General features: G+C 38.9%; 1 protein-coding gene across 1 annotated transcript; it reads left to right on the top strand.

The window, feature by feature from the left end:
- Positions 1-21,951: 21,951 nt before the first annotated feature.
- Positions 21,952-27,276, top strand: LOC110941147. Its single transcript, XM_022182767.2, has 6 exons — positions 21,952-22,056; positions 22,129-22,311; positions 23,416-23,913; positions 24,342-24,485; positions 24,569-25,050; positions 26,498-27,276. The coding sequence occupies exons 2-6, from the start codon at positions 22,137-22,139 to the stop codon at positions 27,113-27,115; spliced, it is 1,917 nt and encodes a 638-aa protein (XP_022038459.1). The 5' UTR covers positions 21,952-22,056; positions 22,129-22,136; the 3' UTR covers positions 27,116-27,276.
- The last annotated feature ends 44,813 nt before the right edge of the window (positions 27,277-72,089 follow it).

Here is a 72,089-nt window from a genome sequence, read left to right as displayed (position 1 = left end):
GCTATATGGTGATCAACCACATCCTAGCATGGTTATCATACAAGTCAGGTTCGTATTCGAATATAGCATATAGGTTCTACACGTGTTGTGGCAAATATAATCATGGCATACACAAGTATTCATAGCAGTCCAATAGCAGTTACGTAAACAAGTCCAAGTATCCGGCCCAATCGGTTGGGCTCGAGACAGTGCAAGTCCAATAATAGTGTGCAAGTGTTCACGGTCTCGAGTCGAGACTAACGATCCCGAGTCGAGACTAAGCGGTCTCGAGTTGTACTGGTTTTGAGGTCTCGAGTCGCAACAAGGAGGTCTCGAGTCGTCATGGTTAGGTCGAGACTACACGGTCTCGAGTCGCAACCGGACCCGCAACCGTGGTCTCGGTTTGTGTTGTTTGTGTTGGTAAGGTGGTCTCGAGTCAAGACTAAGGGTTCTCGACTCGCAACCCTGGTCGAGACAATGTGTAACAGATTTCCTTAATTAATCAGTAACAATCATTCCGTAATTTCAGCTAACAACTTAGCAGTTTCGAAATCAGATCAATTCGATAATCATTCCATATTCAAACACATTCATAAGATCTTCATCACCAACAAGAACAGTAACCATCGAATCATCATTCACACCTAAACAGAATTGTTTAACTATCATGCAACCTAAATCTTAATTTGCAAAACACAATCATCACAGCCGGTTAACAAGCATATATTCGGACCAATTTACAACAAGGACAATAACAATAACAGTAGCCTTCGGTCCGGTTATCATGCATTCATAATATCATACAACATATGACTCGAGTCACTAGCATAAACCCTAACCGATCATGTAATCCGATTAATAATAATATCATCATCTAAACATACATATAAAACTTGCAATCGGTAAACATACTACTAACCGAGATGAGAAAAGGGAATGATCCGAATCCAAGAGCTTCGATGGAAAAGGGATGTTCGGCTGCCTTTGGTTCCGGTTGAGAGAGAGAGAGTGTGTGTTCTAGGGTTTGGTGTAACTTTGTGTTTTGTAACAAATGAGAGAATGTTACTAACACCCTATGTGTTATGCTATGTGTTATGTGTGTACATGAAGTGGGCCGAACCCATCATTGGGTTGCCTCTTGGTCTCGAGTAGGATGTGTGTGGCCCGAATGGGCTTGTGTAGTCGAGTGGGTCACGCAAGCATATAAACAAACATTCACAATTTCACACAAGGCACGTATAACATGTTATTCAAATAGAGTTCACATAATCACGTAACGTTACACAAAAGTAGGTTTGAAATACGAGTTGTCACACTATTCGATCCATTCACACTTGTTTACATCTTCGCGTTACTCATTGTTGTGCTATCGAACTATTCAGGCTAACCCTACTCTCAGCGCTCCCTTCAATCCATAATCAATCACTGTGAGTATACTCGATCCCTTTTTGCTTTTAGCACTTCTGGGTGTTACATACGTTGCTTATATCAAAACATAAACGATCACACTACTCAAACTATTTCAACGCTAACCAATATGCATGTATTACGTGACTTAATGAATGCTTGTTGATTGTGTTTACACGTGGAATGCTGTCTACCGGCCTTAACGACGTAGTACTATAGTTTGGACTCAGCACCCGTTCACACGGGGGTTGTTAAGGACAATTACTTGCATGGATTACGGTGGTAATCATGTATTGCGAACCGTCTCGGACGGTCAACCCGCAGTCATTGGTATCGATAAGTCCATGTCGATAATTAACATGCTTCGTTTTCCTCTGTGTACGTGCTGGTTATGCGTAAACTATTCAAACTCTATATGCTATTATCAAACTTGTATGCTCACCTTTACATTTTATGTATTGACTTTATTTTAACGTATGTGACAGGTAATTAGGATGCTTATTTGCTAGGAAAGCGAGGCTAGAATAAGTTTCTAGAAGCCCCCAACAAATAGTTGTCTGCCAAGAACAAGCGTCTGAGGCATAGTTGTCTGTAGATCTTGTCCTCTGGCATTACAGCCAGAAAGTCAACAGAATAGGGGTCTAGAAGCAGATAAACAATTGTTGTAATAATATGTGAATCTGAGTTATCGGAACGGAATTTCTTGTTTGGATGATTATCTGTAATGACATGTTTGTTTATTCGGGATACAGTATGGGACGTATCTTTAACTGGATTATATAAATAGTTGTTATGGAAACTTCTGAACAATCTGTTTCGCTCAGTGCCGCGCCCCGATGATTCCGCCATCGGTTGGGGTGTGACAAAGGCGCAAGCAGACAATGATGTGGTGAACGGTACGTTCTTTGTTAATAATCAACCTGCGTCTGTTCTTTTTGATTCAGGGGCCGATAAAAGTTTTGTGTCTTTATCTTTCGAGCCATTGCTTCGCGTGTCTAGAACAAAACTAGGTAAGCCTTTGACAGTCGAAGTTGCGAGTGGTGAACCCGTTTTTCTTGATTATGTTCTTCGCAACTGCCAGTTGAACCTTAACAACCATCTCTTTCCTATTGACCTCACACCTATGCAACTTGGAAGCTTCGACATAATTGTGGGCATGGATTGGTTAGCCAAGTATCGCGCAGAGGTAGTTTGTTTTGAGAAGATCGTTCGTATTCCGCTTTCGTCAGGTGAGATCTTACAGGTTCGTGGTGAGAAACCTGTTAGTAGCCTCAAGCTTATGTCTTGTTTTCAAGCCCGGAAGCATCTGCGAAAGAATTATGTGGCCTTCCTGGCACATGTTACAGCAAATAAGGGCCAAGGTAAGTCTATGCAAGATATCCCTGTTGTTCGGGATTATCCGGAGCTGTTTCCTGAAGAGTTACCTGGTCTACCCCCTGCACGCCAAGTCGAATTCCGCATTGATCTCGTACCTGGTGCAAATCCTATTGCTAGAGCTCCATATCGTCTTGCACCGTCTGAGATGCAGGAGTTGTCTAAGTAGCTTCAGGAGCTTTCTGACAAAGGTTTTATCCATCCTAGCTTTTCACCTTGGGGTGCTCCCGTTCTTTTTGTCAAGAAGAAGGATGGATCCTTCAGAATGTGTATCGATTATCGTGAGCTGAACAAGCTTACCATCAAGAATTAATATCCCTTACCTCACATTGATGATCTCTTTGACCAGTTACAAGGTGCTACTTGCTTTTCAAAGATTGATCTTCGTTCTGGGTATCATCAGCTTCGTGTGCATGAAGAGGATATTGTCACACCCCCAAAATTCACCACGCGGAACACCGCCGCTTGGGAGCGTGACTGACCAGGATCAAGCCATCAATCATATTGAACATAGCATAACATAAATAAAGTAGTTCGTAAAAACCTCATTCAATACAATTGATGTTTCAAAACAATCATAGTATCAGTAGCGGAAGCATAAGTAAATAACCCAAGTAAACCATAAGTTCAATTATTCGAAATGTTTAAACATAGCGTTCATAATCCACTGCCCACAACGTCCCGCTCCTCCAGTGCAAGCTCCATTATGTACCTAAGGTCCTGCAAGGCATGCAGCAGATAATCAACAAACTAGTTGAGCGAGTTCACAGTTTAAAGTTCAATATCGTATAGTGTGAGTAATGGTTTAATCGTTACGTTCCATATGATTAGTTCCATCGCGGCCTCCCAGGCAGGTGTGCGAAGATTAGGTTCGAATAGTTCGCGACCATAGTCTTTACCGACCAGGGTGTGTGCGAAGGCGGTTAATCAATTCGCGACCATAGTCTTTACCGACCAGGGTGTGTGCGAAGGCAGTTGAGTAGTTTGTTCGCGACCATAGTCTTTACCGACCAGGGTGTGTGCGAAGGCAGTTCGTAAGCATCAACAGTTTAATCGTTCGTTATAATATCAAAGTATGCACAAGTAATCATCCAACCCATTCCCACCCTGGGAACCCATGCCTTGGCTCGTGTGAACTCACCTTGGTTTGCTCGGTATGCTAGGTTATGCGCTCACTAGTAATTAATCACGTCCTATTGTATGCACGTATAACAAATCAGTTCATGTTCACAAAGATACGCATGCAAATTAATGTTCACATAACAGTCAGTTTGCATAACGGCACAACACGTATTATTTCACACTTAATCATCAACTATCATTCGATTCTCATTACCCATCCTTCGATACATTGTTCATCCTTCGGTCTAACAATTATCACACTATCACAATTATGTTTCGACACATCTTTCGATACACAGTTATCATCTTACGATTCATGGTTATCTTTCGACACATCAGCTATGTTTCGACATAGTTATCACAGTTATCATTCGGACCGAATGCTATGTTTCGAACCAATGTCATCTTTCGGTCAATGCTATCCTTCGGTCAACACTACTATGGTTCGGTCAAAGTTATCCTTCGGTCAACACTACTATGGTTCGACTAACAAGCATCTTTCGACAACAACTATGTTTCGAGTAGCAAGTATCTTTCGATACATATCAGTTACGTTTGATCACAATCAGTTACGGATATCACGCAGCCAATTACAGAAACAGAAACCCTAATCATCTACAGCCGTCATCATCATTAACAATCATCATCGATCATGCATGTCCAAACAAATCACAACAAGTACCAAATCTTAACGGTACATCTACATAACGAGTATCATACGAGCACGATTCCTCACTACAATCGATCTATAATATTGATTAATAATTCGAACAGAATACCAAAAACCCTAATTGATAGCAGGTTTAGATCTTTGTGTTTAAACTAACCAAACCGTGTTCACTTGTTTCGTTTTCGTTTACCATAATCAACATCATCAATAGGCAAGGGATTCAAACATGAGATCAGGCATTATGTATATATATTAATGAATCATGTATTCGATTAACAGTTAGCAAGGATAACAATTAAATAATCATGCAAAGCTTGGATACTAACCGAGGCGAATCGAATACTAAAGCAAGTTTCGAGAGTTCCAAATTGCCGTCACTCACAGAAAGGCTCTAGGGTTGAAAGTGACTGCCGACTACATGCATTCACGTATATAAACGTATCACAGGAATGGGCCAAGCCCATTAGAAAGTCTGGGCCGAAAGATGTCGAAGGATAGAGTCCTTGGTCGAAGGATATGTTTCGAGATCCTTCGAACCGAAAGTTGATCCTTCGAATCGAAGGATATGTTTCGAGATCCTTCGAACTGTATGACATGTTTCGTGATCTAGACTAAGTGTTTTAAATAATAATTCTAATATTATTTCTACCACAGCAAGTAATCACATATAGGCAACACGACAATTCGTTTCATTAAAACACAACGCGTACAATTTCAAGTCCACAATCCAAACAACTAAACAGTCAAAGTCAACGCGCATTTAATGCGAAAGTGAAAGTCAGAAACTCGAGTTGTCACATTATCCCCAACTTAAAAGAAATTTCGTCCCGAAATTTGGTACGCACTCACTGAGGAAGCTAGGTAGGTTACATCGTTCACTGGTTTTCCTGGGGTGTCACATCATCCCCCCGTTGATTTGGAATTTCGTCCCGAAATTCAGTAGTAGTAGCTTCAGCCTCAGAAGTGGATGCATTGGTTTCGAATAGCTGGGGGTACTTTTCTTTCATCTGGTCTTCGCGTTCCCAGGTATACTCTGGACCACGCTGGGAGTTCCAACGAACTCGAACAAGAGGGATTCTCTTGTGTTTGAGGACCTTAACATCCCGGTCCGTGATTTCAACTGGTTCCTCGACGAACTGCAGCCGCTCGTCGATAGTGAGTTCCTTAAAAGGAACTATAAGGGTCTCATCTGATAGGCATTTCTTCAGATTCGACACGTGAAATACATTGTGAACTGCACCGAGTTCAGCTGGTAGGTTTAATCTGTAGGCTACTTTGCCAATCTTTTCTAAGATTTCGAATGGTCCGACGTACCGCGGATTCAGTTTGCCTCGTTTACCAAATCGAACCACACCCTTCCAGGGTGAAACTTTCAATAAAACCCGGTCCCCGACCTCAAATTCCAATGGCTTTCTACGCTTGTCCGCGTAGGCTTTCTGACGGTCGCGTGCTGCCGCCATGCGTTGTCGTATCTGTGCTATCTTTTCTGTGGCGTCCACTACAATATCTGGACCCGTAATTTGACTATCCCCCACCTCTGCCCAACAGAGAGGTGACCGGCATTTACGTCCGTACAATGCCTCGAATGGAGCGGCTTGAATGCTGGTATGATAACTGTTATTGTACGAAAACTCCACTAAGGGGAGGTGCTTTTCCCAGCCGTTGCCGAAATCGATAACGCACGCTCGAAGCATGTCTTCTAGAGTTTGGATAGTTCGCTCAGACTGCCCATCCGTCTGAGGATGATATGCTGTGCTCATGTCTAATCGTGAGCCGAAAGATTTGTGCATCGCTTGCCAAAGCTCTGATGTGAATCGTGCATCGCGATCCGAAATAATAGAGGTGGGCACTCCGTGCCTCGAAACAACTTCTTTTAAGTAGGTGTCTGCTAGGGTAGAAAACTTATCCGTTTCTTTGATAGCCAAGAAGTGAGCAGACTTTGTGAGTCGATCAACGATCACCCAAATAGTGTCATTCCCACGCTGGGATCTAGGTAAGCCCGTAACAAAATCCATGGAAATTTCTTCCCATTTCCATTGCGGTATCTTAGGCTGCTGAAGTAGGCCTGATGGTTTCTGATATTCAATCTTGACCCTCGCACAGGTTAAGCACTTGCCAACATAAGTGGCGATGTGGGCTTTCATACTTGGCCACCAGTACGTTGTTTTGATATCGTGGTACATTTTATCCGCACCAGGATGTACCGAGTAGCGAGACTTGTGCGCTTCGTCCATCACAAGCTCTCGTAGACCGCCATAAAGTGGGACCCAAATACGCCCCGCTACATAGTAGGCGCCGTCTTCCTTTTGTTCCATTTGTTGCCTTGAACCGCGTAAGGCTTCAGCTGTGACGTTTTCGTGTTTCAGAGCTTCCATCTGAGCAGCTCGTATCTGTGCAGGAAGACTGGACTGAATAGTAAGCTGTAGCGCTCGCACGCGCTTAGGTAGAGTGTCTTTCCGACTGAGGGCATCAGCCACAACATTGGCCTTGCCTGGATGATACTTGATGGCGCATTCATAGTCGTTTAGAAGTTCAACCCATCTCCGTTGACGCATATTCAAATCCTTTTGCTTAAGAATATGCTCGAGACTCCTGTGATCGGTGTAAATCGTGCACCTGGTACCGTACAGGTAGTGTCGCCATATCTTAAGCGCGAAAACAACAGCTCCCAGCTCTAAATCGTGCGTCGTGTAGTTCCGTTCATGAACCTTGAGTTGCCGAGAAGCGTAGGCTATCACTTTATCACGTTGCATCAATACACATCCAAGCCCCTGTATCGATGCGTCACAATAAACCACGAAGTCATCCGTGCCCTCTGGCAATGAGAGAATAGGTGCGCTGCAAAGCCTATCTTTTAAGTACTGAAAAGCGGTCTCTTGCGTATTACCCCATCTGTAAACGACACCTTTCTGTGTTAGCATAGTAAGTGGTTGCGCGATCTTGGAGAAGTCTTTAATAAATCGCCTGTAGTAACCCGCCAAACCCAAGAATTGGCGTATTTCTGTCGGTGTACGTGGTGCTGGCCAGTTTCTGATCGAATCAACCTTGGATGGACCAACATGAATCCCATCCTTGTTTACCACATGGCCTAAGAAGTGGACTTCACGAAGCCAGAAGTCGCATTTTGAAAACTTTGCGTACAGTTGCTCCTTTCGAAGAAGTTCCAAGATAAGGCGTAAGTGCTGCTCGTGCTCCTCCTGACTCTTGGAGTAAATCAAAATGTCGTCGATGAAAACGATAACAAACTTGTCGAGATAGGGTTTGCACACCCTGTTCATAAGATCCATGAAGACTGCAGGCGCGTTCGTAAGCCCGAATGGCATGACAAGAAACTCGTAATGACCGTAGCGAGTTCTGAAAGCGGTTTTGGAGACGTCCTCATCCCGGACTCTCAGCTGATGATAACCTGACCTTAAATCAATCTTGGAATAGTAACACGACCCTTGCAACTGGTCGAATAGGTCATCTATGCGCGGAAGAGGATAACGATTCTTCACCGTCACCTTATTGAGTTCGCGGTAGTCGATGCACATCCTGAACGTACCGTCTTTCTTCTTCACAAATAACACTGGAGCTCCCCAAGGCGAAGAGCTTGGACGAATAAAGCCCTTTTCCAAGAGCTCTTGTAGCTGCTTCGACAGTTCTTCCAATTCGGTTGGAGCTAAACGATACGGTGCGCGGGCTATTGGTGCTGCTCCAGGAGTTAACTCAATCTGAAACTCGACTTGACGATGGGGAGGTAAACCAGGTAAATCTTCAGGAAACACTTGAGGAAAATCACGCACAACTGGTATATCCTCCAGCTTCTTTTCCTTTGCTGATGCGTCAGTGACAAGTGCCAGAATGGCAGTATGTCCCTTTCGTAAACATTTCTGCGCCTTTAAGAAAGAGATGATGCCAACCACTGCACCACTCTTGTCACCTTGTACCTCGAGAGGTTCTCGACTGGAGCGAGGAATGCGAATAACTTTTTCTTTGCATAAGATCTCCGCGTGATGTTGGGATAACCAATCCATACCAATGACGACGTCGAAACTACCCAAAACTATGGGTATGAGATCAATCGAGAAAGTCTGACCCGCTAGAACAATACTACAACCCTTGACTACCTGTGTGGCTTCTACACTTTTACCATTGGCTAGTTCTACGACGTGTTTGGTGTTTAGGGGTGTTGGTGTACGTTTTAGTAATTTACCCATTTTCGATGACATATAGCTTGTATCAGCACCCGAATCAAATAGGACAGTAACATAAATATCGTCGAGAAGAAACTTACCCATAACCACATTAGGATCATTCACTGCGTCGCCTCGACCTAGTACGAATGCACGACCACGAGCTTCATTGCCGTTGTTGTTGTTTCCCCCGTTGTTCTGATTATTGTTGTTATTCCCGTTGCCCTGGTTGTTGTTGTTATTGCGATTCTGGTTCAACTGAGGGCAATCGCGTTTGTAGTGACCTTCAGCCCCACACTGGAAACACCCCCGGTTTCCACGCTGTGGCTGCTGCTGCTGATTCTGTGGAGCTGGCGGTGGAAGTTGCTGGTGCTGGTTTGCTGGACGCGAGCTTCTACAATCTTTAGCCTCATGACCCGGCTTGTGACATCTTTGACATTGACTCCTGCGACATCTTCCACTGTGGTGTTTGTTGCACCTGTTACACCACGGGTGATTTCCCTTATAACCACTATGTCCCTGACTGCCCGATGATTGCTGACTCGGACTCTGGTAATCGTTGGTGCGACGTTGCTGAGTTTGGGACTGAACAGACGCTGATCCCCTGCTGGAATCCCCGTCCCACTTTCTTTTATTCTCGCTGGGTGTGGCAGAAGTAGCAGCAGTTGGAGCGACTGAAGTAGCAGCTGTAGCAGTAGCGCCGACACGCTTTGGCAGTTTATTCTGATCCACTGCCTGATCGGTGATGCGATGAGCGAGACGCTGTATTTCCTGGATATTGTTGAGGTTAGCCGAGGTAACGTGGCTCTGTATTTCTGGCGCCAACCCTTTGAGATACAACTCAATACGCTTGTATGGAGGGTCCACCATAGTTGGACATAACACAGCCAACTCATTCGATCTCTTGGTGTAAGCTTCGATTTCCGAACCCACCATTTTTAAGTTATACAACTCGTCCTCCAACTTGTGAATGTCTTCTCTAGTGCAGTATTCCCTCTTGATCAGTTCTTTGAAGTCATTCCAGGGTGTGGCGTTAGCAGCTGCCAACCCTAAGATCTGCACTTGTGCGTTCCACCAAGTGAGCGCAATCCCTTCAAGTGTGCCAGTGGCGAACTTCACCCTGCGAGCCTCAGGGCATTCACACATTTCGAAAACCGACTCGAGCTTTTCAAACCAGTGGAGGAGTCCAACTGCTCCCTCCGTGCCACTGAACGAACTAGGACGACATTCCATGAAATTCTTGAAGGTGCACCCAGGTTGTTGCTGAGCGGGTTGACCTATTGTGTACGAATAGGGCAAAGTTAAGTACGAGAATTAATGTAGGATCTAAAGATCCTAGTGTCTATACTGCAGGGTATACTACCTGCTTGGGCGGCTGCAACTGCCGCAGCAACGAGAGCCTCTAGCTGGGCTTGAGTCATGGTAATTCGTGCGGCCATTGATCTTCACATCAAAGGCAACATAAGTGAGAAAGGTTCGCAAATAGTGCGATGACAGAAGAGTGTAAGCACATAAGTATTCTCATGCAATGTCAAGTTGTGAGCAAGGTAATGTAAGCATACTACGAGCAAAGTTCTATGCAAATTCTAGCATGTAGGCAATAAACATAAACCTTATTACCTAGGAAGTTGAGTCTTGCACGTGGAGCGAAGCGTCGTTGTGGATCGTTGTGAGCACTGTTCTGGTTATAGTCTGGTTTTAATAAAAACGTTTTTTCCATATTAAAACCAAGTTCTCTATAACCAATGGCTCTGATACCAATCTGTCACACCCCCAAAATTCACCACGCGGAACACCGCCGCTTGGGAGCGTGACTGACCAGGATCAAGCCATCAATCATATTGAACATAGCATAACATAAATAAAGTAGTTCGTAAAAACCTCATTCAATACAATTGATGTTTCAAAACAATCATAGTATCAGTAGCGGAAGCATAAGTAAATAACCCAAGTAAACCATAAGTTCAATTATTCGAAATGTTTAAACATAGCGTTCATAATCCACTGCCCACAACGTCCCGCTCCTCCAGTGCAAGCTCCATTATGTACCTAAGGTCCTGCAAGGCATGCAGCAGATAATCAACAAACTAGTTGAGCGAGTTCACAGTTTAAAGTTCAATATCGTATAGTGTGAGTAATGGTTTAATCGTTACGTTCCATATGATTAGTTCCATCGCGGCCTCCCAGGCAGGTGTGCGAAGATTAGGTTCGAATAGTTCGCGACCATAGTCTTTACCGACCAGGGTGTGTGCGAAGGCGGTTAATCAATTCGCGACCATAGTCTTTACCGACCAGGGTGTGTGCGAAGGCAGTTGAGTAGTTTGTTCGCGACCATAGTCTTTACCGACCAGGGTGTGTGCGAAGGCAGTTCGTAAGCATCAACAGTTTAATCGTTCGTTATAATATCAAAGTATGCACAAGTAATCATCCAACCCATTCCCACCCTGGGAACCCATGCCTTGGCTCGTGTGAACTCACCTTGGTTTGCTCGGTATGCTAGGTTATGCGCTCACTAGTAATTAATCACGTCCTATTGTATGCACGTATAACAAATCAGTTCATGTTCACAAAGATACGCATGCAAATTAATGTTCACATAACAGTCAGTTTGCATAACGGCACAACACGTATTATTTCACACTTAATCATCAACTATCATTCGATTCTCATTACCCATCCTTCGATACATTGTTCATCCTTCGGTCTAACAATTATCACACTATCACAATTATGTTTCGACACATCTTTCGATACACAGTTATCATCTTACGATTCATGGTTATCTTTCGACACATCAGCTATGTTTCGACATAGTTATCACAGTTATCATTCGGACCGAATGCTATGTTTCGAACCAATGTCATCTTTCGGTCAATGCTATCCTTCGGTCAACACTACTATGGTTCGGTCAAAGTTATCCTTCGGTCAACACTACTATGGTTCGACTAACAAGCATCTTTCGACAACAACTATGTTTCGAGTAGCAAGTATCTTTCGATACATATCAGTTACGTTTGATCACAATCAGTTACGGATATCACGCAGCCAATTACAGAAACAGAAACCCTAATCATCTACAGCCGTCATCATCATTAACAATCATCATCGATCATGCATGTCCAAACAAATCACAACAAGTACCAAATCTTAACGGTACATCTACATAACGAGTATCATACGAGCACGATTCCTCACTACAATCGATCTATAATATTGATTAATAATTCGAACAGAATACCAAAAACCCTAATTGATAGCAGGTTTAGATCTTTGTGTTTAAACTAACCAAACCGTGTTCACTTGTTTCGTTTTCGTTTACCATAATCAACATCATCAATAGGCAAGGGATTCAAACATGAGATCAGGCATTATGTATATATATTAATGAATCATGTATTCGATTAACAGTTAGCAAGGATAACAATTAAATAATCATGCAAAGCTTGGATACTAACCGAGGCGAATCGAATACTAAAGCAAGTTTCGAGAGTTCCAAATTGCCGTCACTCACAGAAAGGCTCTAGGGTTGAAAGTGACTGCCGACTACATGCATTCACGTATATAAACGTATCACAGGAATGGGCCAAGCCCATTAGAAAGTCTGGGCCGAAAGATGTCGAAGGATAGAGTCCTTGGTCGAAGGATATGTTTCGAGATCCTTCGAACCGAAAGTTGATCCTTCGAATCGAAGGATATGTTTCGAGATCCTTCGAACTGTATGACATGTTTCGTGATCTAGACTAAGTGTTTTAAATAATAATTCTAATATTATTTCTACCACAGCAAGTAATCACATATAGGCAACACGACAATTCGTTTCATTAAAACACAACGCGTACAATTTCAAGTCCACAATCCAAACAACTAAACAGTCAAAGTCAACGCGCATTTAATGCGAAAGTGAAAGTCAGAAACTCGAGTTGTCACATTATCCCCAACTTAAAAGAAATTTCGTCCCGAAATTTGGTACGCACTCACTGAGGAAGCTAGGTAGGTTACATCGTTCACTGGTTTTCCTGGGGTGTCACAGATATTCCCAAGACAACATTCCGCACTCGATATGGGCATTATGAGTTCACAGTCATGCCATTCAGTTTGACCAATGCACCTGCTGTTTTCATGGACTTAATGAATAGGGTCTGCAAGCCTTATTTAGATAAGTTCATCATCGTTTTTATTGATGACATCTTGATTTACTCTAAGACGCAAGCTAATCACGAGCAACATCTTCGTCTTACTCTGGAACTCCTAAAGAAAGAGCAACTTTTCGCCAAATTCTCCAAGTGTGAATTTTGGCTTAAGGAAGTTCAATTTTTGGGGCATATTGTCAACGAACAAGGTATTCATGTAGATCCCTCCAAGATCAGTGCGATTAAGGATTGGGATACGCCTACTACTCCTACTGAGGTTCGTTCTTTTCTTGGTCTTGCGGGTTATTACTGCCGCTTCATTGAGAACTTCTCGAAGATTGCAGTTCCTCTAACTGCTCTAACTCAGAAAAACAAACCCTTTGAATGGGGTTTTAAGCAAGAAGAAGCATTTCAGACCTTAAAGCAGAAGCTTTGTGACGCACCTATTCTGACTTTGCCTGAAGGCAATGATGATTTCGTCGTTTATTGTGATGCATCGGAATTGGGTCTTGGCTGTGTTCTGATGCAAAGGAACAAATTCATAGCCAATTGAAGGTGCATGAGAGAAACTACACCACTCATGATCTTGAGTTGGGTGCAGTTGTTTTCGCTCTCAAAATCTGGAGACACTATTTGTATGGCACAAAATGTGTGGTTTTCACTGACCACAAAAGTCTTCAGCATATCTTCAATCAGAAAGAACTCAACATGAGGCAAAGACGTTGGGTAGAACTCCTAAACGACTATGATTGCGAAATTCGCTACCATCCTGGTAAAGCGAATGTCGTGGCTGACGCATTGAGTCGTAAGGAACGTACTAAGCTTCATTGCGTTCATGTTCAATATGATATTCAAGCTCAATCCGATATCCAAGCACGCATTTCTCAGGCTCAGCATGCTTGTGTTTCACAAGACTTGATGGGTAAGGAATTACCCTATCACATTAAGCCTGATCTTGTGCTGAAGGAAGATGGATCATATTATTTCATGGACCGTTTGTGGGTCCCAAGCCAAGATGATCTTCGCACTTTGCTTATGGATGAGGCCCATAAGTCTCGTTATTCTATTCATCCTAGCTCAGACAAGATGTATAAGGATCTTCGTACTCGGTATTGGTGGCCTGGTATGAAGAAAGACATTGCCTTGTACGTTTCAAAGTGCCTTACTTGTCTTAAGGTTAAAGCTGAACACCAACATCCTTCTGGTCTTTTGGAGCAACCAGAGATCCCAGTTTGGAAATGGGAAAACATCGCTATGGATCTCATTACTAAACTTCCGTGCACAAAGAAAGGTCATGATGCCATCTGGGTAGTCGTTGATCGTCTTACCAAATCAGCGCATTTCTTGCCAATCTGTGAGGATTTTTCTGCTGAAAATCTGGCTAAAATCTATGTGGATGAAATCATATCTCGACATGGTGTTCCCTTGAACATTATTTCTGACAAAGATGCTCGCTTCTCTTCACGTTTTTGGAGAACCATGCAATCTGCTATGGGGACCCAACTTAATCTGAGCACAGCATATCATCCACAAACTGATGGCCAAACTGAAAGAACAATCCAGACTTTGGAGGATATGCTTAGAGCTTGTGTGATCGACTTTTGTGGTAGTTGGGATTCCCATCTTCCCTTGATTGAATTCTCCTACAACAACAGTTATCACTCCAGCATCAACATGGCTCCTTTCGAGGCTCTCTATGGTCGAAAATGTCGTTCACCAGTCTGCTGGAATGAGATAGGTGAGGCTCAGCTTACTGGACCTGACCTCATTCTAGAGACAACTGACAAGGTTAAGAAGGTTCATGATAACCTACAGACAGCTCGAAGTCGTCAAAAGAGTTACGCGGACCGACGACGCAAGCCTTTGGAATTTCAAATCGGTGATCGTGTATTACTTAAGGTCTCACCTTGGAAAGGTGTGATCAGATTTGGAAAGAAAGGAAAACTTTCACTTAGATATGTTGGACCATTCAAGATCGTCGAAAGAATCGGGAAGGTAGCCTACAGACTTGCATTACCTCCTGAACTTGGTAATGTTCATCCAACCTTCCACGTATCCAATCTCAAGAAGTTTCTAGCTGATGAGAACCTCCACATACCGCTTGACGAAATTCGTGTTGATAAAACACTACATTTTGTTGAGAAACCTGTGGAAATTATGGATCGTGAAGTCAAATGGCTTAAACGCAAGCGCATTCCTTTGGTTAAAGTTCGCTGGGAATCTAAACGTGGACCTGAGTTTACTTGGGAACGTGAAGATCAAATGAAGGCGAAGTATCCACATCTATTCCCACGAGTTTCCTCTAAACAAATTTCGGGACGAAATTTCCGCAAGTAGGGGAGACTGTGATATTTGTGCTTGTAATCATTGTGAACAATTCCGTTATCAAGGAAATAAAGTTATTTGATCCCAATGTTTGTTTGTTTATGTTTGATGTTTTTCACGTTTTGGTTTTTATTCAATTTCAAACTCTGTATCGCTTTCTGGAGAATTATACGCAAACTGGTGCGTAAACGTAATCAGTTAAATGCGAAAAATACTCCGGGACATCAATTTATGCTAAACATACCTTAAATAACCTTTACATAACTTAGAAATAAGTTTTGAAGGCTTTGGTATGGCAAAATCAAGTTTATTCGCTTACAGGGACCAAAATTGACAAACTGCGAAAGTATGACAATTTGAACTGTAACAAACATTCCGGAACATGCCCATAAGTTAAACACACCCTAAATATCCTTTACGTAGCTTAGAAATAGGCTTTTATGGGTTCCGTGTGCTAAAATAAACTTTTGGGTCATTCAGGGACTAAAAGCGTCAAAAAGTGCATAAGTTTGCATTTTCGCGCATAACATACGTTCTGAATACATCCGGACATCCAAAAATCTATGTAATCATTAAAATATTATGTTTTAGTGATTGGCTTGTAAAAAATCCATTCGTCGCGCAATTTGGACCGTTTTTGCGTCCGTTACGCCTTCCGTCGTAATTAACCGAACAACGCAATCGCACGGCCAAACGAACTGACATCCGGCATATTTTTGAGCATATTTCATGTTCCCTATGCTTTCACACCCTATTAGAGCTTAAAAATGGGTTTGACGGGTGTTAGAAGTCCCAAAACACGACCATACGCGCACAGGGACCTAAACTGCCAAAAACTGAAACTTAGCTGATCTGCAGGGTCCTTACGGACCGTATGGACCTGCTTACGGTCCGTAAGCAACCCCCAGACATCAGAAATGCATTCCATCTGCTCCCCACCTTGTGCACATGGTTTTTGGGTTCCTATGAGCTGGTTTGTGTGCCCATCAAGGTAACAAATCAGAATGTGGCAAATGTACGGCTTAGATCATGTCCCCTTCTCCAAGAAACGATCTTAACGGTAGTTCTACACCTATAAATACCCCCACTTTTTTCATTCATTTCCCACATTTGATCTGATTTTTTCTCTAAGTGGTTGTGTTTGTACACTTCCTACCTGAGATTACTTGGTTATTCATTTGACCATACATTATCCTTTTATCAATACATATCATCTGATTTTATCGCTTTTCAAACGATTTACAGAACAAAACAATTTGCAAGGTTCATGACTAACTTTTATTAAACATTTTCTTAAACTTAAGTCATGAATCCTAATTTCACAAAACCTATGTATCTCACAGGCATTTTTATGCTGACGTACCTATTTTCACATGTGTTTCAGGAGCAAATGCATAGGATGTTCATGACACGCTAGGGTGGACTTGGGCCTTAGTGACAATAAAATGAAGCTAGACTAGATAAAACATGTTATGAACTATTTGTTTCAGTTGTTTTAAGACAATGTATCACGTTTGTTTGATAAATAAAATATAACTTGAATGCCATGGTTGTGAAACAATAATTCTGTTACAACACTCCCCGACGTTTCCGCCACGATTTGATGTTTTACGTGGTCGGGGTGTGACACATTCTCCCACTTAGCCGAATAATCATTTATCATGAGTATTAGATTAGTCTAATCAGAAGTTAATACTCATTTTAGCTTTAAACCAAGAACCGTAGCAGAGAAATACAGCCGTTGAATCATTACGCGACTCAGGACCCCCATTAGTCATACTACAGCCTCAATTTAAAACCTAACAATTATGATCAAAATACAAACAAGCCCTTTAGCGTTTGATTTGTATTTATATTTGTCTATATGTCATTACACCGGCAGAAGATATATTAGAGACATACAAAATCAAACTGATGAGGAAAATTAATTAATAGTTAGTCATTCATAGTACGATATGCAGTTGTACATAGTCATCAATATACCCGTGATTATTATAAGCGCTTACATAATAGTTATGGGTGATAGACCTTTAGTTATAGGATCCTTAAGCATATCATGAATGCATTCGATACAAAGATTTAGTTTCCTCAATTCGTTCATAAACGAATAATTAATTGCGTATCGAAATTTAATGCAGCACCTCTCGAACTGTTACTGTTCAAGGAGACATGGTAGCTGACTTTATCACAATAAGTCTTCAATATATTAATTATATGGAGTTAATAAAGTCGTGAGTCCACTGATAAATTTTCAACAACATTTAGTGACTATACTATGTCGTTATAACTTAGGTTGTTATCAGTTTATTATGACTCCTCCATGAGATAGGTTTTGTCTGCTGACATAAGGATATACCCGAAATTACATTTTGTCAGCTTTGAACATTACAAAGTTAAAGTAATCAACCGGTTTTAGTTCTCACTTCTTCTTTAAAATATAGTCTCTCGTTTCTTTTAAAGATATTGTAATACTCTATTAGATGCTTCACATTAATCTAGACATATCTAGTGTGTTGCAAAGTGAGTAATATCTAAACGAGTATAGACTTAAACTTACATAAGGCTTCTAATTAATGAAGCGTAAGAAAATAATCTCATTTATCCTATTATCCTCTAAAGGAGAGCAGTATTTTTGTTACATGTGTAAGGACCCATTTAAGGTTATGATATCTATCACTTAAGAGATATCTCTGAGGTCTATTATATCAAAGTTTGTGTTAACAATGCTTTGACTTATGTAACATATACTTGTCAAAAGAATTTCATCTATATAAAGACAAGTTCATCTTAGTTGCTCCCACTCATCTTGAGGTAGGTACATTAATCCACTTGCTTGTTGATGAAAATAATTACGTTAAGATTTCATCACATTATGATGTTTGCATTAACCAATACATGGATTTTATTGGCTTATAGACAAACTGTTCTTTAACCTTAAGTTTAGAACTTTCAGGTTGTTTATGAACATGTAAATATGTCAGCCAGTTGTTAGGGAAAGTTGTTTTAATGTTCATCTAATGTAGCTCAAAACTATTATAAGCTACTAGAACAATGATGATCCTAAAAGAAATCTTTTGTTAGATATGTAAGAAAGATTCTTTAATAATATATCTTTTCCTGAATATAACCTTTGACAATCAATCATACTTCTTTGTGTCTTAACGTTTATATCAGGATTTGGTTTAATTATGAACACTCTTAGGTTATTCAATCAAATTCCAAACGTTATACGAACACATAAAATCAGTTTTACTAGAAAACAATTTTATTCCATTTAGAAGATTGATTGACGCTAATGGCTTAATTAGAAGAGATAGGATCGGTAAACTTTTCCAAAATCCATTTCAACTTCAATTAGGGAGGTTATGTAATCATCAAAGTTAGTAGGTTTTTAAACTTAGATGGCCTCCTGAGTTGATTATTGGGTTTGTTAGAAATTTCAGTTTTATGGATTAGCACTTGGTTAGGTTTCTATCATTTTCAGGATTCTAAGTTTGTAAGAGTTGCTGCAGTATGGTGTACAAGAGGCGTAATCGGAGTTAAATTCAGAGTAAAATTTAATGACACTCTTCCCCCCGCCTCTTGGATTCCTTGCAAGTCGTGATAAGGACTTTGACTGCTCCCACTGATCTTAGAAATCTTTAGGAACTCAGCATGCTTAGGGTCAATATTTAACGAACAAACAAATTCTAATAGAGAAAACATATTAATGACGTTAGTCATTGTAGTTTCTCTTGTTGAGGATTATGTTAGTTTAGGTAAGAAATCTAAGTGTGCCCACAATTAAGCAACAATGAAACTTTTGTAAGTGTAGCATTAGATTGTAAGGAGACAAGTTTTGATGAAACTATTCTTTAGAATAATGGATTGTCTCCTTGCTTATGCCTAGTCTAATGGCATAATTATGCAGTGAGATTCTCCTTTGAAGAACCTTAAAGTTGGAATCTTGTACTTGTATTTTGACTATGGTCCTTAGAACAATCCTCTTTTAATGTTTCAGTGGTTTTAAGGTGAATAACATCTTATTTTCCAATTTCTAACATTTATTTCTTTGTACATATGTTGCTTATCAACACACTCATTATACATTGGTTTTTTGAGTGTTATAGTTGATTTATAAGGCATCAAATTGTACAAGTGAAAAACTTAGTATGTAATGTACTGAAAATTGTACTTATTTCCATGTGTAAGCCCTTAACTTTATGGGTCATGGCATTGTACATTATAATGTATTCGCATATATCACTTAACTTTATAGTCTAGAATTTTAAATGAAGGCATGCATCTTAGGAATTTTATGATTATTCCACAATTATAGATTAGTCTTAGGAAAGACTTAATCTGGAATGACTTTAGTGATAGCCATTATGTTAGAGAGATCTCGATTATGATAAGAGACATTATGATCGATTTATCCTAATCATCATGCTCTACTTTTCTACTGTAGTAATCATTATCAGAAGAGAGCAGTAGGATTATCGTGTCTTAAGGGATAATCAAGTATTCAATTTAAGAGCTAATTCTTATAGAAACTTTAAGTAAAGCAAAACATTTTAGGTTTAAAATTAGAGTAGATGAGATATATATTGAAGAAAATTATAGTGAGTAAAGTTATGGGTACTAAAAAAATAAGGCAGACGAAATGATCATAAAATTAATGAAGGATCATTGATATAAGGATCATTATGTGAAGAGGTTGTGATATGTCTATTACTAAGATCAAAATAATAGACTTATTTAAAGTTCTACTTAAACGAAGACAAATCAGCTTTGGCCAGAAGTGTAATCATTTAAGCATGTGTGCAAAGTAATCTTGACAAATCAGCTTTGGCCAGAAATGAGACAATCACTTTAGTTATGCACTTGTTAAGTATGCTAGACAAAAATGAATTAAATCAGCTTTGGCCAGAAGTAAGACATTCACGTTTGTAATGCATAATTAACATAGCTTCTATAATACATGAACAATAAATAGATGCATCAAATCAGCTTTGGCCAGAAGTAATATATCAGAAGCTCATTCAAGTTAAGCCATTTTGGTTTTGTAAAACATTAATTAACTAAGTATTTACAAAACCAATCATTCAAGCTAAGTCTTAGTTCACATTAAACAACCTAAAATAATGAGGTTTCGAGTGAGATCTCGACTCAGTTATGAGGTCTCGAGTAAGATCTCGAGTCAAGTCTCGACTCATCTGTAACATAATGAGGTCTCGAGTCGCAACCACGGTCTCGAGTTGTGAAGATTGAAGCCCTTAGTCGAAACCTTAGTTGTCTCGAGTTGAAACTTTATGGTCTCGAGTCAAAACTTTATGGTCTCGAGTTGTAAACATTTGAGGACCCTTATGATTTCGAGTCGAGACCTGATGGTCTCGAGTCGTAATCTCATGGTCTCGAGTCCACTGTTAACAGCTGTTATTGTGATAATAACTGAAAACTCAAAATTTTAGGGATTGTGGGATAGTGTTTCCTGTTTTATTGCTGATCTAAACTTATCAAAAGATTTCGAAAATTATAACTGATTATCTTTTAACAGTTTTCAAAAATTTTAATTGATAAAATTAAGATCAAAACAGTAAAAAACACCCACTAATCCAAATCATATTCCAAAACTTAAGGAATTTTTGAGTTTTCATTAGAACATATGATGAACCCTAGAAAATTAAAACATAATTCTGGAAACCCGAAACCTGAATTTTAATGGTTTTGTAATGGATTTCGGAACAGTAGGTTTTACCCATTATGATTTCGAGTCAATTATTAAGAATTCCGTTTTGAAAAAAGTGATCCGAGACATTGTTAAAGGACTCGAAACCGGCTGTTTATAATACTTTCAAAAATTTTGTTTCCAGATTTCAATCCCAGAATTAATGGATACGAAAACAGAACTGATTTATCAACATATGCTCTGATACCACATGTTAATCAGTTCTGTTTAAACATAAGGGAAAACATGTAAATAATACCTGGTACAGCAAACAGGCCAGCAGAGAATCCAGTCAGAGACGCAGCCACGGAGTTCGACATAGTTGTCAGCTTGATCTGGTTCCCCTTTAGGATGTATCTTCTTGATGGTAGTACCGAGTTCTTTAGGGTTGAAGAACTCGTAGTAATGGAGAGAGAGGAAGGGCGATATTGAGTATGATGTTATGAATGTCTAACCCTAATCTCTCTCTAATAATCTCCTTATATACACCCAAGGGGAAAACCAATTAGTTAATTAGGGTAATATGGCCCATCAACAATTACCAACTAATTATATTATAGGTTTTATATATTTTGATCTATATTATATAAATGATAATGATGGCTACTCGATTAAATATAAATAAATAAATATTTAATCTTACAAACCAACTACGTTCCGATCTGAAACCCGTCCTGGCCGCCCGGAACTCAATCCGTACCGAACCCGTTCCGATCTGAAACTTGTCCCGTTTCTTTAAGACACCAACCCATATTGATCCATTTCTTTGAAGTTGTCGACCCGTTTTGACCCGAAAATATATGAAATGGAATTTTAATTGACCCATTTCAACCCATTGAGTGAAAATATCTTACCTAAACCAACCCATATAATTTGAAAAGCAACCCAAAGTGACCCGCTTGAAAGGCTTTGGGTCAAGATTGCGCCACTAAAATTCACAAATTGCTTTGCAATTTCCACTCACCTTCCACAAATTGTATTTATTTACACATTATTATTGGTAGGTAGCCTTTATTAAAAAAATGTTTCAAATGTCTTTTTTTACAAATATTTTTCATTGACATTTGAGTTGACTTCACTAGAATAAATCCAGTCTAAGCCCCTTCCATTCATGCGGAAGAACACTCCTGCAACTTCAGGCTTCAAAGATCACTCCGATAATCAAAGGTACTCTCAAAAATGCTCTTATTATGATCTGATTCCAGTTTAAGTTACTCATTAATCGCTATAACATTGCAGCTGAAAACATGAACAACACAGGTGCAGCCTCTGGTCCTGCAATTCAACTGGTTCCCCCCATTAATCACAATCACCACCACCACCACCATCAGCAGCAGCATACAATTGTTCCCATTGTTACACCACCAGCGCCACCACCAGCGCCACCACCACCCAACCTACCTCGTTCAGATCTGCTTAATGGTAATCTCTCAATTACTATTGGATTTTATAACTATTAATCTCTAGCTAGGGGTTAATATTTGTGTACGGAACTAACTAGTTATTTCCTTCAATTAAATTGATGCCATATTAAACAATAGTCTATTAGTTTCCATATGACCTTTTTTTTAAGGGTGAAGGGAGTGGTTACCTATCCCAAATAGGTAAACTCCTAATTCACCCAATCACACATTGCCATGTCCATTCACCTAAATAAGTTACCTAATGCTCAAAAACGTTAGCGGTAGTTTACCTAAAGGAAAAAATGTGTGATTGATTGAGAAGGAATGGACCCCACCACACACCCATCTCTCCCCCCTTCCCTCCCTCTCACCGAATCGGTGAAGGTTCACCGAATTCCTCAACCAAAATCGGTAAAGGTGGTGTTGGCGGTGGTTTACTGTTTCGGTAAAGAGGTTTACCGCCTCTCACCGAGCTCCACTCTGCTCCCCCTAAAATGGGTTGTTTTGAAAACATTGAAAACTGATGATGACAATTGGGTAGATTTTTAAAGTACACAAATCTGACTAGATGAGATGTTTCCAAAATTTTGTCTCTTTGTTGTTGAAGTCGGCGATCTCACTGTGTGGTGGCGTAGCGACTTCAACATCAAAAAGACAAAATCTTGAACTTCAATCTGACTAGATTTTACTTTGACGTCTAACAAAAAAACCACACATTTTTCATCATGTGTTTTCAAAAGAACTCAGGGGCTGTTTGGCAACTTTTGAATGGTTAAGTGCTGAACCAGTATGAGGTCTGAACCATTAAGTGCTGAACGAGTAAGATGTCTTAACCATTAAGAGCCAACATAATGCTTAACCGTTCAGAGGCAAATGTTTGACCATTTTAGATAAGAGGTCTTAACCATTCAGAGGCAAATGTTTGAATCATTCAGGCATTTGCTCGCGACACAAATAGTCTGAGCCATTAAGTGCTGAACCAATAAGAGGTCTGAACCATTAAGAATCCCATTAAGAGCTAAACAAACAGCCCCAATTTAAAAAAAAAAAAAAAAAAAAAACAATTCGATTATATGGGTTAAAGTGGTACTCACCATGTTTGATGAAATTCTTGCAATTGAAGGAAGTAGAGTAGACTACATCAAGATTGGTGTTCCACTTTATGAAGCAGCAATCAAAGGAGATTGGAAGGCTGCTAAACCAATTCTTGACAAACGCCCCGATGTGATACGTTCTGCCATCACCGAAAATTATGAAACATTGCTCCACGTTGCAGCATCAGCAGAAAGCACTAAGGCTGTGGAAGAATTTGTGGCGAATCTAGTACCTTTGATGGACAAAAAAGATTTGGAGCTACAAAACAAAAATTACAATACTGCCCTCAGTTTAGCGGCTGCGGCAGGAAATGTTAAAACAGCAAAGATAATGGTGGATAAGAATCCTGCTGTGGCTGAAATCCCTGGTAATAATCGAACGATGCCACTCTATATGGCTGCTTTATTTGCAAAACCTGAAATGGCGAGGTATTTGTATGGTATCTCTAAGAAAATGGGAGGCGATTATTGGTCACATGATAATCGTGGTTGGGTCCTACAAAAATGTGTTGAATCTGATATCTTTGGTAAGTTGTTATTTTTATCATTGTCCATTTTTAACCCATCATGATTTCTACAAATATGTGTGCGCGCGAGTGTGTTTTTATATATTTTCTTGCACTTTCAGTTATTGTTATGGTTGATTTGTTTTAGAGTAAACTTCCATTTTGCTCCCTGTGGTTTGGTCATTTTAACGGTTTTGCTCCAATAGTTTAAAAATAGCCATTTTCCTCCCTGATCTTTCGAGTTTGTCGCTAGTTTGCTCCCTAATCTTTCGAGTTTTGTTGCCAGTTTCCTCCCTGATGGAGTTAGAGGCTGGGAGCAAAATGAAGAAAAGTTAGAAAAATCAGGGAGGAAAATGGCTATTTTTAAACTATTGGAGCAAAACCGTTAAAATGACCAAACCACAGGGAGCAAAACTTCTCTCATGAAGTGACCATACATTCTTTTGTAGATGTTGCTCTAAAGATAGTTGCTGATCGCCCGGAGCTACTTGTCAAGAAGGGGTTACTTACCGATGTTCTCTTAGCTTTGGCTCAGAAGCCTAAAGCATTAAAAGGAAAAAAACTACATGTTGTCTTCAGAATCATCAAGTCTAGTAAGTATATGCTCCTTACTCTGTTTTTCACGTCGTTTTTTGATAGTTAATCTAATAACTACCATGGTCTTCTTGGTTTTCAGTTTTTGGAGTGTTTCATGTGAAGGTAGGGTCCGGTGAAAAAGAAAGTGAAGCCCTGCAATTATTAAGAATAATTTGGGAAAACATTGCCACGATGGCTAAGACAGAGATTGATGACATAATCCGAGGTCCACCTCAAAGGGTGGGAAATACAATAAAAGGCTACCCTTCTCGAGTACTTTTTGTTGCTGCTAAAATGGGCAACACAAGGTTTATAGTTGAGCTCATTCGATCGTATCCTGATCTAATATGGAAACAAGATGACAAAGGAAAGACTATATTTCACTTAGCGATCAAACGTCGGCAAGAAAAGATCTATAATTTGTTATATGAGATTGGTGCAATGAAAGATTTAATAACCCCTATTAAAGACAAAAAAGGCAATAACATGTTGCATATGGTCTCAAAGAGTGCTAAGCAAAGCCGATTTCAAAATGTGTCTGGAGTTGCTTTACAAATGCAACGGGAATTGTTATGGTACAAGGTACATCTTTCTTTTCAAGATAATGTATAGAGCTGCACTGGCGGATCTAGAAAATCTTTATAGGGGCCAGTGGCGGAACTAGAAGAAATATTCAGGGGTATCCCAATTTTTTTACGATACATTTATAGAACATAATTTTTTTACCTGCATTACGGGGCGGGGCCGATCCTGAAAATTCAAGTGCCCTGGGTGAGCCAAAAAAAGGCCCTTAGGCCTTACCGAATTAAATTTTATAAACTAGTTTTTTTTAAGTTATTAGTATTTAGGTTAACGAATCAATATTGAGCATATCACATTTGGGCTAGGCTTTATGAATTAGTATTGGCAATAAGTTTTTAGATATTAGATTGGGCTAGGTTTATTTTTAATTTTTAGATCGAAATTAAACAATTCAAGAACTCAAGAAGAAAAGAAATAAAGAATACTCACAATCACAATTAGCACAACAATCTAATACACTATTGGGTTATTATTTGGTTATTTGGGCTAATTACTATTGGGCTATCATTTGTTTTTTTGGGCTAATATAATCAGTATTATTTGGGCTTGATTTCAGTTTGTAATTTTTTTTTCAGGGGTGTCCTAGTACTTGTTGAGGGGTGTCCTTAGTATAAAAATCGAAAAAAAAAAATAAAATTTTACACTACCGGAAAAAAGTTGAGCCGTAGCCCGTGCTACGCCCCAACCTACATTAGGTCCGCCCCTGATAGGGGCAATGTCTCAAGAAAAAAAAGGGTAACGAAATCGAAAAAACGTCAATTTTTTTTTTTTTCAAAATTTACACTACCGTCGGAGCGTCAAGGGGCAACGGGGGTTACCCCTTGTTACAAGGTAGGTCCGCCCCTATAGAGCTGCTAAATGGGTCATGATCAGGTCAAACTTGACATGAACCTGAGAATCGTGTGATACACATGAACTCGAACATGACATGTGTATTTGTGGGTTGACACGAACACGACTTGTTTATCCCGAAAAGCTATTATGTCATCCTTTTGCATATCATTACTTTAAAATTCTAAATTTACATATTTTTGTTTTTTTTTAGACAATTATGTTTAAACTATGTCAATTTATTTTTAATATATTAAATACTGGGATAAATACTCAAATGGTTTAATTATTACATAAAACATATTTTAAAGTTTGAAATAAATAAATAAATAAATAGGTTGAATTGATCAACCCGCGAACCCGTTGGATTGACATGAACATGACCCATTTAGCTGCACATGTTTTATGGTTGGACCCGTTGGATTGACAATGTATACAACCTTCTAAAACATTTTATATAATGTTTAGTTTATTATTTTACTCTCCATAATCATATCTAATTCGTTAATTATTTATTATCGACCCGTATTGTAAAATTATCTATTTTGATCCAAACCATTTTGATGGATGGAGAAGATGATTCTTGTCTCCATAAATGACTCAATATATGTTGCAGGAGGTAGAGCGAATGATCCCACCTCAATATAGACAGAGGAAGAATGGAGACAATATAACACCACGAGACTTATTCACTAAGAAACATGAAAAGTTGGTAAACAAAGGCGAGGATTGGATGAAACATACAGCGTCTGAGTGCATGGTGGTTGCAACCCTCATAACCACAATCGTTTTTGCAGCCGCTTTCACAGTTCCGGGTGGATACAACCAGGACACCGGTATTCCTTTCTTTCGCAAAGAACCAGCCCTCATTATTTTTGTTATCGCAGACGCTGTTTCTTTAATATCCTCATCAACCTCGATCCTCATGTTCTTAGCTATCCTTACATCACGATATGCTGAACGTGATTTCTTAGAGTCATTACCCAGAAAGCTGTTGTTCGGGCTTGCAACGCTCTTCCTCTCTATCGTGACCATGATGATTGCATTTAGTGCGAGTTTCTTTGTACTTTATGATAAAAAGGTGAAATGGGTACCTATCACTATCACTGGTTTGGCTGGCATGCCAGTCATTCTATTCGCCATACTGCAGTTTCGTCTTCTAGGGGATGTTTTCTACTCGACGTATCGATCTAGATATCTTTTCAAGCCTAAGAAACGTATCCTTTACTTCTAAAAACCATTGTAACATTTGTTGTATTCCAAGGTTTGTGTACTTTAATGACTACTTTTGTATCATTCTTTGTCATTCCTAATTGTGTAATATTTAACTCTCTTTCATTTCACAAGTTTTCATTATTTTGTTATTATTGAGGGCAATTTAGTTCGTTTTTTCATCATCAAACCTCTTCATTGTTTTATCTTTTCTAGTCTTGGCTTCTTTAGGATATGAGATTTAATGTGTTCCTCACATTGTATGTTATGTTTTTGCTGGTTTAATTTTTTTTTTTTTTTGGAGGGGGGGGGGGGGGGTTGTTAAACCGTGCTAGAAGTTTTAACAGCAAGTGACTCACGTAACATAAAACGTAGACGGAGTTGAATGTATACGGACACGTATTAGAAAGTTGATGGGTGTCAAAGTAATATTGTATATAGTTTCTAGAAAATAGGGGGGGGGGGGGGGTTGCAACTGTGAAAGTTGAGGGGAAGGAAAAAAAAACCTTTCATTAAAAGCCAAAAGAACAATGATGGACCAAATGTGACCACCAAGCCCCGTACTAAGTAGTAACCGAACAATGACCAAATTAGGGGGGAGTTTTTGTACAGGTTGTAAAGGTGATGAGTTGCGGAAGAAGAAGGATGATCAAGGTGATAAAGACGATGATCCTAACGCTGCAAAGCAAGGTGAGGAAAGCAACCAAGTAGTTTGCAAACTGCAGCTACTGTGGTTGTTGACAGTGCAACAGCTGACGAGCAGTCTAGTGCTGGTGATGATAGAGGAAAGACGAAGGTGTTGATGTTCCAATTGTTAAAGTAAACTTTTATATCTAGTATCTATTTAAAACTATATATACTCACCAACTATTTTTAGTTGACTTTTATCTTATATATGTTTTAGGATAAACACATGAGATATTATCAAGATGTGCTATCATATAGGAGCTTTGGACCTAGTTAATCTTTAATTTGAACTATTTGTTTTCTTGTATTATTTAAACAAATTTGTCTTTTATCAAATGTAAGGATCTTTTAATTTGGTTGAATAATATATATTTAAACTTTAATAGTTGACCATGAACTTTTGAACAATTATCGTTTCGTCCTGATGTTTCCGCCATCGGTTGGTGTGTTATATTCATGATCAGGATCACACATGATATAATTATTTAAAGGAATGTTGGCATTCTTTTTAGCCTTCATTAATCCTTCATAGTCCAACTCTTCTTCGATTTCAACAATTTCACAAACAGGTTCTTTCAGATTTAACAGACTTTTCATAACAACATCAAGGTTATCATGCAAAACATCAGATGGATCAGAAACCAAAGGCGTTTTAATTTCAACATCTGTGACCCTTACCTCTTCCAGTGTTTTTGTTTTTGTCGTTTTTGTCTGAGGCATTAATACTCAAAAGTTTCAGTAGTTACCTCAGATATTTGGCCATGAATGTCTATGAAGGATAATCTAAAGAAACTTCAGGCGAAGTATCAGACACTTTCTGATCAACCAATGGAGTTCGTGACTCGAAACATGTGTTAGGATCTGTAGGATCAAATCGAGCCAAAAATCTGATTTTGTATAAGAATAAAGATGAACACACACAAAATGAACTTGAAAAACCCACTAGATTGATTTGCACAAATGATGATACAATTAGCCCCCAAATCTCTAGTCAAGTGTGTTGCTAAAACCCTAATCATCACTTTCTATTTATAGCCAAAACAACTTTTGGCTAATTACATTTAGGACCCTAGAGATTAAAACTTACCAAAAGTAGTAATAAACATGACAACAAATTAAATAAGATAATAAATACATTTGTATAAATAAAATATATTTAATTATCCAAAGCAGTATAACTATCAAATCTCGAACGTTCACACGCCATATCTTTCTTCGATCTTCACGTGTCGACTTGTGCGTTGACTTAGACTTGCTGGCGTTGACTTTGTTGACTTGATTCGTTGATAACATTAGACTACACGATTTAGACCCCAACAATCTCCCCCTTAGGCTAATGTTATCAAACTCTTGCATCATCTTTAGAACCGTCAACATCATGCATGATGTGATCTTCAATTTGGCAAGCTTCAGTCTCAATTTTAGACCCAACAATCTCCCCCTAGACTGATGCTTTCCAAATTTTCTTCATTGAAGATCTTCTTTTGGACACTTTGCTCTTTGAGTACTTTATCTGGATAAGCTCCCCCTTTTTGCATGCATCATCTTTGACAAACAGGAACAACCTTTTTCAACTCTCTTTAGCTTGAGTGAATCAGAAGACGTAGGAGGAGGATTCCTAGCTTGGTGTCTTCTACAATCTTCAGGAAACCAGTGCTTTGGTCTGGTATCTTGCTCAATTGATGATCGACCATCATTGCAGCAAATAGTCGAAGTAACCTGTTCACAGATATAAACACAACTCCACATTTTCTTTTAGACTGATTCAAAGTACAGACAGAACCATATTCATCTGTGGTATGCAATGGAAAGAGTATCTCAAGCAGTTTAAGACACGATTGATGTGATATGAAAGACTTAGAAAAACAATTGTACACAAATCAAAAATATTTTTGGATTTTAGATTTTTTTTAACATATTTTTTTTAACTTTCAACCTTTGAGATATAGATCTGATCAAATACGAATCATACCAACTTGAAAAGTCTAGCCACACTTCAACTTTCTTTAGGATAGCTACGACTCAAGAACGATTGTTGGTATATTTTTCCGCTTAAATCCATGCACCATTCTTTCGACATACATCCGGTGATTAATTATCATGTTTTGGGTATATTAACAAGTCTTCAATGGCCCCCACACAAGCTACTGAGAATAGAGACATTATGCCCGTGAGTCCCACATCAGGACATAACCTCGCGATCATGGTATGCACAAAGATTCCTCATAACAGGTGAGTATATTGGTTTCATTCTCTTCAACGATAGAGCGGAGATCAGGTCTGTACTTTCGTACAACAGAGATCCCAAGAACTACCGAGGGCTAAGACAGATAGTTTGGTGAACAGGTCAGTACTTCCGTACAGCAGAGTGACCAAACTAATCTATCTAGGTTTTGGCCAAATTTGGCACTTATTATGAAAAGGGTTTGGCCCTTTTATTTATTTATTTTTTTATAAGGCACTTATTATGAAAAGGATATCATAGCGTCTAGGTCAGCATGTATCTGGATGCAGCAGAAGAGCAACTATGATATCCCCGAATGAAATACCAATATAAAGACCCGAGATCTCAGACTTTGGCAATCTGTCAACGCAAGATTTAAGACCATTAAGCCATATGCCGCAACGTGTTACCCACTATGATGCGTAATGCCTGAGAAAAGCCAGAATCCTTGTGTAGACGTTATCTTTATCACCAAGATGCAGTTTACTTATCTGAAATGCTGAATCTACCGACATATCGTTAACTTGGAGCTGCATCTTCCATCAGATCCTATTCATGTGAAGACATAATCAAGTTAGTTCCTATCATTTATCATATAAGATCATGTTTATTTTTCAATAATTACATCTCATGGTCTAGGAAGTATTTTAATACCCCCCATAAAATTTTATTTATGTACATCCATTTACTGAAAACTGTATTTACAAAATAAAGTATTCCACACCAGACACACAAAAGCATATGTCAGCAAGAAAATGAGTGTGTTACAGCGGAGTTTAGTGCGCAACCAGGTTAGATACCATAACCAAAACTGTGATTTTCCTCTTTAAACTTGTATCTAGAACAACCACTGATAATAACCGGTGTTACTAACAGTCCTCCTTGGATGTTCCTACACTCATAAACAATTCAGTTAGAGAGTGGAACCCAAGCCATCGTAGTCTTGGGTTGTCCCCTTTCATCAAAATAATAAACCTCTCGATATACCAAATCTTTTCCCTCATTGATTTCTTTTACAACCATTGGTTTGACTCGCCAAACCTGTTTTGGTTTAAAAATTTTGTTTGTAAGAGATTTAAAGTTTGAAACAATCTTATGTTTAAGACCCGGAGGGAAAGATTGAGGTTTTGATGTGTTGGTCCTTTTTATCTTTGAATCATGTGAAACCGGCTTCACATGTGGAGACCTGGATGAAAAGTTTTTCATCTGATCTTTCAAAGATGTGTGATTTTTACCTTTTGATCCAGAGAAGAGATATTGGTTGCCTTTACGGTCTGGATCGTGTCGTTCTGGGCATTGCTTGAGCACATGACCTTCTTTTCCACACCTAAAACAAGCCTTGAATGGCTTTTGAGACTTTGCAGTTCCGTGTGATGTAACTAGGGGAGGGGATTGCTTTGAGCTTGACTCAGCATGTTGACAGACGTGAGGTTTGACACCTTCAGATGATCTTTTAATCTTTGAATCCCCAAGACTTTCATTCAACATTGATTCATCATCTGAGCTTGTGCAGTCTTCAATAACTAACTGTTCTTCTAGTGGATCTTGATTGACTGGACTTGCAGTGTCATTTGAGGTTGTTGGTTCTTGAACACCTGATGGTTCGAGGTTTTCAACCTTATTACCAACATCTGTTACTGACGTTTCTGAGTCATTTGAGCTTTCCCATTCTTGGTATGATTGAAAATCTAAATCGCCTTGATCCTCACTTGAGCTTCCTTTTCCGCCTTCTGAAGTTGTGGTGCTTGAGTCTTTGTTGCTACTTTCTTCATTTAGCTCTTTCTCTGACTCTGACGTACTTGTGTGAGAAGGAACAAATTCTGGAATTTCCTCCGTGAGGAATTTTCCGAATCTGTTTTGTTTCAATTCTGGAACAAACACAAGAGGTTCACACACACCTTTTTCATCACAAAAGGCAGAATTCAAATCAAAACATTCAACCACTACATTATTGTGGTTGTGGGTCTTTGGTTTAGGCACATGCCCATTGCAGTCATCCCGAATTGAAGTTTTGTTTGCTTTATCGCAATTCCAGGCGAACCAGTTAACAGTGGAATAACTGTCTCCTGAATATCCTATCCCTATTTTTGATCCACCACAGTCATCATCGCATCCATCTTCTTCACGCTCAATCACATCTGCATTGTTATTAGAAAGGTTAGTAACCTCTTCATTTTCACAAGAAACGTTTTCAGCAACAAGATCATTTTTATCAATCAAATCATTATCAGGATGAGGAGATGGCATGGGTACATAGTTTTTGCTATGTGGAGGAAGAAAGAGTTTTCTTTCATTTCCAAGCTTATCTTTGTACCCAATTCCATCCTTCACATATGTCGGTCGTTGGCAATTTTTAATGTCAACCAATGCCTTTTTACTGACGTTCCATTTATCAATTATGATTTGCAATCTATTGTTTTCATTTTGAGATTTTTCTAATCTTTCAGTTAAGTCGTTTATGACAAAATCTTTTCTGAAAACAAATTCTTTTAAAGTCTGCATTTCAGCTAAAGTCGAATTTAACTTTCTATGATATGCAGCTTCATTTTCTTTCAACTCTTTGTTAAATTGCAAAACTTTTTCTTTGTCTCTAATTAGGTCATGGTTGAGGGATTTGTAATGTGCCACAACGTTCACACATGACTGGGAACATAATTTGACTTTAAACTCGTAAGGAATGCTGTTTGCCAAGTCTTCCTCATCCCTTTCTTTGTTGGATTCCATTTTCATCGCCTCTTCAGGAATCTTTTCTTCTATCTTTTCACTTGCTGCACTGCTCCCTTCTTCCTTCTTCACAGCTTGAGCATCATCGACCACAATATTCTTTTCATCACATTGTTGAGCCTTTTCAGAGTTTGCGGAAGCATTGTTGAAGTTTGACGCGTTTGCAGCTTGTGAGCTAGAGTCGTTGGAGGTTGTTGGGGGTGCAGATGTCATGTTCTTGTGCGCATCAGCAGATTGGACAGATTTATGAGGATGTTCGACTTGATCTCTTTCGAAAGATTCTAGAGCATCGATCACATCTGATAACGTGATTGATTCCAGTTGTTTAAGAAACTTTGTTTAATTTTCACACATTTTAAGCTCCATTCTTTTGAAAGTGAGTTCAAAAGTTTACTGCTTGCAGCACGGTTGGTGATGGGATTACCGACCTTTTTCATTTTCGCCATCATGTTTAAAAATCGCCTGATGTAATCTGATAAGCTTTCCCCGCGAACACCGCAGAACATGTCATATTCCTTTTGGACCATGTTTCTTTTGTTCCGAATCAGTTCCTTGTCTCCTTCATAGAAATCAATCAACGCTAAACAAAGTTCATTTGCCGTTATGTACTCTTCAAACATGTTGTAGTCATTTGTTGATAGGGCCATTGTTAAAGTAGCATGAGCCCGACGATCACATTGAATCAATGCCTTGTCTTTATCTGTGTAAGTCGAGGGATCGTTGTTGACTACACGCATGTCATCACGAACGGTCATGGGGACGTGTGGTCCGACAGTGATCGAGATCCATTGGTTATAGTCCGTGTATTCGAAAAAGGACTTGATTTGGTTTTTCCAACTGCTGAAATTGGCTGATCCTTTCAACTTTGGAGGTCGAGGTGCGGTTACGGTTTCAAGTTCCACTTGTGCAATGCGAGTTAACTGATTTTGAAACATTTTTTTTTAATTAATCCCCCAAAAAATATTTGTATCAGCTCAAAACCCAGGTCAAATTACTTTGAAAATAACTCCGTATCAACCCGAAAAGTATCAACTCAAAAAGGCCCAAAAATAACTTAAAAATCCCGGCCCTATTAAATTTTACCAACACGGATTAATTTTAAAAGATTTAAAATAATAATAATAATAATAAAATGTACGAGCAAGGTTTTTTTTTTTTTATATCCAAAAAAAAAAAAAATTATGAGCCTATAATGAAAAAGTTGTCATGTTTATCCATCTTTGGGTCACTAACAACACATGGCCACCAAAACAATTTCATTATCGTAGTCCAGCAATAGTGCACACAGGTGGGCCCCAAGTAAAATTCATATGAAAACATTATTCTCTGTATAGGCCTAACACCAGTTGAGACATTTTGCTGCTGAAGTTATAATTTGTAATCACGAATCGTCAGTCATTCATTGGGGCCCATTTTAAAATTGGCCCAATCAAGACATTTTCGCTAACAAACAACATCCGAACCCTAGCCACACAATAACATGTCCAGCCGCTATTTTGTTTTATCTGGTCCACTCTCTACCTTCTCCACAACTAGTAAAACCCTAAAAATTCAAAACATCTGCCACTCTCTCTATCTCATGTTTCCCGATGAACCACAGCAGATCCTTCCTATCTTATCTCTCTACTATGACAAAGACACACTCAAAGATGGTAGCTTGTGGTGTTGTGCGTCTGATCAGATGTACAGGTGGTAATGGTGGTTGAGTGAAAGCGACTGAAAAGGTGAGTGATGAAGATGGTCGGATGTAGTAGTGGCAACCGATAACGACGGAGATGATCATGGCAAACTAAAGAATGATGAACGGAGGCAGAAGATGATGATTGTGTTGTTGATACGGTGACGATGATGGTCGACGGCGAAGATGTTTTAAACGGAGTTTAATGGTGAACGGATATGGTTGCCGGAGACGATGAACTGTGGATGCGTGACAGCGGTGGAGCGATGATGGTGACCGGAACAGTGGAGATGGTTGCAGGTCAGTTCACCGGAAAGGAGGCGGCGCCGGAAAAACTTGCCGGAACCCTAGCTGGTGACCGGAAACACGCCAGAAAAATAATTTTCGAAACAGTTTGCGTGTATATATGTATTTGATTTGTTATAATATACGCGGACAGATCTCTTTCTACCCCTTTCTCCTTTTTTTAAATTAAATACGCTGGCTGGATTAAAATCGCCGGAATAACGAAGCCGGAAAACGGTGACGGTGACTTACCGGCGTATTTAATACGCCGGAGAACTTGAACTCGCGTTCAAGATTTAATTTCGCTGAAAAAGTTCGTCGGAAAAGTTAATTTCGCCGGAAAGTTGCCGGAAAACCCAAATTCGCCGGAACTTTCAATAAAATCGCTGTATTCAAAATAAAATCGCTGTATTTATAAAAAAATCGCCCAGAACTTGAATATAAACGCCTAGATCTGTTTGAAACCCCAAAAATGATATAAATGATGGCTCTAAATCTTTCTAATCATACTTTTATCAACTCTCAATCAACAAACAGACATTTTAAACCCTTTTAAAAACAAGATTTTGAAGAAATAGTGAATAAAATAAAAAACCCTAAAAACTTCAAAACTTTTCAAACAAAAATCAGATTTTTATGATGAATTTGAAGATTGTTGAATCCCAAATTCGAGTACCAAGCTCTGATACCAAATTGCAGGATCAAATCGTGTCGGTTTGACCAGGTCCAGAGCCGCGAGGCAGGAAATCCTGTGGTATTAAATTTTTAAGCGACAGCGAAAGTCTTTTTAAAACATGATCTTTTAATATTAGGATCTTTTAATATTAAAACTGCACGTTTGCATAAATTAGGGATAAAACCTTATAATTTACAATAAGGTGATTTCAGTGGGAAATCTTTATTTTACAAAACATATTTCTTTATTTATTTACATTGAGCCACTTCTTTATGCTTGTAGTGCTTCACGGCACTTTTCTTAGATTACAATAGATCACCTGAAACATGTTTGAAAAAGGTTTTGTCAGTGGGGAAATACTGAGTGAATCATTCAGTTTTACTAAAAATGACACATTGGTTATAAATTACAGTATTAAGAGCGATTACAATGTTTCTGATATCAAACCAACTACCCACGGTACTTTGTCACTCGACCCATTGGCCCTCTAATTGTCCAATGGTGTCTGTGATTATGGTCATATCACCCATTGACTGCCCCAATGGTGAAGATTTTCAAGTAATGTATATAAAACTCCACATACCGCCTGTAATATGGTGACTACAAAGACTTAATCCCTGTAATTATAACTTTGAAAAATAATTTGGAGTTTTGTAAAACAGTTGATAAAAAGAGAATGACTCACATTGCAGATTTAACGAGCAGTGTATAAGCTTACTGATTAGCCTTGATTAACCTAATTTAAATAACAATGCACACAAACGGGGTTAGTAACTAATACAGCAGTTACGACACTTCATGAGATTAAACCCTCACAACGATTAATAAAGTGCAATACTTAACAATTCAACGGATTCACAACGAATGACAGAGTATAGTCCGAGTTCGGACAGCACTCAAACATTCAAGTCGAAATCACGATGAACAACAAAGTATAAACTCAATTTGAGCAGCACTCAAACAATCGTTGGATAGTTACAATCGATCGGACGTTGAATCGTAATAGCGATCGAGTTATTACCCTGATTGCGGCAGCAGTTAGTGATCCGTGTGTGTTTTTGATAGTAATTCTATGATATCTCAGCGTGTATTTGGAGTTTTTTACGTCGTTTCAGTGCCCAAAATCAAGTCCCAATGTCTGCTATTTATACCCAAATTTGGACATGCTTACGGACCGTAAACATTTTTTTCCTTACGGTCCGTAAAGGACACCTGACCACTATAGGGTAGCCAGGTCTGGGACTAGCCTAGCTGAGTTGACAACTTCGTAGAATTCGAATTTGCCAGCGTTTTATTTAGATAATCGTAACTAGGGTTTCCCCCCATGAGTTTTAGGGGCCCTGATCCTGATTCCGATTGTTCTGAAAATTTTAGGTTTGCGCAGAATCACTTGGGTGTCTCAATTAGGGTTTCCTTATTGGATAATTAACATACTAAGTATTAATTTTAGTGAGAGTTGTTACATCCTCCCCACCTTAAGAAAAATCTCGTCCTCGAGATTTACTGGAATAGATGAGGGTATTTTCGCTTCATTTTTGATTCCAGCTCCCAAGTGTATTCTGGTCCTCTCTTTGAATCCCATTTGACTTTGACTAGCACTAGTCGCTTGTGTTTGAGAAACTTGACTTTTCTATCTTCTATATGTAGTGGTTTCTCTACAAATTTTAACTTTTCATTTACCTCTACATCTTGAAGAGGTACTACCAGGGATTCGTCAGATAAACATTTCTTGAGATTGGATATATGAAACACATCATGTACTCCAGCTAGCTCTTCTGGTAGTTGTAATCGATAAGCAACTGGTCCTATTCGTTGCATTACTAGAAATGGTCCTACGTATCTTGGACTTAGCTTTCCTTTCTTACGAATCGTACTACTCCTTTCCAAGGAGAGACTTTCAAAAGTACCTTGTCTCCGACTTGAAATTCTAGTGGCTTGCGGCGATTGTCTGCATAGCTTTTCTGGCGATCTCTAGCAGTCTTCAGTCTGTCTTTGATTTGAGTTATCTTGTCTGTGGTCTCTTGTACAATTTCTGGACCTGATAATTGACTTTCTCCTATTTCTACTGTTACGCCCCAAACCTTACCTAATTAACTAACATAATGTATATAGAAGATTTTTGAAAATTTCGGCATGACCTATTCGTTTACAATCATTAACAACCTGTTTTACACATCAAACATCAACGTTTAACATTTTTGACACAAACCCAAAACGAAATAAAGTTTACATGGAACACGACATGACTTCAACCACCAAGTTTTTACCCAACGACAAAATATCAACATACTACCTAAACTTAAAATACGTATGACCCAAAACTTAGCCCATTTCAAAAACAATTCATAACGGAAGCGTGAGGCGGGCGTAAACCAAGTGTGCACATTCCAAGCCGTCCATATGCCTAAGTCGAGGATTTACCTACATACAACAACAATTTCAAAAGTTAGTCTTATTATTAAATTTTGCTTACAATACCACTTACTAGTCGCAATCGTTTGATTTCATTACTATCATTAAGCATTCGATTTACCCATTTAGATGGGTGAGCTTATATTCTCATAAAGAGATTCAAGCATATCGCTCACAACCCGGTAATAGCGGGTCAGTTGCTTTCAACATAAGCCTATCGTTCAATCCGTACAACGGATTTAACTTCATGCATCACGATTTTTGCTTACACGACCACCCGTTCTAGTCGGTTGGCCTCATACCCTTACTCGACCTAGTTACATGAACCGGTCGACTAGCATAATATAGCATAATTCTTCGTTAGCATAAGCGAAATCCGCAAGGGATTTGCTATTCGTTTACTAGCACCATAACCTTTACAATATAGTATAAACATTATAACAAGAGTTGTCCAATATAAATATTAACAATTTAAAGTAAACTTTCGTATGCAACAAAACATACCTCGGTCTTGTGATCCTTCCGGCTTCTTAGAATTCGAACCTTCTTCCTTCACACCTAAATCAACATGATCATTCATTCGTTTAGTACCCAAACTTTCATTCCATCATTTTCCAATTTACACATAACTACTCATTCAAGCATTTCATCGAGCACCTAGTAGGCGTTACCTTAGTAAAGCATAGTGTACAACATTTAAAGCATAACTCACCAATTCATCCTATGTGCCATCAATAATCAATCTAATTCTCATAATCCTTTAATCTACATCAATTTATCTAGCTTTTGGGTACTAGAAGCTGAAATTACATACCCAATTACATACATTCTCGATTCCTATAATCTCTATATTCTTAACAAAATTTTCACCAAGTGGGTTTATAGAGGCTTTCTTTCAATTAACCAAAATCAATCATGATTTCTACTCTAGGGAGTACCCTTAACATATAAACAATACAAATCATATCACAATTTCATGGTTGGGTCGAAACCCTAGTTCTACAATTTACCAAATCCAGAAATTCGACTTACCACTTGATTGGGTATGGGTAAATGATCGAAATTCTACCACATGCAACTGATAATCATCGATTTTCCCTTGTCAATTTGGTGAATTTGGTGAGAACAAGGGTGAGCCCTTGTTTTTTCTTGTTCCTGGTCGATCCACACACGTACAGTGTGTGGGTTTTGTGGTTTTCTCCTAATTAACCCTCACTTATTAATATTTACATATTACCCCCTTATGTCTTGTTACATTTGTAACTATTAACCTTAAAATCCCCTTTTTAGTATCATATTACCATTCACCCTTAATCATATTATGTTTATTATTATATATCATGTTTTTCATTTTTGGGGTGTTACAAGTCTACCCCCCTTAAATGAGGTTTCGTCCCCGAAACCTGGACATATAACAGTTTTAAACGTGTACATACCAAACATAAATGGATAGTGCTTCCTCATTTCATCTTCCGTTTCCCATGTGAGTTCTGACCCCTTTCGGTGCTGCCATTATACCAGCACTTGTCGGACAGCCTTGTTGCGGAGCTTCTTCACCTTGACATCTTTAATGGCCATTGGTCTTTCGACATAATTCAACCCCTCGTCTAACTCAATGTCATCGAGAGGTACTAACGCGGTTTCATCCGCAAGACACTTTCTCAATTGGGAAGGTATTGTGAATTCCGTCTAGAGTAGGCGGTAATTCTAATCGATATGCAACCCTTCCAACACGAGCCAATATTTTAAACGGCCCAATATACCGAGGGCCTAATTTACCCCGTTTACGAAAACGGATTATGCCTTTCCATGGCGACACCTTCAACAGAACGAAATCTCCAACTTGAAATTCAATAGGACGCTTTCTCTTGTCTCCATAAGCTTTTTGCCGATCCTGGGCTGCTTTCAAACGAGCCCTAATCAATTCAATCTTTTCATTTGTCATTGCTATTAAATCACTTGGCGCGAGCTCCCTTTGCCCTACTTCACCCCAACATACGGGAGTTCTACATTTTCTCCCATATAGTAATTCGTATGGCGCCATTTGAATGCTATGTGCAATCTCGTTCCCACACTCTCGTGAAATCTTTGCCAGTAGCGAGAGGTAAATCTAGTATCACGATCCGAGATGATTGACACGGGCACCCCGTGTCGAGACACGACCTCGTTCATGTAGACTTCCGCCATCTTCTCGGAAGAATAAGCTTCTTTAATGGGTAGAAAGTGGGCGCTTTTCGTAAGTCGATCTATGATTACCCATATTGTATCATGCCCCTTTTTCATTCTTGGAAGCTTGGTTACTAAATCCATCGTTAGTTCTTCCCATTTCCACAACGGTATCCCCAATGGTTGAGATTCTCCGTAGGGCTTTTGGTGTTCCGCCTTCACTTGAGAACACGTTAGGCATTTTGCGACATATTTGACGATATCGCGTTTCATGCCCGGCCACCAATAATTGGTTTTTAAATCTCGGTACATCTTTGTAGCCCCAGGGTGGACCGAATAACGTGACTTATGTGCTTCGTCGAGTAGTGCGGCCTTGACTTCACAAAATCGGGGTATCCAAATTCGGCCGAATCGCGTCTTGAGTCCGGTCGAATTTTCTTCTAGTTTATCGATTACGCCTTTTAACCTTTCTTTCTTTAAGTCTTCTGCTCCAAGCGACTTAATTTGAGATTCACGTATCGTTTCAAGTAATCGTGGCGTAACTATCATCTTCATGGACTTTATACGGAGAGGAGACGGGTACTCTCTTCTGCTTAACGCATCGGCTACCACGTTTGCTTTTCCCGGGTGATAAAGGATATCACAATCATAATCTTTGATAAGTTCCAGCCATCTTCGTTCCCTCATATTCAAATCTTTCTGCTCAAAGAAATACTTGAGGCTCTTATGATCCGAGTAAATCGTACATTTCGCACCGTATAGGTAGTGTCTCCAAATCTTTAAGGCAAACACTACTGCTGCCAATTCCAGATCATGTGTTGGGTAGTTCACCTCGTGAGGCTTTAGTTGCCGCGACGCATATGCAATAACCTTTCCCCTTTGCATCAAAACACAACCTAACCCCTGGTGGGAAGCATCTGAATAAACAACCAAATCTTCAGTTCCATCTGGTAATGTCAGGACCGGAGGACTCGACAATTTCTCCTTCAGTATACGAAAAGCCTCTTCCTGTTCCTTACCCCACACAAACTTTTCTTTCTTTCTCGTCAGTCTGGTTAAAGGTAGAGCTATCTTTGAGAAATCCTGTATGAACCGCCTATAGTATCCCGCGAGGCCTAGAAAACTCCTTATCTCAGTCGGACTTTTTGGGGAAAGCCATCTCATTACAGCATCAATCTTTGATGGTTCCACTAAAACACCTTCCGCATTGATCACGTGGCCTAAAAACTGCACCTCCCTGAGCCAGAAGGCGCATTTTGGAAATTTTGCATAAAGTCTCTCCTTGCGGAGAGTTTCGAGTACTTCACGCAAGTGCCTTGCGTGCTCAACTTTGCTTCGCGAATAAACTAAGATATCATCTATGAACACTATTACTGATTTGTCTAACATGGGTCGGCACACCCGGTTCATAAGATCCATAAACGCGGCCGGCGTGTTTGTCAATCCAAACGACATGACTAGAAATTCATAGTGCCCATAACGGGTTCTAAATGCAGTCTTTGGAATATCCTCTTCCCGTACTCTAACTTGATGGTACCCCGAACGCCGGTCTATCTTGGAGAACCAACTCGCCCCTTGTAATTGATCGAAAAGGTCGTCGATTCTCGGTAAAGGGTAGCGGTTCTTTATGGTCAGTTTGTTTAATTCTCTATAGTCGATGCACATACGCATCGACCCGTCTTTCTTTTTAACAAAAAGGACGGGTGCTCCCCAAGGCGACACACTTGGGTGTATGAAGCCCTTATCTAGAAGATCTTGCAACTGTGTCATTAATTCTCGCATCTCGGTGGGAGCAAGTCTATAGGGAGCTTTCGCAACTGGTTTCGCGCCCGGGTTTAATTCGATGCGAAACTCTATCTCCCTTTCGGGAGGAAGTCCCGGAAATTCTTCCGGGAATACATCCGGAAATTCGTTCACGACCTCAACGTCTTCAAGCTTCGGGAGGGTTTGTCGGGCATCTCCTACATAAGCTAAGTATGCTCTACTCCCATTAAGTACGTACTTATAAGCTTGGACCAAGGTACACAACTTGGTTTCTACGTTTCTCTCTCCTTGAATACTTAATTGTTTTCCACTTGGAGCTTGAATAAGCATTACTTTATTTTCACAATTAATCTCCACATGGTGTCGCGCCAACCAATCCATCCCCACAATCATTTTAAATTCCCCCAAAACCATAGGTATAAGGTCGATGTCAAATTCTTCATCTTCTATAGTGAATTTACAATTTCTACAAACCTCGTGTAACATATAAATCTTACTATCAGCTATTTCTACTTCTAGAGGTATTGGCATTCGTTCGATCTTAAAGGACGGATGTTGTATAATTTCATTCGAAATAAATGACATAGTAGCCCCAGTATCGAATAGAACATAAACCGGTATGGAGTTTAGTAAAAAGATACCTGAAATCACATTCGGGTGAGACTTGGCTTCTTCGGATGTAATTTGGAACATTCTCCCTTTGGCCCTAGAACCTTCTTGCTTCTTATCTTCTTTTCTGGACTCCTGCTGAAGTTTTGGGCATTCAGATTTGACATGCCCCTTTTCGAAACAATTGAAGCAAGTCTTCGGGCTAGTTGGACATTGATAAGACGAATGCCCTTCTTTACCACATTTGTAACATCCTTTCTTGCCTAACAAACACTCTCCCGTATGGAGTTTTCCGCACGTCTTGCAAGGAGTTATTCCACCCTTTGACTTATCTTTCTTTCCATGATCTTGAAACCTTCCCCTTTTTGATGGACTCGAACTTGCACCCTTTTCACTTGGCCTCTTTTCACCTCGCTCTTCTTGCCTTTTAATCTCAATCTCTCTATCCCGTGCCAAGTTAATAAGCTCATCGAGGGTCTCGCATTTCGAGGGAGTGATAAATTCCCTGAATTCTGCCTTCAGTATGCCATAAAAGTGATTGATCTTCATTCTTTCAGTTTGCACAAACTCCGTACAAAACTTCATCTTATCCAAGAAAATACTAGATATCTCATTTATCGTCTCGTTTTTCTATCGGAGGCGTAAGAAATCTTCTTGAATCTTATCAATGGCTGACTGAGGGCAATGGTACTTCATGAAGGGTTCCTTGAATTCTTGCCAAGTCATCGTCTGAAGTCTGTCCTCACCTATCTCCTTACTATAAGCATCCCACCAATCTTTCGCTTGAAAGGTGAGTTGTCCCGTATCGAATATCACTTGGTCCTCCTTATCACATCGACTTCGTTTAAACACCGCCTCCATGCTTAAAATCCATCTTTGGCACATTATTGGATCAATTTTACCATCGTATGTGGTAGGCTTACATGCCATGAAATCTTTATATGTGCATCGTTGTTCATTGCCTTTACTTTTAGACCCTTCAATTAATTCTTTCAACTCTTCGATTCTGCTTGCCATCATGGCATCTACCACTCCCAACACCCGACTCTCTACTTCTTGAGCTAATCGCGGAAGATTAGCTTGCAGAACCTCCTCCGCTACCTCCGCAACCCTATTGTGAAACACTTCTTGACGGGCCGTGTCATCATCTTCATTAGTGTTTCTTGCATCAGCCATCTATAAAACAACATTTTCATTCATCATTAACACAAGCTTTCAGTACATCATATTTCATAAGTTCGACTTTACTTCATTCATATTCCCATATTTTAGACTTTACTCGCTTTTTACGCTTTCATCATTCGCTTACATTATTCAACTCATCACTCTTTGTCTCTGCCGAGATCATTCCTTGTAATTACTATTTGTGGTTACCTACATCTATGAGGCCTTATATGGATTTCACGCGACAATTAATAGGCTTTCGGATAATGCAGAAACTTTAAAATGTGAAAAACAAAGCAAACCAGCGGACTGGATTTACACTAACCGTCGGTGACGGCAGGGAAGCCCGTCGGCGACGGCTTCTAAAAATGGGCGTCGGGTGAAAAACACCGTAGGCAGGAACTTAGGCCGTCGGCCATTTTGGGGGCGTCGGCGACGCACAACAGCGGCGTCGGCGACGGCTTGTCCGTTGTCGATTTGCTGCAGCTTTGTTTAAGCGCTTTTTATCGCATTCTCGAGCCGTTTTCAGCTATATAATTCCCGGAACTTCCCATTTCGCATCCCCACATTACATACAAAATACTTATCTTCAAAAATTACATTATAGGCTTACTATGCGTACTTACGTTTACCGAAACTTAAATTTTTACCTCGTAGGCGATCTTGGAACGAGCACACTTTCGAATGAGCCATTGGTTTGAGTTCAAGCGTTGTTACTCCAGCTCGAATCCCTCAAACCTAGGCTCTGATACCAACTTGTTACGCCCCAAACCTTACCTAATTAACTAACATAATGTATATAGAAGATTTTTGAAAATTTCGGCATGACCTATTCGTTTACAATCATTAACAACCTGTTTTACACATCAAACATCAACGTTTAACATTTTTGACACAAACCCAAAACGAAATAAAGTTTACATGGAACACGACATGACTTCAACCACCAAGTTTTTACCCAACGACAAAATATCAACATACTACCTAAACTTAAAATACGTATGACCCAAAACTTAGCCCATTTCAAAAACAATTCATAACGGAAGCGTGAGGCGGGCGTAAACCAAGTGTGCACATTCCAAGCCGTCCATACGCCTAAGTCGAGGATTTACCTACATACAACAACAATTTCAAAAGTTAGTCTTATTATTGAAAATTTTGCTTACAATACCACTTACTAGTCGCAGTCGTTTGATTTCATTACTATCATTAAGCATTCGATTTACCCATTTAGATGGGTGAGCTTATATTCTCATAAAGAGATTCAAGCATATCGCTCACAACCCGGTAATAGCGGGTCGGTTGCTTTCAACATAAGCCTATCGTTCAATCCGTACAACGGATTTAACTTCATGCATCACGATTTTTGCTTACACGACCACCCGTTCTAGTCGGTTGGCCTCATACCCTTACTCGACCTAGTTACATGAACCGGTCGACTAGCATAATATAGCATAATTCTTCGTTAGCATAAGCGAAATCCGCAAGGGATTTGCTATTCGTTTACTAGCACCATAACCTTTACAATATAGTATAAACATTATAACAAGAGTTGTCCAATATAAATATTAACAATTTAAAGTAAACTTTCGTATGCAACAAAACATACCTCGGTCTTGTGATCCTTCCGGCTTCTTAGAATTAGAACCTTCTTCCTTCACACCTAAATCAACATGATCATTCATTCGTTTAGTACCCAAACTTTCATTCCATCATTTTCCAATATACACATAACTACTCATTCAAGCATTTCATCGAGCACCTAGTAGGCGTTACCTTAGTAAAGCATAGTGTACAACATTGAAAGCATAACTCACCAATTCATCCTATGTGCCATCAATAATCAATCTAATTCTCATAATCCTTTAATCTACATCAATTTATCTAGCTTTCGGGTACTAGAAGCTAAAATTACATACCCAATTACATACATTCTCGATTCCTATAATCTCTATATTCTTAATAAAATTTTCACCAAGTGGGTTTATAGAGGCTTTCTTTCAATTAACCAAAATCAATCATGATTTCTACTCTAGGGAGTACCCTTAACATATAAACAACACAAATCATATCACAATTTCATGGTTGGGTCGAAACCCTAGTTCTACAATTTACCAAATCCAGAAATTCGACTTACCACTTGATTGGGTATGGGTAAATGATCGAAATTCTACCACATGCAACTGATAATCATCGATTTTCCCTTGTCAATTTGGTGAATTTGGTGAGAACAAGGGTGAGCCCTTGTTTTTTCTTGTTCCTGGTCGATCCACACACGTACAGTGTGTGGGTTTTGTGGTTTTCTCCTAATTAACCCTCACTTATTAATATTTACATATTACCCCCTTATGTCTTGTTACATTTGTAACTATTAACCTTAAAATCCCCTTTTTAGTACCATATTACCATTCACCCTTAATCATATTATGTTTATTATTATATATCATGTTTTTCATTTTTAGGGTGTTACATCTACCCAACAAACTGGAGTTCTGCACTTGCGTCCATATAGTGCTTCGAATGGGGCAGCTTCGATGCTTGAATGATAACTATTATTATAGGAGAATTCAATTAAGGGTAAGTGGTTATCCCAATTACCACCAAAATCAATTACACATGCTCGGAGCATGTCTTCCAAGGTTTGTATCATCCTTTCACTTTGTCCGTCTGTTTGAGGATGATATGCAGTACTTAAATTTAGTCGGGTTCCCATTGCTTCTTGGAAACTAGTCCAGAAATGGGAAGTGAAATGACTATCCCTATCCGATACAATGGAGAGTGGAACTCCATGTAAAGATACTAGTTCATCTACGTACAACTTGGCTAGCCTTTCCATGCTAAAGGTTTCTTTTATTGGTAAAAAATAAGCTGATTTGGTTAATCGATCCACAATTACCCCAAATTGCATCATTACCTTTTCTGGTTTTGGGTAACTTAGTAACAAAATCCATTGTTATGAGTTCCCATTTCCATACAGGCATTTCCAACTGTTGTAGTTGTCCTGAAGGTTTCTGGTGTTCGGCCTTAACTTGCGAACAAGTAAGACATTTAGATACGTATTCAGCTATATCCTTTTTCATTCCTATCCACCAGAAATTGTTTCTTAAATCTTGGTACATCTTATTGTTTCCTGGATGTACAGTATACCTAGATTTATGAGCTTCTTCTAAAATCTTATTTCTTAATTCTCCTTGCTTAGGTACCCAAGTTCGTTTCTTGTGGAATCTCCAAATTCCATCATTTCCTTGTTCTAGTTCCTTTATATAACCTTTTATTCCTTCAGCATCGTCTTTGATTGTTGTTTCTTGAACTTTCTTCAATTGTTCCATTAAATCTACTTGTAGATTTAATCTAAGAGCACGGACTCGTTTTTGCTTCTCCTGATACTTACGACTTAAGGCATCTGCGACTACGTTTGTGTAACACCCCGAAAACGGGTTTGGTAATTAAACCCCGTTAATACTAAAAGACGGGTAAAGTACCGTTAGTGGTAAAAGTTTACCCGGTGGAATATTAGGATTTAAATAATTAATCCTAATAATAAATAAAAATGAATAAAAGCTTTAAAGAAATAAAATGGACAAAAGGCCCGAGTTAACGGGGCCTAAAATAAACTTAGTCATAAATATTCCCGAACCCGCTAAGTTAACTAGGAATATTAAACCTAGTTAATAAGTGAGAGTATTGTTGAAAATAATTAGGTTGTGACCTAATTAATAACTAACCAAACACGAGGGACCAAAGCCGGGTAACTTACAAATGGTTTTATAAACTTAAAAATAAAACAAACACACACACATATGTGTGTGTGCGTGCGTGAGAAGCCAGGAGGGAGCTCCATGGAGCAAACCCTAGTTCTTCAACAAAATCTTCAAATTGGAAGATCAAATGAAGGCCAAATTCGGAATTTAATACATAGAAACGATCACCTAGTCGTGGGGATCGTAAGGTATGTCGAATTTCTAACATTTATGAAGTTGTGAAAATTTGTTAAATTTGCATGATGCGAATTATGCAAGAATCATAGAGGCTATGGCCAAATTAATGAAGTATGATTGCTTAGGAACAAACCCTAAGTAGAAATTTGAAGTAAAATTGCTAGGATTTGAGTAATTTGGTGATTTACCACTTTTAGACAAGTGGGTTTTCATTATATAGTGAAGATGATGATGTACACATGTTTAAAAACATCATAGTTGCTAGTAGGAACAAGATACTTGAACAATTTGCAAGTTTGAGTAATTGATCATAAGTGATAGTGGTGAATTTTGATGTTAACCTTGGTAAAAATAACTAGTTAGGAACTAGTTAGTAAATATGTAAAATCATGCACATTAGGTGTTTGTTAAAATGCCTAAATGAGAACTAAGTGTTGATAATGTGCCTAATTGAGTTTTGTGAACTTGATAGTGCAATCATATGTGTTAATTGGTGATTTGACTTTTAAATAGTCAAACCGACCATTAATAAGATCGAATGGTAATTGTGATAGAAAATATGTAAGATGGAATAGTCATAATTAATGATGACTAATATAACCGTCTTACGAATTATGATGATAGTTTGACGCTTGACAAGCTAGGTGGAGGCTTGGAAAGGAAGCGGGTCAAACGAAGCAAGAATGGCGGAAAAGCGTAATTCGGATGCAAGGTAAGTATAGCTTACACTAGTCTTAAATTGTGGAATATTTTCTTATCATATAAATTATGAATGAGATATCTAAACAATTGAAATATGATGTTCCGTTGTGTAGTCGAACGGAACAAGAAAATCAAAGATGATAGAAACCATAATAATGGTTAAAAGAAGTAAATCCATAATTTGGTCATATTATGTCGAAAGAAATACACGGTCTATATTTAAAATTTACCGTACGGTGTTAAATGGGAAGAGTCATGTAGAGGAGATGATAATAAATATCATTTCGCAAAGATAAATGGTCATTTCGGCCAAACGGGTCAAAAGGTGTAGACAACACCTTTTGACTATATAGATTAATGATTCTTTTGTCGAGTCATATGCTTACAGGAATAGATATCCAATGGATATCCGCATCGTTCTTAATTAGCGAATATAAAGCAAGGTATTAAAATCAGGTCTATTTGTTGATCCGAGCCAGGTACGCATATTTATGTTGTAGCTAAAAGTGATATTTGGTCGAATATTTGGTGAGAGTCCTTCATTGTAAAAGAAGGACCAAAATCGACCAAAACGCCCTTGTAGGCTAAATTGAACAAACAACCCTTAGAGGTTGTTTGGAAACGGGTCTTATGATTAAACAAAAGTTTAGAACGAGTACGGGTAGTGAAAGATGTAATTCTTGGGCCAAAAGACTCCATATGAGTCTTTGCCGTAAAATGATATTTCATGAGGTATAAATTCGGAACACATAGATATCTACTTTAAATCCAACACACATTTAGTTGTGATGGAAGAGTACTAGATAAGAGATATAGGTTACAACGCTAGATTAGAATGAAAGCGAAATTGAGCTTAAAAGTGCTTAAAATATCCTTAACGAGTCAAAATAAGCATACTAGTGAAAACGGGTTTAATTTGTGAATAAACCTATGATTAGAACCTAATATGGTATATCACAATTATTTGATGAAGTGTACGAAATATAGGAATCAAATAAATATGCTTGTTTGATAAAATGCATAACCGGGTCAAAAATTGGTATAAAGGGTAATAAGCCGAAGACTTAGAAGTCTTAAATTTTGTTAAGCCGAATGTCGGATTTTAACTCCAAATGATGGAGAATCAAATTACAAACACGTAGGAAGAAACGGTAGGCCAAACGGACAAGCGGTTTGAAAGATACGAAAGATTTCGTGTCAAATTACGACAGAAATGGAAAACTGGATGCAGGGCCCACCGTAAATTACGGTGCCACCGTAATTTACGGTGGAGATGAAAAGCCTTACGGTGGCCCCCTACTGGTTTACGGTAGGGGCATGTAAAACCAGTGGCCACCGTAAATTACGGTGCCACCGTAATTTACGGTGGAGGTCAGGTTGAAACTTTTGTTTTTATTATCAATTGTTTCTCGGACTCGTTTAGACACGTTTTAAGTCCTGTTTGACTAAAGCATTTCATGTTTATGAAATGTAGGTACACCTTGGATGCCGGAAGACGATCAAGCTCAACGAAGAACCGAACACGATATAGATACACGCTTCCGCACTTTGCCATGTTGTAAATCACCTAGGGGCAAAACCATTAAAATATTAGTTTTGACTTTGATACCTAAGGATTAAACATATGTTCACGTGATGTGGAATAACTCATGATTTGTAAAAGTTTTAATAAACCCGTATTTTTATAGCATGTGTAGTCTTAACTACACATCTAATCGTTGGTAATTACATACAAAATCGTTAATTATTAACTAGGGTGTTACAAGTTGGTAATCAGAGCTCATGGTTAAAGAGTAAGGTGTGTTCGGTTCGAGACTTGATCGCAAATCCGGTAAGTACATGTATGTTAATAGCTTAGCATGCTAAAGTGTTGTAAACAACACATAGGGCTATCGTGTGATACACGTTACCCCAATTGAAATGATTGATATAGTTGATGAAAATACGCGCGTTGACGTGTATAGTAGAAAAAGCCTTGTACTATAATACAAGCGATTATTGAAGTTGATATTACTAACTTTTGTGAATATCTTGATTGATGGACACTTGCATTTAAAGATGACAAGAGTTGAACAAATTAAGGATATGATAGAGGAACGGTCCGAAGTATGACGATAGGAGCATGCTCACTAAGGACCAAATCGCGTAACGACCGCGAACAAGGTTAATGGCAAGAAACGCCCGTCGAGGCAAGAATTACCAGGTGCGTGTTTTTAAATATAATCGCACAAATAGCAATATGCAACAAACGAGTAGAAATTGAAAGTTGCATATGTAGATTAAAAACTTGGAAAAACCCGAATAGAAAATGTATTCGGGATATTGTTTCCAAGAGAAACAAATAGAGACATTACTTACATAGGGCGTGATGTGAAAACTATAAAAAGGTCATGTGTGTCATATGTTAATCGCTTACTCTGGCCAAGTAAGTAGTGGCTTATGATACCATGAGCTTCTTGTGGCGGACACGTTTACATCCGATGTAGTAAGGGCAGGGTGAATGGGACTAATTAAAAAGTACCCAAATGAATCAGATAAGCAAAATATTTGATAATAATGTAAACGCACAACCAAGTAACGGGAGTGTATTACATTAGGATAATGAGCCCGGGTGAAGGGACAAACAAGCATGTAAAATAATTTAGACAAGTATTGGGAAGGAGTGTACTTACACTCGAACCCAAAAAACACCAAGCATGTAAAATGATTTAGACAAGTATTGGGAAAGAGTGTACTTACACTCGAACCCAGAAAACACCAAGCATGTAAAATGATTTAGACAAGTATTGGGAAAGAGTGTACTTACACTCGAACCCAGAAAACACTAAGCATGTAAAATGATTTAGACGAGTATTGGGAAGGAGTGTACTTACACTCGAACCCAGAAAACACCAAGCATGTAAAATAATTTAGACAAGTATTGGGAGGGAGTGTACTTACACTCGAACCTAGAAAACGCAAGCATGGAAATTGGTTTAGACAAGCAATGGGAGGGAGTGTACTTACACTCGAACCCGGAAAATGCTAATATGTCTCTAAACGGGTCGTTTTTGTAAAACGTCAGACTTGAGAACAAAGTCGGAATATAAAAATGAAGCGAAGTCTTGATGCATACCGGGAGGGTTGCAATAATAACGACTTCGGTGAAACACCCGGTTGAAGGGTAAGAATTAAACACATGCGTAAACCAAGAGACGTGAACGCAGGTTGAAAAATCAAAGTAACTTGGATTATGAGTCAGGACTATAAAATCTCGTATATAGAAATTGTGAATAAATATGTTCAACTATTCGAAGTCGAATGGGTTGAATAAAGAATAAAGTTGATTGTTCATTAAGTGATGGATTTCACATTAATAGGTCAAACATGTTGAATACAATATAATGCCATATGCGTGTATAAAAGTATACACATTTGAAAGAAAACTCGAATAAAAGATGATCTACGAGAACATCATAACCTACGGGATATTAATTAGAGCAAAAAGGTCTACGGGGCCAAAATGACCCACGGGTCATGAGTTGAAGCAAAAGAATCATAAGGGCCTCGCCTCAAAGAGGTGAAAGCCTAGGGAAATAGCCTACGAGGTTAAGTGAAGGGACCTACGGGTCAATAGTGTAAGGTAAGGGAACTTGTTACGATCCCTCGTACAAAACTAAGATTTTAAAAGAATAAACTATGGACTGTCAATATCATGGTATGGATAATTGACAAGGTTAAAGAAAGGATCCTAAAACTAAAACTTCGATTTTAGTAAGAAACAACGTTATTACCAATATAAATTCTGATAGGAATTTAAATAGTAAGCATGAAAGATACAAGTCTTGACACTGATAGGCGCAAGACGATATATTCAAAAAGTGATATTTCGAAAATGAAATTTTGATATAAATTAAATATGATGTAACGCAATCATGGTCAAGAAATGTAATGTGAAGTAGAATCACATTATAACCAAGCAAGCGGTAAAAAGTAACTGGACTAATAAGTCTAGTTAGCGAGACCGGTTAAGGTCATTTAAGTAATTTGGTTGCTTGTAAGCGGTAGATTCGGTATAACTGAACCGAATAAATGAATTTTGAAAACAAAAGAAATTGTCGCTAAAAGTGAAAGATTTCACTAAAGACCTTTAAACGGGTCAATGTAACGGATTCACCAAGAGTTCGATAATATATAAAAGCGATGGAAATCGCTAAGTTAACTAAACTAGTGAAAATAACGGAATTACGTTATTTCAAGTTACATTATGTCGTATGAGGTACATAGAGGTTCTGTAACCAAAAAGACATTACCATAATTTTTCTGGTAATACTAACACTTGGTTAAAGTATGAGTAATGCTTAAGAGATTACTCAAGTCAAATGCATTGAGTTTAGAACTCAATGAACTATGTAAGCAAGGTTTCGAGGACGAAACCTCTTTAAGGGGGTAGACTTGTAACACCCCGAAAACGGGTTTGGTAATTAAACCCCGTTAATACTAAAAGACGGGTAAAGTACCGTTAGTGGTAAAAGTTTACCCGGTGGAATATTAGGATTTAAATAATTAATCCTAATAATAAATAAAAATTAATAAAAGCTTTAAAGAAATAAAATGGACAAAAGGCCCGAGTTAACGGGGCCTAAAATAAACTTAGTCATAAATATTCCCGAACCCGCTAAGTTAACTAGGAATATTAAACCTAGTTAATAAGTGAGAGTATTGTTGAAAATAATTAGGTTGTGACCTAATTAATAACTAACCAAACACGACGGATCAAAGCCGGGTAACTTACAATTGGTTTTATAAACTTAAAAATAAAACAAACACACACACAGTGTGTGTGCGTGCGTGAGAAGCCAGGAGGGAGCTCCATGGAGCAAACCCTAGTTCTTCAACAAAATCTTCAAATTGGAAGATCAAATGAAGGCCAAATTCGGAATTAAATACATAGAAACGATCACCTAGTCATGGCGATCGTAAGGTATGTCGAATTTCTAACATTTATGAAGTTGTGAAAATTTGTTAAATTTGCATGATGCGAATTATGCAAGAATCATAGAGGCTATGGCCAAATTAATGAAGTATGATTGCTTAGGAACAAACCCTAAGTAGAAATTTGAAGTAAAATTGCTAGGATTTGAGTAATTTGGTGATTTACCACTTTTAGACAAGTGGGTTTTCATTATATAGTGAAGATGATGATGTACACATGTTTAAAAACATCATAGTTGCTAGTAGGAACAAGATACTTGAACAATTTGCAAGTTTGAGTAATTGATCATAAGTGATATTGGTGAATTTTGATGTTAACCTTGGTAAAAATAATTAGTTAGGAACTAGTTAGTAAATATGTAAAATCATGCACATTAGGTGTTTGTTAAAATGCCTAAATGAGAACTAAGTGTTGATAATGTGCCTAATTGAGTTTTGTGAACTTGATAGTGCAATCATATGTGTTAATTGGTGATTTGACTTTTAAATAGTCAAACGAACCATTAATAAGATCGAATGGTAATTGTGATAGAAAATATGTAAGATGGAATAGTCATAATTAATGATGACTAATATAACCGTCTTACGAATTATGATGATAGTTTGACGCTTGACAAGCTAGGTGGAGGCTTGGAAAGGAAGCGGGTCAAACGAAGCAAGAATGGCGGAAAAGCGTAATTCGGATGCAAGGTAAGTATAGCTTACACTAGTCTTAAATTGTGGAATGTTTTCTTATCATATAAATTATGAATGAGATATCTAAACAATTGAAATATGATGTTCCGTTGTGTAGTCGAACGGAACAAGAAAATCAAAGATGATAGAAACCATAATAATGGTTAAAAGAAGTAAATCCATAATTTGGTCATATTATGTCGAAAGAAATACACGGTCTATATTTAAAATTTACCGTACGGTGTTAAATGGGAAGAGTCATGTAGAGGAGATGATAATAAATATCATTTCGCAAAGATAAATGGTCATTTCGGCCAAACGGGTCAAAAGGTGTAGACAACACCTTTTGACTATATAGACTAATGATTCTTTTGTCGAGTCATATGCTTACAGGAATAGATATCCAATGGATATCCGCATCGTTCTTAATTAGCGAATATAAAGCAAGGTATTAAAATCGGGTCTATTTGTTGATCCGAGCCAGGTACGCATATTTATGTTGTAGCTAAAAGTGATATTTGGTCGAATATTTGGTGAGAGTCCTTCATTGTAAAAGAAGGACCAAAATCGACCAAAACGCCCTTGTAGGCTAAATTGAACAAACAACCCTTAGAGGTTGTTTGGAAACGGGTCTTATGATTAAACAAAAGTTTAGAACGAGTACGGGTAGTGAAAGATGTAATTCTTGGGCCAAAAGACTCCATATGAGTCTTTGCCGTAAAATGATATTTCATGAGGTATAAATTCGGAACACATGGATATCTACTTTAAATCCAACACACATTTAGTTGTGATGGAAGAGTACTAGATAAGAGATATAGGTTACAACGCTAGATTAGAATGAAAGCGAAATTGAGCTTAAAAGTGCTTAAAATATCCTTAACGGGTCAAAATAAGCATACTAGTGAAAACGGGTTTAATTTGTGAATAAACCTATGATTAGAACCTAATATGGTATATCACAATTATTTGATGAAGTGTACGAAATATAGGAATCAAATAAATATGCTTGTTTGATAAAATGCATAACCGGGTCAAAAATTGGTATAAAGGGTAATAAGCCGAAGACTTAGAAGTCTTAAATTTTGTTAAGCCGAATGTCGGATTTTAACTCCAAATGATGGAGAATCAAATTACAAACACGTAGGAAGAAACGGTAGGCCAAACGGACAAGCGGTTTGAAGGATACGAAAGATTTCGTGTCAAATTACGGCAGAAATGGAAAACTGGATGCAGGGCCCACCGTAAATTACGGTGCCACTGTAATTTACGGTGGAGATGAAAAGCCTTACGGTGGCCCCCTACTGGTTTATGGTAGGGGCATGTAAAACCAGTGGCCACCGTAAATTACGGTGCCACCGTAATTTACGGTGGAGGTCAGGTTGAAACTTTTGTTTTTATTATCAATTGTTTCTCGGACTCGTTTAGACACGTTTTAAGTCCTGTTTGACTAAAGCATTTCATGTTTATGAAATGTAGGTACACCTTGGATGCCGGAAGACGATCAAGCTCAACGAAGAACCGAATACGATATAGATACACGCTTCCGCACTTTGCCATGTTGTAAATCACCTAGGGTCAAAACCATTAAAATATTAGTTTTGACTTTGATACCTAAGGATTAAACATATGTTCACGTGATGTGGAATAACTCATGATTTGTAAAAGTTTTAATAAACCCGTATTTTTATAGCATGTGTAGTCTTAACTACACATCTAATCATTGGTAATTACATACAAAATCGTTAATTATTAACTAGGGTGTTACAGTTTGCCTTTCCTTTGTGATATTGAATATCACAGTCGTAATCGCTTAGGATTTCCATCCATTTTTTCTTTGCCTCATATTTAACTCTTTTTGCCCAAATATGTACCTTAAACTTTTATGATCTGTATAAATAGTAAACTTACTTTCATACAGATAATGTCTCTAGATTTTAAGGGCAAAAATTGTGGCTCCTAATTCTAAGTCATGAGTCGTATAATTTTCTTCGTGCTTTTTCAACTGCCGGGAGGCATACGCAATTACCTTCTTGCGTTGCATCAACACACATCCGAATCCTAATTTTGAAGCATCACAATATACTTCAAAATCTTCTGTTCCCTCGGGTAAGGCTAAAATTGGAGCATTCGTCAATCTGTGCTTTAAAATCTTAAAAGCTTCTTCTTGTCTAGGTCTCCATTCAAACTTAACGGCTTTACAGGTCAAATTAGTCAAAGGTACAGCTATCTTAGAGAAATCCTTAATAAATCATCTGTAGTATCCAGCTAAGCCTAGAAAACTTCTAATTTCCATGGCTGTTTGCGAGACCTTCCATTTGGTGATTGCTTTTATTTTAGCAGGATCTACGTGAATTCCTTCGTGATTCACCATGTGACCTAAAAATTGTACTTCTTGCAACCAAAATTCACACTTCGAGAATTTGGCGTAAAGCTTTTCCTTTCTTAACAAAGTTAAGAGTGGATGTAGGTGCTCACAATGTTCTTCCTAACTTTTGGAATAAATAAGTATATCGTCGATGAAAACGATTACAAATTTATCCAAGTATGGTTTACAGATCCGATTCATCATGTCCATAAATGCTGCTGGAGCATTTGTTAGTCTAAAGGGCATGACTGTAAATTCATAATGGCCATACCTAGTTCTGAAAGCAGTTTTAGGTATGTCTTCTTCTTGTACTTTCAGCTGGTGATATCCGGATCTTAGGTCTATCTTAGAAAAATACCTAGCGCCTTGGAGTTGATCAAAAAGATCATCAATCCTAGGTAATGGGTATCGATTCTTAATTGTAATCTTGTTTAATTCCCTATAATCGATACACATTCTCATCGATCCATCTTTCTTTTTCACAAACAACACTGGTGCTCCCCAAGGGGATGAACTAGGTTGTATAAATCCTTTGCTTAGTAATTCATCTAATTGCTTTTTCAATTCTAGCATTTCAGTGGGTGCTAATCGATAAGGTGCCTTGGCTATTGGTGTAGTACACGGAATTAGATGAATTCTAAACTCTACTTCTCTATCGGGTGGTAACCCAGGTAATTCTTCTGGAAAGACGTCTGGGTATTCTGAGACTATAGGGATGTCCTGGAGTTCCTTACTTTTAGTGTTAATGATTACAGAAATCATATACACCATTTCTTGTTTTCTTGAATAACTAGCCAACTTCATTACTGAAATGAATTTCAGTGGCTTTCAAGGTCTATCTCCAGTAATTAAAATTACCTCTCCTGTGGGGGTACGGATTTCTACGGAATTCTTATCATAAAGGATTCGAGCATGGTTGGCTACTAACCAATCCATTCCTAATACTACATCGAATCCAGCTATTTTCATAGGTAACAGGTTTGCAGAGAACTTATGACCTAATAGTTCTATCTTTCCTTCTTGCAAAACTTTATTTATGTTAACAGAATTCCCATTTGCCGTTTCAACTGTAAAAACCTGCCTAAGGGTGGTTAAGGGTAAATTAAGAAGTTGGCAAAATGAAGTATTGATAAAACTTTGGTTTGCACCAGAGTCAAATAATACTTTCGCATAAACGTCGTGAACTAAAAACGTACCAGCTATGACGTCAGGAATTAGTTCGGCTTCCTGAGTAGTCAATTGAAATGCTCGGGCATTCTTCTTTGTTGTTCCATCAGCTGGTTTGCCTTTATTGTCTGCGGTTTTAATCAATTTAGGACATTCTGTTTTGTAATGTCCTGTTTCTCCACAGTTATAGCAGACTATGGTTTTCTTTTTGCAGTTTTCTTCACTATGTCCCACAGATTTGCAAAAATTGCAGGTTATATTACATCTTCCAAAATGTTTCTTTTTGCAATTTCTGCAGAATGGCGGGTTTGAAGATTGCCCTGTTCTTCTTCTTTTGAAGCTGTTATTATTACCCGTACAAAATCCTTGGGTAATTTTCTGAGCTAATTCCTTCTTCCTGTTTTCATCTCTTGTGCGTACCAGTTCATCGGTTAGGGTATTAGCTAATTCCACAGCATCATCAATAGTACGAGGTCATGCAGCCTTAACGATGTTACGGATTTCACTAATTAGTCCCCAAATATAGCGAGAAATGAGTACCGTTTCTGGCGAAGCCAATGTTGGTACCACTCTAGCATATTCAAAGAATGTCGAAGTATAACCGCGACACTCTATGCCTACCATACGATGGCTTAGGAACTTATTCGCCATTTGTTCCTTTTCATATTCGGGACAGAATTTTTCTTTCTACAAGATTCTTAAATTCTTCCCAGTTCATAGCATAAGCCATCCTTCTTCCTTTTGTTTGTAATACTGTGTTCCACCACTCTAGCGCCCCTTCTTTGAACAAATTTGAAGCATACATGACCTGATCTGCTTCGGCACACTTACTTATTGCAATTACTGCTTCGGTTTTCTCTAACCAACGCAGTGTTGCAGTTGCCCCTTCATTACCTGCAAATTCTACTGGTTTACAGGCAAGGAATTCTTTGTAAGTGCAACCAGGTGTTGCAGCTTTCATTTTCTTAGGAAGTGGGGCCTGTCGTGGATTATTATCGTCATGATTGCCGCCTCCATTTATGTTGTTACTGTCGTTATCTTCCGGAGTACGTTTGCTAGGAATGATTTGTTGTGGTTCAGCAGGTTTCTGAGCAGCAGCCATAATTTCTGGAATAGCATTAGCTATCCCTTGAGCAACGATATTTTCGATATCTTGCCTAGTCATATATTGATTTTCTTGATTTTGCTCAGATTGGTTTACTTCATTAACTGGTTCATTCGCGTTTTCCATCTGTTATTTAGTATTGGTATGAATTATTAGTATCCAATAATTGATAGTTAGATATAACAAAACAATTACACAGAAGCATATAAAATTTTACAACATATATATATATATATATATAGTCAAAATTGTCGATTTTCTCGACTTCTATTTTGTTTTATAGATTATATAGGCATCCATACACACTGTTTATCTTACAATGTTTTATTTCCTATTTTACAAAGTTATATTTTACTACTACTGTTATTATACAGACATTCTTCCCACCCCACTATTCTTTGATCAACTGGCAGTTTAGTAGCGACGCTCCCTCTCGTCGTATTTCCAGGAGATTTGTTCACCCATTTCCCGGATCCTATTCCCTGTACCTATCAGCTCTTCACCGAACTGACGAAGTTCGGCTAAGTTTTCGTTGCTCATTGGAGGATTGGGGATAGGTTCTGGATCAAACTGTGGGAGAAAGGTATAAGGACTATTAATTATGTTTTGAAATTGCCAGTCATTCGTCCACCACTCTTCCATTTCGCCTAAAGGTCGAGTGTAGATTAGAGGGTTCAGAATAGCTGGTTCCAGATATACTGGAAGTTGGAGTTCGGCCGGATAAGGGAAAAGATTGTTGTTGATAGGGCTAATGACATCACAATTTGCCAGTAGACGGTCTATTTCGTCTTGAAATGTGATTTCTTCAGGTTGTTTAGAGCTCTCTCCTACTTCTATTCCCTTTTGTTTAAAATTTTCTCTAGTTTCTATCTCTGCTGGTTTAGAACTCTCTTCGGTCTCGATTCCTTTTCCTTTGTCTATAGGGTTTTCTACTTTGGGAAGTTTCCTAGTGGCTGGCTTCCTACTGCGTACTTTCCTCCATCCTACATATCTTCTTCTTTTCTTAGGCTTTGCTTTTTCTGGAGGTGGAGCTTGAAATTCCAGGGGTTCCTCCACATTAGCAAAATAACCAGTAAAATCGTGAGAGACTTCGATTGGTACTGGGTATAGATTGAGATTCTAAAATGCTTCAGATAGCTCACTCACGCTGTTTAGCATATATGCAAAATGCACAAAAATGCTGAGTTAAAATCTTATAAGGAAATCTAAACAAATATTTAGTTTTATTGCATATTGAAAGACTAATTTTACAAAAGATAATGGAAAATTTAAACCACACTAGGATTTATTTATTTACGGAGTAGTAATTTTCTACTAGACCAGGCTTATTGGTAGTTTAGAGGTTTGCATTCTCTGCTACGATAGCTAGCATATAAAGATTTGCCAATTTTTCATCTAATTTGTCTTCCCAAGGTGGACTATTGCCTAATTCCTGGATTTCGGGATTAAACCTCACTTTCTTGACTGGGGTTTTTGGCTTTTCCTAATAATCTAATTTCTTTTCTCTGGGGTAAGAGGATTCTCATATTGTGCTTTACGTACAAAAATCCCTTCTTCTAGATTTGCTGGGTATTTGGAGGAAGAGGTTCCTTTTTCTGTGGATGCAGTATCTAATTTATGGTAGATAGCAGAAAGCCTTTGTTTACCCATACTGTAACAATTAATTAATTAATAAACACATATTCACAGAATGGCAATTAGAAATTCCTAAGTATTTCTCAATTACTTTAATAGGCTAAAATCAGTAGTAAGCTTAAATCAGTGGCTCTGATACCACCTTTTCCTGTCACGGCCCTCAGCTCCGGTTTGACCAGGTCCAGAGCCGCGAGGCAGGAAATCCTGTGGTATTAAATTTTTAAGCGACAGCGGAAGTCTTTTTAAAACAGGATCTTTTAATATTAAAACTACACGTTTACATAAATTAGGGATAAAACCTTGTAATTTACAATAAGGTGATTTCACTAGGAAATCTTTATTTTACAAAACATGTTTCTTTATTTATTTACATTGAGCCACTTCTTTATGCTTGTAGTGCTTCACGACACTTTTCTTGGATTACAATAGATCACCTGAAACATGTTTGAAAAAGGTTTTGTCAGCGGGGAAATACTGAGTGAATCATTCAGTTTACTAAAAATGACACATTGGTTATAAATTACAGTATTAAGAGCGATTACAATGTTTCTGATATCAAACCAACTACCCACGGTACTTTGTCACTCGACCCATTGGCCCTCTAATTGTCCAATGGTGTCTGTGATTATGGTCATATCACCCATTGGCTGCCCCAATGGTGAAGATTATCAAGTAATGTATACAAAACCCCACATACCGGCTGTAATATGGTGACTACAAAGACTTAATCCCTGTAATTATAACTTTGAAAAATAATTTGGAGTTTTGTAAAATAGTTGATAAAAAGAGAATGACTCACATTGCAGATTTAACGAGCAGTGTATAAGCTTACTGATTAGCCTTGATTAACCTAATTTAAATAACAATGCACATAAACGGGGTTAGTAACTAATACAGCAGTTATGACAATTCACGAGATTAAACCCTCATAACGATTAATAAAGTGCAATACTTAACAATTCAGCGGATTCACAACGAATGACAGAGTATAGTCCGAGTTCGGACAGCACTCAAACATTCAAGTCGAAATCACGATGAACAACTGTTGGGTTCATAGGCTTTAGGGTAGCCGGCCCTAATTAGGGTTACCCTGCCCTAGTTAGGGTTAGCCGGCCCTAGTTATTAGGCCCACTTAGTTAACTTGTTGACCAAGTAGGAAACCCTAATCTTGTTCTATAAATACCTATGATGTAATTGTAATCTGTGTCATTCTGAAAACAGTTGTGAGCATCTAATAAAAGTAAAACCCTTTGCAACCCGTGGACGTAGGTCACCTTGACCGAACCACGTAAATTCTCGTGTTCTTTATTTTCTGCTAGTGTTGGTGTGTGTGTTTATTCCGCTTCCGCTCGAGCCTACTCTAATACGATACCCCTAACAAGTGGTATCAGAGCCAAAGGTTCAGTAAAATACACGGTTCACACGGTTATCGCAGGAGAAGGAGAGAGCCGGACGAGAGATCTTGATCTGCTGTTGCTGCCATCGCCGCTGACTTGTTTACGGCCCGTACCTATTCTCTGGTTACGGCTCGTAAGGTCTAGGGTTTGTGCCGCAGGGTTTGCTGTTGCAGATCTGGTGGTTTTGGGGTGTTTGGCGATTAGGGTTTCGGTTCTTGAACCCTGGTTATTCGCTGATTTTACGCTCGGGTTTGCAAGAGAAGTCGCTGGTTCGGGTACTTCGGGTTTCTGGTTTATTGAAAATTGTTCGAGTTTCGGTTGCTTGGTTCCTTGTGGTTTTTCTGGTTTTTTCTCGTTTGCTATGGCTGAAGACGGGAAGTTCCGAATCGAGAAGTTCAACGGTACTGATTTTGCTTGGTGGAGAATGCAAATAGAGGCGTTGCTTGGTGAATGCGATTTGGATGTGGTACTGGAAGAAAAACCCGCTGGAATGGATAAAGCTGCCGAGGCAATTTGGAACTCAAAGGACAAAAAGGCAAAAGGTAAAATTACATTGGCTTTGACGAGGAGCGTTGCATTTAATATCATGAAAGAAACAACTGCTCGTGATATGTTAGAAGCTATGTCAAATATGTATGAGAAGTCGTCTGCCGATAATAGGGTGTTCTTGATGAGGGAACTGTTTAATATGAGAATGAACGAAGGCAGTTCAGTTGCTGATCACATTAACGAGGTTAATTCAATTTTGTCCAGGTTAGCAACTGTGGGCATGAAGTTGGATGATGACACTCAGGCTGTGGTTTTGTTATCTTCCTTACCTGATAGTTGGTCAGGATTTGTGACAACGGTCACTGAAACTGCTAGAACTGGAATTTTGAAGTTTGATCGGGTCCGGGATAGTGTTTTGGGTGAAGACGTTCGCTGGAGGAACACTACTGGAGGATCTACTTCTGGTATGCTCAGTGTTAGCAGGGGAAGAGGTAAAAACAGAAGTAGTGGGAGTCGTGGGAAAAGCTTGTCTAAAGCTGGGAAGAATGTGAGGTGCTAGAACTGTGGTGAAAAGGGGCATGTTAAAAACGAGTGTCCTGATCCTAAGAAAGAGGATGGTAAGCAGCATGTAAACAGTGTTGTGTCAGATGAATCTGACGGTGACGTACTGGTTTGCTGTGAAGAGTCTATAGATTCTTGGGCTATGGATTCTGGTTCTTCGTTTCACGCCATGCACAGCGGGGAGACGATGGTGAATCTGAAAAAATGAGACTTTGGAAAGGTACGATTAGCTAACGGTCATGTTCTTAATATTACGGGTATGGGAGATGTCAATCTGAAGACTCCACTGGGCACTACATGGAACTTCAAGAACGTCAGGGTAATTCCAAGTTTAACGAAGAAACTTATTTCTGTTAGTCAACTGGATAAACAGGGACTAGATGTTAAGTTTGGTTGTGGGAAGTGGAAGGTGATTGATGGAAATCTTGTTGTTGCCTGTGGGAGGAGACGAGGATCGTTGTATCTAGTTGAGATACCTGTTGAGGGAGTAGCCGTCCCTGTACAACATAAAGTCTGGTTCACTGAATCTAGTAAGCGGAAGAGGGTTCAATTTGCGAACTTGAATCCTGGTGCTTTGGGGATGTCAGTTGAATGTGGTCGTGGGTCTAAGTTTAAGCCAGTCAGGGGATTTGGTGATAGTGGGAGCATGGGTCGTGTTCCGGGTACAATCACAAAGAACCGTTGGGTTTTGAAGACGAAGGTTCCGACTGAAGAAAAAAGCTCTCCTGGAAATAGTTTGCAAAATGTGGAGAGTGGTATTAATTCTCGGTGTATCTCTGGAGCTGGTGGATCGTGCAAGCCGGTTGAGATAGAGAATGCGTCTGATAAGACTGTTGGGTTGGAGCTTGTGGGAGCTTCAACTGGTCTCTCAGTTACTTGAGGAGAAGTGTGGTTGCAACTAGGTGGCTTGGATGTGACTGAAGTCTTAGCTTGTTCTTGGAACTGGAGGCTGGGAAGACTTGAACGTAAAGATTACTGAAGTTACTGGTGATGGGTTTCTTGGATGCACTTTGTGGACTATGCAAAGCCTCCGAGTGGGAGATTGTTGGGTTCGTAGGCTTTAGGGTAGCCGGCCCTAATTAGGGTTAGCCTGCCCTAGTTAGGGTTACCTGGCCCTAGTTATTAGGCCCACTTAGTTAACTTGTTGACCAAGTAGGAAACCCTAATCTTGTTCTATAAATACCTATGATGTAATTGTAATCTGTGTCATTCTGAAAACAGTTGTGAGCATCTAATAAAAGTAAAACCCTTTGCAACCCGTGGACGTAGGTCACCTTGACCGAACCACGTAAATTCTCGTGTTCTTTATTTTCTGCTAGTGTGTGTGTGTGTGTGTTTGTTCCGCTTCCGCTCGAGCCTACTCTGATACGATACCCCTAACAACAACAAAGTATAAACTCAAATTGAGCAGCACTCAAACAATCATTGGATAGTTACAATCGATCGGACGTTGAATCGTAATAGCGATCGAGTTATTACCCTGATTGCGACAGCAATTAGTGATCCGTGTGTGTTTTTTATAGTAATTCTATGATATCTCAGCGTGTATTTGGAGTTTTTACGTCGTTTCAGTGCCCAAAATCAAGTCCCAATGTCTGCTATTTATACCCAAATTTGGACATGCTTACGGACCGTAAACATTTTTTTCCTTACGGTCCGTAAAGGACACCTGACCACTATAGGTTAGCCAGGTCTGGGACTCGCCTAGCTGAGTTGACAACTTCGTAGAATTCGAATTTGCCAGCGTTTTATTTAGATAATCGTAACTAGGGTCCCCCCCCCCGAGTTTTAGGGGCCCTGATCCTGATTCCGATTGTTCTGAAAATTTGCGCAGAATCACTTGGGTGTCTCAATTAGGGTTTCCTTATTGGATAATTAACATACTAAGTATTAATTTTAGTGAGAATTGTTACAAATTGAGCCAAAAATCTGATTTTGTATAAGAATAAAGATGAACACACACAAAATGAACTTGAAAAACCCACTAGATTGATTTGCACAAATGATGATACAATTAGCCCCCAAATCTCTAGTCAAGTGTGTTGCTAAAACCCTAATCATCACTTTCTATTTATAGCCAAAAACAACTTTTGGCTAATTATATTTAGGACCCCAGAGATTAAAACTTACCAAAAGTAGTAATAAACATGACAACAAATTAAATAAGATAATAAATACATTTTTTGTAAACAAAATATATTTAATTATCCAAAGTAGTATAACTATCAAATCTCGAACGTTCACACGCCATATCTTTCTTCGATCTTCACGTGTCGACTTGTGCGTTGACTTAGACTTGCTGGCGTTGACTTTGTTGACTTGATTCGTTGATGACATTAGACTACACGATTTAGACCCAATAGGATCGGACACTCTCACACACGAACTCACACCACACACTCTGCTCTCACACAATCTGCCACAATCAAGAACACAAAGGATTTACGTGGGTTCGGATTAAACTGACCTACGTCCACAGGTAACTAGGAGTTTATATTTCTGGGGAGGTACTAAGTTTACAATACAAATGAATCTCTTATATAGAGATTGAAGAAAGAGAAGAATGAACCAAAACATTATCCTGTGAAATGGGTTACAGGCATTATTGGTTCACCCCTGCCCCCTTATCCTCTTATCAACTTGATCAACATTGTGACCTTAGCTGAACAAGTTGTCAAGTGGATTTGGCTTCACACTCAACAATCTCCCACTTGAAGCCACGGGATAATCTTCACCTGTGCATCTGTATCTCTGTAAAAACTTTAGCTCTTAGCTCTGCTCCTTCCTAGTTACCCCCGGCCTTTTCTTCAATTAACTTGAAGGCCCGTTGAAGCTCCCACTGAGCCTCAACTCATCAGTCATGGCTAAATCTGCCCCTGACCTGTTCTCTGTCTCTACCGACTCCCACTAACACGAACTGCCGGATTCTGAGAAACCTGAGAACTAACACTCCCCGAATAAAGCAGGTAATTCACTGGAGAGACTTTTACCACTGGAATACTGGTTCTCTTAACCCACTGTCGTCTGGGACTTCTGACTAAAGCACTACCTGTGCTCCCATTGCCACGAAAACCCCTGACTGGTTTCTCTGAACCTTTCCTAGCACGTTCAACCTGAATCTGACCTGTGGCTCTGGGTTTGTCTCCTGCAAAACAAACCTTCTTCTGCCCACGAGATTCTGCGAACCAGATCTTGGTCTTCTTCTGAACTGGGACGGTTACTCCCTCAGATGGTAAACTGACCATATACAGCGAACCCCGTTTCTTTCCTCGAGCTACGACTAGATTTCCCTTTAGAACCTTCCACTGCCCGTTTTTGAACTTAGCCTCGTGCCCCTGTTTATCCAACTGCCCAACAGAAATCAACTGTTTCTTTAAGCTTGGAATCACCCTGACATCCTTCAAAGTCCATGAACCGACTGGAGTCTTCAGATCTAAGTCACCCATGCTCGTCACATCAAGAACCTCATCGTTCGCTAGTCTTACCTTACCAAAATCACCTTCTTTCAGATTTCGCAGTGCTTCACTGCTGTGGGTAGCATGAAATGAAGCACCCGAATCCATAACCTAGGAATCCACACTGCTCTCCACACTACAGATCAAAACATCATCATCTGAGTGGGCTACTGCAGCGTTAACTTCTTTCATCTCATTTGGACATTGATTCCTAAAATGTCCTACCTCTTTGCAGTTCCAAAAGGTTACATCACCTCGAGCCCTAGACTGACTCCTATTTTTGTTCCTACTCCGACTATCTCTGTTATTTTTCCTTCATCTGCCAACATTCAGTAATTCACTCGATGATCCACTCGAACTTCTCCTTCTGACGTCCTCGCTTAGAATAAGATCATGAATCCCTTCAAAAGTAAATCTGCTGGTACCTGATGAACTGGAAATCGCTGTAACAGTTCCGGACCAACTGTCTGGCAAAGAAGATAACAGTAGCAAAGCTTGAACTTCATCTTCGAATTTGATGCCCACTGACGCAAGTCTGGCCAAAATCGAATTCAATTTGTTGATGTGCTCTGTGACTAAACTGCCTTCCCTCATCCTAGTATTCACCAGCTCTCGAATCAGAAAGACCTTATTAGCTGCCGAAGGCTTCTCGTACATGTTAGATAGGGCTAACATCATGCCACTTGTTGTGGTTTCCTCATGATGTTGAATGCCACAGTCTTTGATAACGCCAATGTAACAACTGCCCTGGCTTTCCAGTCTTTTGATTCCCAATCTGCTGGTTCCACCCTTTCTGGTCTAACTCCTGTTAACAGAATATCAAGATCTTTTTGAACCAGTAATGCCTCAATCTGCATCTTCCACCAGCTAAAATTTGTACCGTTAAACTTGTCGATTTGCACCTTCCCGTCTTCTGCCATGATAACTTAAACACAACTAAACGAAACTGAAATCGAAAAATAAACCAAAAATCAAACTGAAACAACCGAAACAAGCACTAGTCTACGGTTCTGTTTCTTCGATCTTCAACGAAACGATACTCTGAAAATTTGCTGGTTTAACCGGATAAAAACTGATCTTGAAAATTTTTAAACCTTCTGCCTAATGCCCCAAAAATTTTTTTTAGTTCTTTGAAAAAATAAAAGTTTGGCTACTACTGCGAAATGATTAAATAAAAAAGAACTAAGCCAATTTCTTCTTTGTTTAAAGTTGAGGGGCCTTCTGGTCAAATTGAAAACTTTAATTCTCCACCAAAAAATAAAAGGATAAAGCACGGTACGTGCCTTCTTCCCCCACAGAACAAAGAAATCTGCTCTCCTTCTTCTCTTCTCCTCTTCTGGACTCAATCAACACCTAGAAAAAGAAAGGATTGAAAACCCTAGGTAACGGCGGCTACTGGGTCAGCAAACCCTAGTCGCGTGGGTGAAGAGTACGGAGGCGGCGGCGGTTCTGGGGGGTTCTGATGGCGGTGGAGGCGGTTCTGATGGCGGTGGAGGCGATTCTGACGGAACCCGACGGTATGGGCGGCAGCGGCTTCGAACAGAAAATGGCTGATGTGAACAAACCGGTAGAAACTGATGCAAATCGGAACCCTAGTTCAGATTTCTGCACCTTCAGGTATCTTCTTCTTCTACACCTTCGTTTCTGTTCGGTTTCTGTTCATTCTGTTTGGTTCAACAACACGAGCCTGAGCTCTGATACCAGTTGTTAGGATCGGACACTCTCATACACGAACTCACACCACACACTCTGCTCTCACACAATCTGCCACAATCAAGAACACAAAGGATTTACGTGGTTCGGTCTAAACTGACCTACGTCCACGGGTAACTAGGAGTTTATATTTCTGGAGAGGTACTAAGTTTACAATACAAATGAATCTCTTATATAGAGATTGAAGAAAGAGAAGAATGAACCAAAACATTATCCTGTGAAATGGGTTACAGGCATTATTGGTTCACCCCTGCCCCCTTATCCTCTTATCAACTTGATCAGCATAGCATTGTGACCTCAGCTGAACAAGTTGTCAAGTGGATTTGACTTCACACTCAACAATATGCTGAGTAATCATCTCCATTCTTCTGACCCTTAATCTCTGCAAAACACGTTGCACCCCCCAAAGATTTATTTGTCTAAAAAACATTCGACTAATCAAACCCCTTGTCATGTTGAACAACTAAAGCCTTTTGTGTATTCTCATTGGCAGTTGAGGTTGATGGTGTTGAGGTAGGAACTAGAGCCTTTTGGTCATTAGGTGCATCGGTTTGAGCTTGAGTAGGTTTAGGCTGTTGGTTTTGGTTTCTAGAAGGTTGAGGTCGATATTGGTAACTTTATTGTTGAAAGTTAGCTTTTTGGCTAAAAGGATTTTGGTTACCATCCACAATTTGTTTGGTACATTCTCTCTTCAAGTGACCATTCTCTCCACAGTTATAACAATTAACCTTGCTCTTCTCAAATCCCAACTTTGTATCTTGCTTGCCATTTCTGTTCCCCCAGTAATTTCCATAAATCTCAAAGCCCTACGAATCACATTTGCAAGATTCCACATGATATCCATAAGTTCCATCTCTTCTGGATCTATCTGGTCATAATCTTCCTTTCATTTTAATAAACTTTCAAATTTTATTACCGTGTGATCAAATTATCCATAATTTTCATGCACAATAACGTGTGATGAAATTATCTAATCTACCTATTCAACGTGATGTTCCATATTTTGTTGCATATCACTAAACTGTAACACCTCGAATTTTTGTGTCCAATGATGTGTTAACACGTGTCATTTGTTTACACGTGGCATTGATATTAAATAAAGGACTAATTTTGACAAACCTTGAAAGTATGTAAATTCGAGGGTTATAAATGTCAAACAAGGGTAAATATACTGTATAGTAACCCTAAATGATGCTAGTACTTTCAAACGGATAAATCATGGATCGTACGGAAGCGAAACGCGGAAGAAAGTGAGAAATTACGAGCTACAGGGGTTAACCGTGTCAACATGTTTAATTATACCTCTGAGTGACCCTTTAACGTTCCCGAGGCTTTGTAACAATATAATACACTCACTAGAATACAATATATAAATTTCGCGAAGTTCCGTTTTAAAACGAGAAAGTTATGATCAAATTCGTAGGAGAAGGGTTAAAAGCGTCAATAATATAATTTAAGGCTTTCCGGATAATAAATAAATTAACCGGGGGTTTAACGATACGAATAAATAACGCGAGGTCCTTAATTGTAATTAATCGAGGGCCATATCGCAAAGTTACCCCTTCAAACCCGAAAGGTCAGGTTATTAATTACCAAAGATTCGATATTAATTACTGAGATTTAGTAATCATTTCAAAAAGATACAATTTTAACCACTTACGGACCGTAAAGGGTATGCCTTACGGACCGTAAGGAGGTGAATGATTGCTGGTGATCCGCCTATGGCTTACGGACCGCAAGGCCGAAGCCATACGGTCCGTAAGCGATGCCCAGCGACAGAAATGTGGTTGTTGGCTGATTTAAACGGCCAAACATGTAGGAATGGGTTTCTCAGAAGTATGGACGCCCCCTACTCGACCCATAACTCTCTAGGACACCTGCCATTCATCCATGGTCACTTGTAGACCAATGTGTGATGATCTTGGACCTTGTCTTGCACTATAAATAGACCCATTGTGTTCATAACTATCACACACCTCAAACACACTCATCTGATCACTTCTAAAGCTCTCAAGTGTTATTCTTTGTTCTCTAAGCAAGCCTAAGCTTCTGTAAGTCGTTTAATTCCTTTGTGGTTCAGTTTTACTTAGTTATATAGCTAAAAACCAAACCGTCGTAACTACGGTTTGACTTCAAAATAAATCCGTAATGGCTCAGTCTTATGACGGATCAAAAGTAGTTATGAGTTGGTAATTAGGTGGGTAATAAACCCCTAAAAGGGTTCCCTCTGATCACCACTCTAACTAGCTCAAATGTCGAGTCAAACGAATGCTTAAAAAGTCAACAGAAAGCTATTTTTGCGATTCTTGCATAATCTGTGATATAAATGATATGCAACCTGTTTAGACACTCATAAAACATGATATTAAGTATATAAACTTGTTTACGCTCGTTTGAATCGACCATTTGCTATATTGACCCGGTTCGGAGCCGAATGTTGCAAAAGTTTGACTTTTGCTTTGACTTCAGTTCTGACCCGTTTTAGTGAGGTATAGATATGCCTTAGGACTCTCTTAGGACCAGGTTACATGATGGTATAACCCTCTGTGACCGGTTCATTGTTTGTCCGAGTCTTTTACGCATTTCCGTTAATCGCCTAAAAGTTGACCGTAACGCCCTTTTTAAAATAAAACGAGTATTTCGGACACGTGAACGGACCATAACCTTGCTTACTAAATTATAAGCATGTCCTTAAAGTTTCACGTCAATCCGAGGTCTAGAATGGTAGTTATGCTAAATAGCGCAATTAAAGTAAACTTTTGTAATAAACGGCACAATTAGCATAACGCCTATCTAAACCGAGATTTAGTCACCAAAACTTTTACCCACTGTTATAAAATAATATTTCGGGATTTTTAAAGATTTTTAATTATTTTTACCTTGCTCATAACCTGCGGTTATGGCTACGGTTCGGTAAATACCGAATATGCCCTTTTCGGCCAAAACTTGAGTTCTACAAGGTCTTTTGACCCGATTCCAGTTGCTACTGATTTTAAATAATAAATAAAGTATTTTAAACTTTATAAACTGTTCGGGAAACTCAGATTTCCTGTAGAACTCGAAAAGCTCTTTAAAAGTCTTTAAAATGACCGAAAAACCCCTACGGGGCGTAATATTAACTTAAACTCGTTACGGGCATCACGGAAGGTATCCTACTGATACCACAACCTCTTTAAGGCATATTGACTTAGGAAATCAGCGTAGGACTCTCATGGTTAACCGTTTCGCCTAATGCGCGCACGGTTCGGCTTATGAAACTAGTTTTCGTAAATTAGCCGATATAGGTCAAATTATATCATTGTGACCCCAAAATCCAGAGTGTGAACCTTAAACCCATATAAAACAAGTCTCTGAACTTGTTGGGTCAGAATCACACTCCATTCTCGGTTTCCGCCTTTTCGCGCGATTAAACCATATTTATAATTCGGAACCAACCGGTCTAGGCTACGGCCAATATAAAGACCCGTTAGGATTCTAATAGGTTAATTAAAACCTTCGTTCCAGAATAGGAGCCCCAGTAAAAGCTATCTGTGACGTAATCCATTAAGGAATATACTTGCAAGGGTAAATACTTTTAACTTATTTTCCCTTATACGGGCTTGGGTTACGGTATATTAATACCGCTTGATTGAGCATCATATCTTCCATCGCTTAGGTGGTTAATTGAATAATGTGATCGGCTCATTTAAACAGTCTTGTTACTTAAAAGCCTTTGGGGGGTTAATGACCGTTGTCCCGGATATCCTTGGCATCATTTTACGAAATGGCCACGACCTCGACATCTCGGTGTAGGCGTACACCCGGTATATTATGTCGACATTATTATTATTATTAAAAGACGTAGCCGTTGGTTTTTACACCACGGTTTTACGCAATGTGGTGTGTCTATTAATCTTTAACCCGGACAGGATCCGGGCTGCTGAACGCATAAAAGGACATGTAATTCATTCACAAGATTTTAATAATTTTCCCAAGTTATAAAAGAGTTTGTGCCTCGTGCATTCAAATCAATTTAAATAAACATTTTCAAATGTGTCAGTTGAACGTATTTACCAGTGTAAACTGACGTATTTTCCCCAAAAGATTAAGTGCAGGTACTACACGAAATTTGGCTGGTAATAGCTTCCTAGCATCACGAATAGTCTCGCAAACTTGATGCTGTATCTGACTGAACAATACTTTATTTTATTTATGATCCCCTGTGGATACAATTCGACTTCTGTAATACATTTGATATTACATTCAAAAGGTTGAATTATATTTATCTTTATGCTTCCGCTGTGCATTTATATAATTGTGTGGTTTGACTATATTGTTGCCAACTACGTCACGGTAATCCCCCACCGGGCCCACCGGTAATACACGTGGAAATCGGGGTGTGACAGGTTGGTATCAGAGCCAACATTGAGTGAATTAAACACTATCCTA

This window comes from Helianthus annuus, chromosome 5 (assembly GCF_002127325.2).
Source record: "Helianthus annuus cultivar XRQ/B chromosome 5, HanXRQr2.0-SUNRISE, whole genome shotgun sequence".
Lineage (NCBI taxonomy): Eukaryota > Viridiplantae > Streptophyta > Magnoliopsida > Asterales > Asteraceae > Helianthus > Helianthus annuus.
The sequence above is the reverse complement of the archived record's forward strand: the minus strand, read 5'-3'. Positions and strand labels throughout refer to the sequence as shown.

Bases quoted from the DNA above. Each gene is read 5' to 3' on its own strand.
- LOC110941147 (XM_022182767.2), top strand. From the start codon at position 22,137: ATGAACAACACAGGTGCAGCCTCTGGTCCTGCAATTCAACTGGTTCCC. The intron at 23,914-24,341 runs GTAAGTTGTTAT...ATTCTTTTGTAG, and splicing joins TGTTGAATCTGATATCTTTG to ATGTTGCTCTAAAGATAGTT. The intron at 25,051-26,497 runs GTACATCTTTCT...TATATGTTGCAG, and splicing joins GGGAATTGTTATGGTACAAG to GAGGTAGAGCGAATGATCCC.